Source organism: Helianthus annuus, chromosome 5 (genome assembly GCF_002127325.2).
Source record: "Helianthus annuus cultivar XRQ/B chromosome 5, HanXRQr2.0-SUNRISE, whole genome shotgun sequence".
Classification (NCBI taxonomy): domain Eukaryota; kingdom Viridiplantae; phylum Streptophyta; class Magnoliopsida; order Asterales; family Asteraceae; genus Helianthus; species Helianthus annuus.
The window spans coordinates 131,981,171-132,043,675 of NC_035437.2; the positions used below are offsets into that span (position 1 = coordinate 131,981,171).

Consider the following 62,505-nt stretch of genomic DNA (forward strand, 5'->3'; position numbering starts at 1 on the left):
TGGGTTGTTAGTGGTAGGTGATTTCTGTGACGGGCAAATTTGAATCACATCACACCCTAGCTTTTAATGATGGGCCAGTATAAATCAAATAAAAAAGTTGAATAATATACTAGTGGGTGGTATATATACACATTTGTTTATGTTGGAAACTCGCCAGAGTGACCTTAACTTTAGTGGTGGCTTGTTGGGAACTTGCCGGAGATGAGAGAGAGGGAGAGTAAGCTTTTTAAAGAGGGAGAAGATAGAGTATTTATATTTGTTTTTTAAGTTTTTAAATGGTATATTCTTTTATTTATTAGATATTATAAAATTATAAATAATTAAGTAAAAAGACTAACTTACCCTTATACAAATGGATTTAACTGAAAATTTTAACTTGGTTAGTGCTAAAGGACCAAGGGTGTAATGCTTTTAATAAAAGAAGGACCGTGATTGTAATTATTTAAGTTAAAGGTTATCCACTGCAATTCGGTACAAACATAAAGGACGAAAAGTGTAACTTACCCATAAATCAATATAAATATTTTAAACATTGTTACTAATTTATTTTTTACATAATATATAAATATTCTGATTTTTTAAAAAATTGAATTTTCGTCGGGAGAATTGCCCAAAGAAAATGTCAGGAAACGGGCTCTAATTGTTGGTAATTATTTGCAATTAATTGATCTTATAAAATTAAGTAATAAATATATTCTTTTTATAAATTTGATTATTTTAAATATAAATACATATTAAAGCTAAAATCAGATTTGTTATTCCACTAAATGAGTTTCTAATAATTTGGAATAATTTTGGCACTTGTTGAATGATTAACCTGTTAAATTATTCTTTTTGTAATTATTTACAATTTAATTGATTTATAAAATAAAATATTGGTTTTGGGTATTTTTCTAAATATTTAATTGGGTATTCTAACTCTCCAAATAGGGGAACCTAATTTTTTAGAGTTGTTGCTTGTTATTTATTTTATCATTCTTTAGGGTTGTTATATTAATTTTTTGTAACACCCCAAAACTCGCATTATTAATACGTAGGTACGTTGCCATGTTAATTAAATGAAATACAATAACTAGGTTATTAAACTTAGTTAAAAGCCTAACAAAATAAGTAAAGGAATGAAACTTGTGGCAACTATGATGGTGTGACAAACTTGAGGGACTAGAATTGCCAAATGTGAAATTGAATTTAATTAAAACAAAAATCACACACACACAAGGAGTGTGTGTGCGTGAGATCGATCAGGAGAAGAGGAAGAAAGGGGTGAAACCCTAATTCAAGAAAATCATCAAATTGAGAGGGAAATTCAGCTCGGATCTAATGCATGTACATGAATTCATGATCATCTAGCCCTATAAATCACTTGGTAAGTTGTAATTTATGATTTGGTAATTTCGTATGAAGTGGGTTATGATGGAGTCACGAATTAGTATGAATTGGGTCTGAATATATGTTATAAGCATCATATAGAACATGAATTATACAAGATTTTGATGTCATTTGATGCTTTGACATAAAACCCACTTGTAGTGGTAAGGATGGTGATATGAATGAATTATCCATGTTCAATTCTTGTGTAATTTTGATGTATGATGTGGTATATGATGAATTCTTGTTAGATAAATTGAGCATGATATGAGTTACTTGATGTTTAGTGGTGTTGATGAATGAAATCATGAAGTTGGAAGTGAGGCATGAAATACTTGTACATTATGCTTAGATAGTGGTATGCACACCAAGTGTTTGATGAAATGTCTAGGTGAGATTTCTAGATGAGATTGAATGCATGTAATGGATGAAAATGTATAATATTTGGATGTCATGTAATTGGTTATAATTGAACATGAGAAATATATTTTAGATGAAATACATGTATGATTTTTGGTTGGTTATATGATTTGGTAAAAAGGTGTGCATTAGAAGGTTGTACTCTAGGCTGAAGTGGTATGATGTTCATCATATGTTTGAGTAATTTCTTAATTGAAATCATGGAGTAAATGTACACTAAATGTGAAGCATATGAGATTTGTATAAAGGAGTAATATTGGAACGATATTGGTTTAGCTAATATGTGTTATAGTGTTAGTTGTAGAGACATGAAAATGCTAGTATGAATGAAATGTATTACATATATGTGTGTGTAAGTAATTATATGCGCGTACGTGTGTCCTAGAACATGAGTATGAAATGCAGATAGTGTTATTAGTATGGTTAACTTTATCAACGTAACCGTATCGTTATAAGGATGAGAACTTGCACGTTTAATAGTTGACTTTCTAGAAAGTCAACGAATGTGAGAATAGTATGGTAGGCTTCCTAACACGAATATAAGACTTGAGAACTCATACGGTACATGTTATATCATTATGTGTTGTGTATGATGACATGTAGAATTATATGAGCTTGAAAAGATGTGATTGTTGATCTATGCCTTATGTTGTTAAAAATTTGATTAATGAAAGTCTAATGTAAGGTATGAATTAGAAATGATGGATGATATGTATGAGTTTGTATGCTAACAAAGAATATGGATGTGGTGACATGAAAGGATAGGAACTACATTAACACGTACTCAAGCATGGAAGGCTAACGGGTCAAGATGAGGCAAGGAAGCGGCTACGAACACGGATGCACAAGGTAAGTGATTTCCGGAATCACTTCTTAATTTGTTAAGTAAGGTTATGTTCTAGTTAATTAGCATAATGGTTGAGACAAATAATGGATGGGTAGTATGAAACCAACGATTTTGCTAAGTAGATGTAATGGGTCAAAAATGAGGTCTTGATGTTATAATGAAACGAAGAATAAGAAGTGTCTACGGAATGGTAACCGGGTGACGGGTAGGATTGGGCATAAGCACGTTAATGGGTGAGTGGAAGTGCGGATAATGTAAAGGTTTTATAGCTATAATGTTCTTGTAAGTTCTGGGCTAAATCAAATGTGTTGCTGAAGAAAATATGAACGGGTCAAACAAGTCATAAATGAATAATAAGTCGATAGTTCACAAGTTAAGAATTTCCTTAATTCGGATATGGGATTTCAAGTCCACATGGTAGAATGCGAATTTACAAGCATGTAGGAAGAAACGGGAGGTTAAACGGGTAAACGGTTCAAAAGATACGCACGTTTTAGTGCGTACGGACGACGAAACGAATCTGCAGAAAACTGCAGATTCTAGAGGGCGTCGCCGACGGGTGGGGGGCCGTCGCCGACGGGCAAGGGAAAAACCATTTTTGTGCTGACGGGTTAATTTCCTGTCTACGGGTTTTTGGGCTACGGGTAAATGCAAGGCCCGTCTAGGGGCGTCGGCGACGGCCCTAGGGGCGTCGGCGACGGCCTTCCCAAGTCCCAAAAGCTGAAACTTCGTTATTTAAGTTAATTGACGTACCGTGGGCTTCGGTTTGATATCCGTGGACTATGGTGGACTTTCCATACATGATTCTGATGGTTCTTAAATGTTGATAGGCCAAAAAGCTAAGACTAAGACCCATATTAATAACATATGATTATGTAAGAGGTACGTGTGATCTAGTACATGATCGTTAAAGTATGTGCGTGTGTATAAAGATATGTATAAGTATATGCATGTGTGTAAAGATCGCGGGGAGGTATGTTCATATGTAGATGTGTATGTATGCATGCAAGTAGAGACATGAATGTAGGTACGTATGTAGAAGTGTATAGATATGTACGAGAATATGCACGTATGTAACAATGTAGGAAGGGTATGTATGTGTGTAGATGTGTATATATGTATGTATAAAGGTATGTATAGAATATGCTTGTATGTTAAGATGTAGGAGAGATATGTTCGTATGTAGATGTGTATGTATGCATGTGTGTAGAGATGTACGAATGTAAGTGCGTATGTGGAAGTGTATGTATGTATATATGTGAAAGCATAGAAATGTGTGTGCGTATGCAAATGTGTATTAGTGTATGCATAGGAGTACGTGTGATCGTAGACATGAATGTAGGAACGCATGAAAGTAGGTACATGTGTAGAAGTGTATTGGTGAATATATGAAGATACGAATGAATGTAGGCATGTATGTTTTGAGGTATGGGGGTAAGCGCGGGTACATGTAAGTATGTATGTACGTATGATGTGTGTGTGTAGTATGTGACCAAAAGTGCACATACGGATGTGCGTAGGTACGATGTAGTATTAATTGTACATGAGGGAATGGGGCTTGTATATAGGTGTACATAGCCTTAATATGTTTGAGCACTAAGTTACTAATCATGTGCCTTGAGAATGAAATGAGATTTGCAGGTATGCTATGGTAGTCCATCGTGAAGTTTTGAGGAATTGGAATGCAAGATTGTACTCGGAAGGATAATCGAAAAGTCTGGCACACATAGAAAGATTGCGGCGTGGTCAATTAATTATGTATGATAGATTATGAATGTAGATTATCAAATTTTAATGATGTGCATGTTTTTGGTGAATGTAGGTTACACGGTCTATCGTCGGTTTAAAGTATTGGAGGATTGAAGATCAAGTCAAGGGCAAGAATTGTACGGGAAGAGTAGTCACATAGCTCAAACGCGTATATGTAATTGATGTGAAAATTTAGAACGAACGATGTAAATCCTTTAATTAACTTTAAATATTTCTAGTAACGAACCCCAAGTATGATACATGACTAAGATAGAAAGAAATTTTTAAAGGCCCAAATTTTCCGCTGCGTCATTTTAAGGTATTACGTTTTAGGGCGTTACAAGTTGGTATCAGAGCCCTGGTTTGAGAGAATCAAGTAATAGAAAGTAAATGCTTGAACTCAAACCGGTGTGCTCTCGTAATCAAGAACCCGTACAATCCAAGACTCGATCGAGGCCTAAATGCAAAGGCGAATGTAAGTATGTATTAGATTATGTATTTGAAGGAAACTAATAGTGTGTTATGTGCAAGGTAAGCTTAAGAGTTTGAAGAGGATGATCCGTGAATACAGAATAGGATGAACGCTAAGGCGGGCAAAGGTGCAAATAGCCAAATTAACCCCAGGTACACACTACTAATATGTATGAGTACCGATGTCAAAAGAAAAAGGAAGGGGTCTCCTTGGGAGGGTAATTATTAAACGAAAGACAATGATGTGGTCTTGGGGAAGTTTTAGAAATGTGCACGAAACTGAAACCCATCTCTCGGGCATAAGGCGATGATTACACGAAGGCACGAAACTAGTGTGTGAATTGCGCACCTGGCCAGTACGCAAGAAGCATATGACGTTCGTGAGACCGTGGCAATTATTGCAGGTATGTCCGGTAGAACTGGGTAGCAGGTGGGCGCTATGTTGTAGCAAATGCGAAATAGCAAATCCATTGCGGATTTGGTTATGCTAACGAAGGTTATGAAAAGTTATGCGAGTCGACCGGTTCTAGCGAACAAGTCGAATAAGAATAAACTACCATCCGTTTTGAACGGGTGATTTTGAATGCTCTAATGAATGCTAGAAGCTTAATCCGTTATACGGATTGAAAGAAGAAGTTATGATTAAAAGCGAAAAACCCAATTATTTGGGTAGTGGAATATGTATGCTTAACTCTCGTTGAGAGTGTTTATGCCAAACCCAATTATTTGGGTAAGTGGAATGTGTATGCTTAACTCTCCTTGAGAGTGTTTATGCCGAAACCCAATTATTTGGGTAATCGAATGTGTATGCTTAACTCTCCTTGAGAGTGTTTATGCCGAAACCCAGTTATTTGGGTAATCGAATGTGTATGCTTAACTCTCATTGAGAGTGTTTATGCCGAACCCCATTTACTTGGGTAGTTGAATGTGTAAGGAAGAAGAAAACTCATATATGGATAGAACTAAAATGAAGTAATTATGATTCGACAACTAAGATGACTGACCTTAAAACCTAGTTGCTGAAGGTAGGTAAAACTTTAAGTTTTTGTTAAACACATGTAAGAAAGAAAAGGTACGAATGATATGATTGAAACCGCTAGATGGATTCAAACATAGACGGAATGAAGGGTATGGAAGTTACGTTTAAATCCGTGGGACGGATTTAAAACATAAAAGGATGTAATGATTACCTTTATAAGTAAGCATTAATATAAGTTTGAATATATAGGAACGATGAACTTTTACTAACCGGTCAAGGAAATGAGAAGGTTACATGGAAGTATGACATGGAAAGTATAGATTTGATAAGAAGAAGTCAAACATAGAATAGTTGTGTTTAATGGAAATGAGAAAGGTTTCGGGGACGAAACCTTCTTTAAGGGGGGTAGATTTGTAACACCCCAAAACTCGCATTATTAATACTAGGTACGTTGCCATGTTAATTAAATGATATACAATAACTAGGTTATTAAACTTAGTTAAAAGCCTAACAAAATAAGTAAAGGAATGAAACTTGTGGCAACTATGATGGTGTGACAAACTTGAGGGACTAGAATTGCCAAATGTGAAATTGAATTTAATTAAAACAAAAATCACACACACACAAGGAGTGTGTGTGCGTGAGATCGATCAGGAGAAGAGGAAGAAAGGGGTGAAACCCTAATTCAAGAAAATCATCAAATTGAGAGGGAAATTCAGCTCGGATCTAATGCATGTACATGAATTCATGATCATCTAGTCCTATAAATCACTTGGTAAGTTGTAATTTATGATTTGGTAATTTCGTATGAAGTGGGTTATGATGGAGTCACGAATTAGTATGAATTGGGTCTGAATATATGTTATAAGCATCATATAGAACATGAATTATACAAGATTTTGATGTCATTTGATGCTTTGACATAAAACCCACTTGTAGTGGTAAGGATGGTGATATGAATGAATTATCCATGTTCAATTCTTGTGTAATTTTGATGTATGATGTGGTATATGATGAATTCTTGTTAGATAAATTGAGCATGATATGAGTTACTTGATGTTTAGTGGTGTTGATGAATGAAATCATGAAGTTGGAAGTGAGGCATGAAATACTTGTACATTATGCTTAGATAGTGGTATGCACACCAAGTGTTTGATGAAATGTCTAGGTGAGATTTCTAGATGAGATTGAATGCATGTAATGGATGAAAATGTATAATATTTGGATGTCATGTAATTGGTTATAATTGAACATGAGAAATATATTTTAGATGAAATACATGTATGATTTTTGGTTGGTTATATGATTTGGTAAAAAGGTGTGCATTAGAAGGTTGTACTCTAGGCTGAAGTGGTATGATGTTCATCATATGTTTGAGTAATTTCTTAATTGAAATCATGGAGTAAATGTACACTAAATGTGAAGCATATGAGATTTGTATAAAGGAGTAATATTGGAACGATATTGGTTTAGCTAATATGTGTTATAGTGTTAGTTGTAGAGACATGAAAATGCTAGTATGAATGAAATGTATTACATATATGTGTGTGTAAGTAATTATATGCGCGTACGTGTGTCCTAGAACATGAGTATGAAATGCAGATAGTGTTATTAGTATGGTTAACTTTATCAACGTAACCGTATCGTTATAAGGATGAGAACTTGCACGTTTAATAGTTGACTTTCTAGAAAGTCAACGAATGTGAGAATAGTATGGTAGGCTTCCTAACACGAATATAAGACTTGAGAACTCATACGGTACATGTTATATCATTATGTGTTGTATATGATGACATGTAGAATTATATGAGCTTGAAAAGATGTGATTGTTGATCTATGCCTTATGTTGTTAAAAATTTGATTAATGAAAGTCTAATGTAAGGTATGAATTAGAAATGATGGATGATATGTATGAGTTTGTATGCTAACAAAGAATATGGATGTGGTGACATGAAAGGATAGGAACTACATTAACACGTACTCAAGCATGGAAGGCTAACGGGTCAAGATGAGGCAAGGAAGCGGCTACGAACACGGATGCACAAGGTAAGTGATTTCCGGAATCACTTCTTAATTTGTTAAGTAAGGTTACGTTCTAGTTAATTAGCATAATGGTTGAGACAAATAATGGATGGGTAGTATGAAACCAACGATTTTGCTAAGTAGATGTAATGGGTCAAAAATGAGGTCTTGATGTTATAATGAAACGAAGAATAAGAAGTGTCTACGGAATGGTAACCGGGTGACGGGTAGGATTGGGCATAAGCACGTTAATGGGTGAGTGGAAGTGCGGATAATGTAAAGGTTTTATAGCTATAATGTTCTTGTAAGTTCTGGGCTAAATCGAATGTGTTGCTGAAGAAAATATGAACGGGTCAAACAAGTCATAAATGAATAATAAGTCGATAGTTCACAAGTTAAGAATTTCCTTAATTCGGATATGGGATTTCAAGTCCACATGGTAGAATGCGAATTTACAAGCATGTAGGAAGAAACGGGAGGTTAAACGGGTAAACGGTTCAAAAGATACGCACGTTTTAGTGCGTACGGACGACGAAACGAATCTGCAGAAAACTGCAGATTCTAGAGGGCGTCGCCGACGGGTGGGGGGCCGTCGCCGACGGGCAAGGGAAAAACCATTTTTGTGCTGACGGGTTAATTTCCTGTCTACGGGTTTTTGGGCTACGGGTAAATGCAAGGCCCGTCGCCGACAGCCCTAGGGGCGTCGGCGACGGCCTTCCCAAGTCCCAAAAGCTGAAACTTCGTTATTTAAGTTAATTGACGTACCGTGGGCTTCGGTTTGATATCCGTGGACTATGGTGGACTTTCCATACATGATTCTGATGGTTCTTAAATGTTGATAGGCCAAAAAGCTAAGACTAAGACCCATATTAATAACATATGATTATGTAAGAGGTACGTGTGATCTAGTACATGATCGTTAAAGTATGTGCGTGTGTATAAAGATATGTATAAGTATATGCATGTGTGTAAAGATCGCGGGGAGGTATGTTCATATGTAGATGTGTATGTATGTATGCATGCAAGTAGAGACATGAATGTAGGTACGTATGTAGAAGTGTATAGATATGTACGAGAATATGCACGTATGTAACAATGTAGGAAGGGTATGTATGTGTGTAGATGTGTATATATGTATGTATAAAGGTATGTATAGAATATGCTTGTATGTTAAGATGTAGGAGAGATATGTTCGTATGTAGATGTGTATGTATGCATGTGTGTAGAGATGTACGAATGTAAGTGCGTATGTGGAAGTGTATGTATGTATATATGTGAAAGCATAGAAATGTGTGTGCGTATGCAAATGTGTATTAGTGTATGCATAGGAGTACGTGTGATCGTAGACATGAATGTAGGAACGCATGAAAGTAGGTACATGTGTAGAAGTGTATTGGTGAATATATGAAGATACGAATGAATGTAGGCATGTATGTTTTGAGGTATGGGGGTAAGCGCGGGTACATGTAAGTATGTATGTATGTATGATGTGTGTGTGTAGTATGTGACCAAAAGTGCACATACGGATGTGCGTAGGTACGATGTAGTATTAATTGTACATGTGGGAATGGGGCTTGTATATAGGTGTACATAGCCTTAATATGTTTGAGCACTAAGTTACTAATCATGTGCCTTGAGAATGAAATGAGATTTGCAGGTATGCTATGGTAGTCCATCGTGAAGTTTTGAGGAATTGGAATGCAAGATTGTACTCGAAAGGATAATCGAAAAGTCTGGCACACATAGAAAGATTGCGGCGTGGTCAATTAATTATGTATGATAGATTATGAATGTAGATTATCAAATTTTAATGATGTGCATGTTTTTGGTGAATGTAGGTTACACGGTCTATCGTCGGTTTAAAGTATTGGAGGATTGAAGATCAAGTCAAGGGCAAGAATTGTACGGGAAGAGTAGTCACATAGCTCAAACGCGTATATGTAATTGATGTGAAAATTTAGAACGAACGATGTAAATCCTTTAATTAACTTTAAATATTTCTAGTAACGAACCCCAAGTATGATACATGACTAAGATAGAAAGAAATTTTTAAAGGCCCAAATTTTCCGCTGCGTCATTTTAAGGTATTACGTTTTAGGGCGTTACATTTTTACGATAATATATTGTCGAATTTCAAAAATTGTGTGGTTGTATATATAGCGGATCGAATTTTCACAAACAATGAGTAAATTATATTCTCATTTTTGCATTAACTTTTTGGGGTGTATCATTCTATCACAAATTTTCTTATTCCTTTTTTATTGTTATCTAGCATGCAATATCAGTGTGTAGTTTATTTGTTATTTGGTTATGTGTTCATTCGGTTATCGAATTTAGTCAAGCAAGCATATTTTGGATTCACGCTCTTTCCTCATGAGTATGAGATGTGGTATCGACTCACACTTTCTTTCATGGGATGACCTTTTTTCATTACTATTACTATGGGAAGTTGGTATCACGACCTGATTTAGTCACACCCTTGTGGGGGTGGGATACAAGCATTTAGTTTTGATTTATTTTGTCACACCCCCCAAATAACTATATGCTGGTTTTACCGCGAGGCCTGTGACGTACCAGGATCTTGCCACTAATCATGTAGAACTAATAGTAAACAATATTAAACACAATCATCATATCCAACATGATTAGTGTATTACAAAATAAAGGTTTAAACAAAAGTATGTATTCAGCGAAAGCAAAAGTAAATGTTTGAAAACAACCAAAACTATATTGTTTTAAAATTCATAATATTAAATGTTCTCTTCAAACAACAGGCAACATGACACTTCAAGCTCCTTAGACTGCAAGTTTCTGTGCACTGATGTACCTAACGACCTGCAAATCAAGCCTAAGAGTGTCAATAGAAAGTTGCAAGTCCACTGGTTTTGTTCAACGTAAATAATACATTCAAACATTTGAAATAAGGGTTATGTGGGTTGATCTGAAAAATATAGTGTTAAAATATGACCAAAAAGCCAAATCATTTTGAATTCAATAGAATTAAAAGCTTCAATTGTTATTTAGAAGAAAAACCGTACTCCAATTGTTCTGTGTAGGTAAATTAAACCAATTGCATATATAAATATTCGTTATTATACTTATATAAATACATGATATTTCAAAATGAGGATCTAAAAAATTTGGGGGACCAAACATAGGGTTTACTTTTTTTGTTAAGTAGGCAACCCTGTATAGGACGACTATACAGTTATCAAACTAGGAAACAATAATAGGTGTGCGTTTACCTCACACACCACCAACCGCGGGTTTCATCGAGGCGTTTGAGGTATACCATCCTGACATATGACAAGCAAACTTAGATAATCTAAACACATACGAAAAAATAAAAACAAAAATAAAATTTGAAATATTTTCTATTTTTTATATAATATAATTTACCATGTCAAAAGGCTTTAGGTGGTAATATATATAGATCATCATTGTTAAGTAAAAATCACACCTTAATATTATAATTTTGTTTTAGTCCATATCAGATTATATAAAACAATATTTTTTATTTTTAATTTTACATCGCCTGATTCCTCTTTTCTTTCTTTCTTTTCTTTTCTTTTCTTTTTTTTTTTTTGCAATTTCGCCTTTGACTTTCTCAAGTAGTTTGAATGGTTTTGGATTTTACCTTTCTCAATTGAGCCCTTGAAACGCCATGAACAATCAACATGCTATAGTCTGCTCCAAAATGATTAGCCAGACCCGTTTGTGATGTGAGATCGGTGAATAACACCAAACCTAATATTTATAACCAACAAAACAAGCAAAAAACATAAAATCCTCACAACTACACGTCAAAGTGATGTGAGATCGGTAAATAATAGCAAACCTAACATTTATAAGCAACAAAACAAACAAAAAAAGCACAAAATCCTCATAACTACACCTCAAATAAGGAACAAAAAAAAAAAATCCTCACAACTACACGTCAAATAAGGAACAAAAAGAACATTTGTTACAAATTCTTCTTCATTTGTTTATAGATCCATTCTAGAACATGCTTATACAAAAATAAAAATTCTAAAAATGTATTTGGCAATGAATTTCTTAAATTTTCAAACCGATAGAGTTAGTTTGCGTATATGTTACATCAAAACCAACAAAATCAAAGCATACATATCCATACAATTAATTAAACCAAAATTCTCACATTAGTACATTTGAAATCAAAAAGTGATTTTTAAAAATATAAAGAAAGATTATGAGGCAAATCAAATTAGATAAAAGTAAAATAAATAAAAGCCCTTACATTTGCACCAAAAAAAGAGATGCCATCTTTGGGGCAAGGATGTGGATGAATGAGAGAAGAAACGGTGCGGCGGTGATTGAGTGATTATAATGAAAATGGTATTGTGTTCGTTTAAATAGGAACTGTGGGGTTACCCTAATGCAAATTTTACTATAATTACCCTAAGAATTTTGAGAGCTTTCAAAATTGAACCTAACTATTATAGAAAATATCATTTTGATCTATCATAATGCAAATAAAGTTATTCTTTTATTAGTAAATTAGAGTGATCCTTTATGTTCATATGCTGTGATAGTTTATGTTCATATGCTGTGATAGTTTATGTTCATATAACGAACCGACAAAGTTGATCCTTTATGTTCATATGCTGTGATAGTTTATGTCTTGTTGTTTAACGACGGTTAATTTTATATTTAAAGTTGGGTTACGTGTCTTGCATATTAATAGGGCAAATTGGATTTCTTTTTACCCTTTTAATGAAAAAAGTAAATTACGTTTTTGGCGCATGTGGTTAAGTTACCTTAACTGTATCAGCTCATAAAGGAGTTTTATGACACTTCAACCACCAATGCCATTTTCCTAACCTTTTTAACCCCCAAAATTAACTCCATCCATGTAATTCCTTAAAATTCTAGTACCTGTCCTTACATGAGGGGCACTTTAGTTAAATCTTATTTAATACAAGAGGTAACTTAAAATATTAAGTACAGTAGCTTAGAAACGCGTGTATTACAAAGGACTAAAAAAATCTAGATTAACTATTATCTTAACTTGTAAGTGTTATAAACCTGTGTATTACATGGGGTGAATATATAAAAAAGTAAATCATAAATTTCTATATAATCCTTATCACACGATTAAAGAATGTATTAATATTATAATCTTATACATTCATAATTCATGAATTTTATTATGTAGAAATCAATTAAAAATAGAAAATAAATCAAGGGTAAATTACACTTTTCGTCCTTTATGTATGTACCCGATTGCAGTGGATGATCTTTAACTTCAATAATTACAATCACGAACCTTCTTTTGTTAAATGCATTACACCATACGTCCTTTAATCCTAACTTAATTAAAATTCAGTTAAATATGGCATGTGCCATGCACATGGGGGTAAATTAGTAATTTTACTAATATAAAGGATGAAAAGTGTCACACCCCCAAAATACCACCTAGGGAGTGTCCCTGCTAGGCGTGTGACGAACCAATAACGAGCCACCAACCATATTGAACTCATAATAAGATTGTAAATAAAGTACCAATCATTAAAGAATTGTACCAATAATAAGTTTAGTAGATCCCAACAAGTTCAGCGGAAGCAAAATAGATAACTATAGTTAAACAGTATCAAAAGCGAATTACAATATCAAGAACCATCTCATGAATCTCTTCTGTCGACCCATGACCACTCCAGCTACCTCAGACAACAAGTTCCACCATCCAAAATACCTAACAACCTGTGAGCATGCAACAATTGTATCAGACAAAGCTGGCGAGTTCACAGTTTATGAAAATGTTTGTTACCAAGTGTTTAAAACAGTCCATTAACATATGCAAGTAATATTGTTAATATCTCAATTCCGAACAAGACGGCTCCTGAAGTACATGACTGCCCTTTCCCACGTACTCCTATCCAGTACTGGGCCCGACTGGGTCATTAGTTCACATCCGTCCTCTCTAGGAGCGGTGTGAGGGTGCCAAACCTAAGTAGCGCTACCAACTAATACCCGTTACCCTCCAGGTAACATAATAAGGGACTTACAAGAATGATAGGTGAGAATATTAACCAATATACCCGTTTTTACCCAAAAGACTTATCCCTCCACGGGATACCCACTGACTGTCCCCAACCACTGGGACGCATGCTCGAATGTAGTGAACTCACCTTCGATTTGCTCGGTTAGACTAAATGCTCGTTTATCAGTTGTTCAAATACGTCCTAGAATAGTTACCGACAACGGTCAGTCTTAGGTGCACATAATCCACATATTTCACGTGCAATCAATTTATGTATTCCTTGTTCGTACAGTCAAGTTACATGTAGCACACACATACAATTCAAACCATGCCAGTTAATCTATTAACCCAATATTGTCAAGAAGTCAATTAGCATGTATTCTGTTAATAGGTAGATTCGTTTCATGATTCCATGCTTGCAAGACATACAATATTTAGTCCTTCAACACACACGTATGTAAACAAATTAGGTTAATGTTTCACTTAAGATTGGTGCAATCCACTGCAACTCTTCGGCCCAAATTCAGATTTCGTAATGTAACTTCATTCTTTAATAAACCATGAATGGCAATTTACTTATACCAAATCATTCGAACCAGATTATCACAATCATATTAATCAACACACATAATCAAATCGCGACTCGAGAGTATCATCTGATCATTACTAAAGCTATATTAATTAACATGTTGATTCCGATCTATTCCAAACATCATGCAGCCCAACAACGGAACGGGCCCAAAACCTACAGGACCTGACCAACCCTTGTGCGGCTCAAATAACGTCCCGTGGCCCAGACCGTGTGCAACTCATTACCGCCGTGTGACTACCGGCGAGTTTGTGGCCCAAACATTTGTGTGCGGTCAGTGTGTGGTCCGGCCCAGAATCAATAAGCAGCCAAATACATTACCCAATCCCTTTTATCTCATTACAATCATACGTTTAGCACTACATGACACAGTTTCTTGACAACACCCAACCCTTAGTCACGGCTTAAGTATCATGTGGGTCAACTAGAATTGGCAAAGTTTAACTTAATACATGACATCATACCGATCTCATCATTGACTTACTTGAATACTATTGAGATTTAGCCAATCGTTCTAACACTCACATCCACTCGATTTATAATCTAATTATCATAAGAGATTTCCTACCACCACTTCAGTTTAACATCATATTTAATTCCTCAAGATTATTAAAGTCAAGCCACACTAATTGTCCAATAACACAACAGTAGTTCATCAATTCTATTACGATTTCATAAGCAGCCCCTAGGTTCCTGTTTTAGTCCATACACGTGTTCACATATCATCATCATGCAAATACCTAAGTCAACTTATAACCAGCTCTACAACAACTCTGATCATGCATATAACTAATATGTTTTACGATTACATTCACATATACCACCATAACATCATGTATCATAACACACCATTTATTTGCCCACTGATCAATCGATGACTAGTATAAATCAAAATCAAAATCACATAACAACACATAATATCACTTAGATAAATCAACAAGCACAATAATGGTTCGCTACAACTATGTTGCATAACAGAAATACAATACAAACAACAAGAATGCAACTAACGACTAACGTACTAACCAAATAGGGGATGCACGTGTGTGTAGAGGACTTGACTTCGAAGATGAAGACTTGACTTCGGAGATGGAGAAGGAGGGGGGGTGTTTGCCGTCGATCAACCAGAAGCTCTAGGGTTATTGTTTATCAAAAAAAAAAACAACTACGTGACTAATATGATCGTATATATCCACAAAAAGGTTTTGGGCTTTGCACTTGTGTGATCGGCCTAACATAACCTATGTGGGCCGGTGGGTTTAGAAACAAGACAAGGTGGGTCGCTAAGGGGAAAGGTCGCGGCCCAGATGCATACCGTGTGTGTGCGGCCCAAATACGGTTGGCCCAAACACGCAACTAACTCTCCTTGTTAACGCTTAAAAATTCTAACAAGTTTCCTAGCACAAAAGTTAAACGATTAACGTAACAAAAGGAATAAAGAGGGAATCAAAGTCAGAAAGCTAACAGTCACAAACTTTGAGAGTTTGGGTTGTCACATCATCCCCAACTTGAAAGAAATTTCGTCCCGAAATTTGACAAGTACGCACAGTGCAGTGAAGTGATAAATCAAAATTGCTGTAGACTTTCCCCGGGTGTCACATCATCCCCAACTTGAAAGAAATTTCGTCCCGAAATTCACCAGTGACATCAAATTGATCAACAGGAAGAAGTTGAGGATACTTGAGTTTCATTTGATCTTCGCGTTCCCACACGAACTCCGGTCCTCGTATTGAGTTCCAACGAACTCTCGCGATTGAAATTCTACTAGGTTTTCGATGGATTTCTCGACACCTGCACCTTGTCGTCGATCTTTAGCTCTTGAAGTGGAACCTCAAGTGTTTCATCGGAGAAATCCTTCTTTAATTGCGAGACATGAAAGACATCATGAATGTTACCCAGCTCAGCAGGTAACTCAAGTGTGTATGTTACTTTACCGATTCTTCCCAGACCATTGAATGGTCCATCGTGACGTCAGTTAAGCTCGCCATGTTTCCCAAGCATTCCACACCCTCCCAGGGTGAGACTTCCAACACGATACGATCGCTTACAGCGATCTTCCAGCATTTCCCAAGTTTATCAGCTTTCCTGACGGCCACGCGCTACCGCCAATCGACTCCTGATCCAACAACCTTCCCAAGAGTTTCGAGTACCAGTCCTGGACCAGTAATTAAGTTGTCAACTATCGCAATCTAACAAGAAGGTTGGCATTATTGTCTAAGTAATTCCTCAACAGAGCTGTCTGGTTACCAGGATGATAACTGCCGCAGTAGTACTCAACCATAGGTAAGAGTCCTTCCAACTTGTACCACAGCCAGTCACACACATGCTCGCAGCATGTCTTTGAGTGCCCAGAGAATTCGTTTTCCATGATCGTTTGCCCAACGACGATAAGCAATGTTCTAGTCCTGACGCGAGCCAAGGGTGTTGCGTATTGCCTGACATAAATCATGCATAGCTCAAATCCAGAGGTAACTGGAGTTGGCACCTCGTACCTAAAAATCGTCTCTCTTAGAAGAACATTCACAACTGTGAAGACTCGTCCGTTTTCTTGAGTGCAAGAAAGTGTGCTGGTAACTTGAGTCCATCAATGATCACCCAGGCGATAACATTTCCGTTTCGAGTTGTAAGTAGACTAGTAACAAATCCATGGCAGCCTGTTCTCATTTCCATACATGTTTTTCTGGTTATGTGGGCCTTCAGGCCCTATGCGTCCCTATATGGGCCTTCAGGCCCGGTCACCCATGCATGGTCTTCAGGTTTTAATACATCCTATCAAAACTCAGATGAATAGGTTATTGAGACCCGTGTGCTTCGCCTGCACCCATTCTCTAAGGTTACTGTATAGCGAGGTTCATATTCGCTCCATGAAGTAGCAAGTATCGTCCGACCTGCTAAAGGTTGCCCCATGCCCCGCATAGGTTAATCTTGAGAACTCTCTTCCTTCAGTCCTTCAGTTTGAGCAAGGCGAGTCTGATCAGGTATGCTAGAGTCGATAATGAGATGCAGAGCTCGTGCACATTCAAGTTTCGCAGTCGTAATCATCCAAAAATTCCATCCAGTGACGCCATTAACTGATTTATCTCTTTCGAAACCAGGGTACACGGGAGGCCCTTTTGATCGGTCTAAGTAGTGCATTCGGTACCGTCCAAGTAATGCCTCCAACTTACATCCAAAGACCACGGTTTCTACCGCAGATTGTGTGTCGTGCAATTCTCCTTGTAAGTCTATTACATAAGCAATCACCTTCTCGTGTTGCATCGGCATGTAACTTGGACTCTGATTCGAACCATCATGATATACCACTAAATCACCCGCACCCTCGGGTAGAGACGATGCTCAGTGTATTGCAGAGTTGGGATTTGAAAGCTGAAAAGACGTGATGCGCGATCTTCGGAAATCCTGTGATGAATATGCGGTAGCATCTAGTGAGACCAAGAAATTGCTGCATCCTCGAAGGAATCTTTGGTGTCGAACAATATCTAACGAAATGGGTCTTTAGCGAGATCCACGTGTATTCCCACTTCGTTGATCATATGACCAAAAAGGCATCTTTCGAATCCAGAAGTTACCTTTAACAAGACTTCACGCGGAGAGACTCCTCCCTCAGGAGCTCTAAAATAAGATACGAATGCCGCCCATGATGTTCCTTCCTCTTGGAAACAATCCAGAACGTCATCCATAAATACGGTCAATTCATGTGGTCCATAAAGCTGCTGGTGTGACGATTAGCCCAGAGGTCTTGGAATACAACGTTTCAATGGCCGCCCTGCGTCTAATATGCCACTGTGGGTACGTTCTCCCCTCTGGACTCCCATCTGATGATAGTTCATTCGTTGGTTATTCCTCGAATGGAAGCTTGACCCTCGCACTGGTAGACAGGTTGCCAATACATGATCGAGGCAAACGGCTCTTAACTGTCTCCTGTTAGGTTCTGGATAATCAGTACACATATGAAAGGCCTATCTTCACGGATATAACTGGGGCTCCCCAAAGCGAAAAGCTAGGCCCGACAAACTCATGTCCAGTATTTCCTGTAGTTGATTAAACAGTTCTTGCAACCCTCCTGTGCAAGATGGTACAATGTTTGAGTATTCAGGGTTGCCTCTGTCATGAGATCAAATGGGATTCCGACTAACAGTTGTGAAAGTAAACCTGAAAGTTACTCGAGTAGCACACCGAAGGAGTCACGAATAATCGGTGGATCCCCGATCCTATTTTCCTTAGCCTTAACATTAGCAACGATTGCCAACTTGGCGGGGTAGTTCCTCCGTAGACACTTCTGGGCTTTCATTGCAGAATTGGTGCTAGTCTTTACACAACTATGATATTCTGGAACAGCTAACGATTCCCCACTAGGGAGAGGGGTACACAAAGTTTTCTTTTCTCATAGAATATCTGTGCGATGTATGGATAACCAATCCATACTAACTATTGCATCAAACTTTCAACGGTAGTAGAAGGAAGGTCGACGTCGAACACTCGTCCCACAAGGTTAGGTTGCATCCTAACAATCGTATGACGTTTCAGTTGATTTGCCATCAGCCGATTCCACATCGGGTTCGGTTTCAAGAAGCATCAGGGTCAAGCGGAACAGAGCCGAAATGATTAGTTACCCCAAAAACATTCAAGCTACCATGTTGTTATTACACTTGGTGTTGCCTACGCCAATCCTAATTTCCCTTCCAGGTGCATCATTTCCAGTGTTGTTTTCATCACGAGAATTTCCAGTACTGCCGTCGTTCCCTTGGTTGTCGTCACCTTGACTTAACACAGTCATTCCTTGTCTAGGTCACCTTCGTTTCCATACTGTAAGCTACGATCACGAGTACCTTGATGTTGCCGCGGCTGTTGCCTCTAATATTGTTGCCTGTAACGGTGTCCTGCGTCCTTTCACCAACAAGGTCCATCTTTTCACATTTCGTGCCACGTCCTAAGGCACTACTCATGGTGCGGGCGGTTACACAATCCACTCTACAGTCAATCGTCATCGATTTTGTCCCGATTGGTTCGTATGAGTCGACTCCCGTGAGTCGCTGGCTGGCGTTAAGCATTCAATCAGAGTCAAATCGCTGTTGTTCATTGCCGATAACTAGGGTCGTTCAAACGTTGAAGACGGTAAAGTACTACACTCTTCCTTTTGCCCATCAATGTTGCAAGTTGTTTGAGTAATACACGGTATGTCGCGAGAGTGTTGCAGAAGTGATCGCACTTCGGGATCTAAGGCGTCAACACACTAAGTTCCAGCAAACAAAGATAAGTGAGGAAAGTATAGTCCAATCATTTGACGCTGAGCCATCCAACTCAGGGACGTTCGTTCTAGCACTTAACATTCTACGCCGTTCGCTAGGCGTTCAGATGTGCGATCAGGTAATATTCGATAGCATCGAGATTCGTAAGGATTCAGAAAGGGGTGAAAATATCATGTTCGAGTAGGAGACAATCACTGCTATGACTCCTATAGAATGCTGAGTTCTAACATAACATCAATTAACAGAGCGGAACCCTTCTCACACTCGTTAAGCCTCACTGGGACTCACATGCACCCCACATTATTATTATGTGTGCACCCATAATAATAAGGCAATTTGCATGCTTATCTCAGTGCCTCTTAACTCGCGCTAAAAGGTTCCCCAAACTCGAGCAATAAGACAGATGATGCCTCAACATAGATCATGAAAGTTCAAGAAGAGTCGCACTCTTAAAACACGTAACATGGGTTGGTAGCATAGAAGGTCATACTGCAGTGCTTAGTGTGCATTCACATGTGATGTTATTTATTAGCAGACACTAGATATACTATGCAATAGTAAACGAGAAACGAACCTTGCAGTCTGGAGCTGAGTGTCATGGTCGATTTCGGATCTGTTCGGTTATAGTCTGGTTTTATAAAAAAAAACGTTTTAAAACCAAGTTCTCTATAACCAGTGGCTCTGATACCAAACTGTCACACCCCCAAAATATCACCTAGGGAGTGTCCCTGCTAGGCGTGTGACGAACCAATAACGAGCCACCAACCATATTGAACTCATAATAAGATTGTAAATAAAATACCAATCATTAAAGAACTGTACCAATAATAAGTTTAGTAGATCCCAACAAGTTCAGCGGAAGCAAAATAGATAACTATAGTTAAACAGTATCAAAAGCGAATTACAATATCAAGAACCATCTCATGAATCTCTTCTGTCGACCCATGACCACTCCAGCTACCTCAGACAACAAGTTCCACCATCCAAAATACCTAACAACCTGTGAGCATGCAACAATTGTATCAGACAAAGCTGGCGAGTTCACAGTTTATGAAAATGTTTGTTACCAAGTGTTTAAAACAGTCCATTAACATATGCAAGTAATATTGTTAATATCTCAATTCCGAACAAGACGGCTCCTGAAGTACATGACTGCCCTTTCCCACGTACTCCTATCCAGTAATGGGCCCGACTGGGTCATTAGTTCACATCCGTCCTCTCTAGGAGCGGTGTGAGGGTGCCAAACCTAAGTAGCGCTACCAACTAATACCCGTTACCCTCCACGTAACATAATAAGGGACTTACAAGAATGATAGGTGAGAATATTAACCAATATACACGTTTTTACCCAAAAGACTTATCCCTCCACGGGATACCCACTGACTGTCCCCAACCACTGGGACGCATGCTCGAATGTAGTGAACTCACCTTCGATTTGCTCGGTTAGACTAAATGCTCGTTTATCAGTTGTTCAAATACGTCCTAGAATAGTTACCGACAACGGTCAGTCTTAGGTGCACATAATCCACATATTTCACGTGCAATCAATTTATGTATTCCTTGTTCGTACAGTCAAGTTACATGTAGCACACACATACAATTCAAACCATGCCAGTTAATCTATTAACCCAATATTGTCAAGAAGTCAATTAGCATGTATTCTGTTAATAGGTAGATTCGTTTCATGATTCCATGCTTGCAAGACATACAATATTTAGTCCTTCAACACACACGTATGTAAACAAATTAGGTTAATGTTTCACTTAAGATTGGTGCAATCCACTGCAACTCTTCGGCCCAAATTCAGATTTCATAATGTAACTTCATTCTTTAATAAACCATGAATGGCAATTTACTTATACCAAATCATTCGAACCAGATTATCAGAATCATATTAATCAACACACATAATCAAATCGTGACTCGAGAGTATCATCTGATCATTACTAAAGCTATATTAATTAACATGTTGATTCCGATCTATTCCAAACATCGTGCAGCCCAACAACGGAACGGGCCCAAAACCTACAGGGCCTGACCAACCCTTGTGCGGCTCAAATAACGTCCCGTGGCCCAGACCGTGTGCAACTCATTACCGCCGTGTGACTACCGGCGAGTTTGTGGCCCAAACATTTGTGTGCGGTCAGTGTGTGGTCCGGCCCAGAATCAATAAGCAGCCAAATACGTTACCCAATCCCTTTTATCTCATTACAATCATATGTTTAGCACTACATGACACAGTTTCTTGACAACACCCAACCCTTAGTCACGGCTTAAGTATCATGTGGGTCAACTAGAATTGGCAAAGTTTAACTTAATACATGACATCATACCGATCTCATCATTGACTTACTTGAATACTATTGAGATTTAGCCAATCGTTCTAACACTCACATCCACTCGATTTATAATCTAATTATCATAAGAGATTTCCTACCACCACTTCAGTTTAACATCATATTTAATTCCTCAAGATTATTAAAGTCAAGCCACACTAATTGTCCAATAACACAACAATAGTTCATCAATTCTATTACGATTTCATAAGCAGCCCCTAGGTTCCTGTTTTAGTCGATACACATGTTCACATATCATCATCATGCAAATACCTAAGTCAACTTATAACCAGCTCTACAACAACTCTGATCATGCATATAACTAATATGTTTTACGATTACATTCACATATACCACCATAACATCATGTATCATAACACACCATTTATTCGCCCACTGATCAATCGATGACTAGTATAAATCAAAATCAAAATCACATAACAACACATAATATCACTTAGATAAATCAACAAGCACAATAATGGTTCGCTACAACTATGTTGCATAACAGAAATACAATACAAACAACAAGAACACAACTAACGACTAACGTACTAACCAAATAGGGGATGCACGTGTGTGTAGAGGACTTGACTTCGAAGATGAAGACTTGACTTCGGAGATGGAGAAGGAGGGGGGGGTGTCTGCCGTCGATCAACCAGAAGCTCTAGGGTTATTGTTTTTCAAAAAAAAAACAACTACGTGACTAATATGATCGTATATATCCACAAAAAGGTTTTGGGCTTTGCACTTGTGTGATCGGCCTAACATAACCTATGTGGGCCGGTGGGTTTAGAAACAAGACAAGGTGGGTCGCTAAGGGGAAAGGTCGCGGCCCAGATGCATACCGTGTGTGTGCGGCCCAAATACGGTTGGCCCAAACACGCAACTAACTCTCCTTGTTAACGCTTAAAAATTCTAACAAGTTTCCTAGCACAAAAGTTAAACGATTAACGTAACAAAAGGAATAAAGAGGGAATCAAAGTCAGAAAGCTAACAGTCACAAACTTTGAGAGTTTGGGTTGTCACATCTGTGACAACCCGAACTTTCAAGGTTAGTGACGTGTGACCTTGTAATCTTAACTTCATTAAACTTAAACGTTCGGTAACCAGATTAAATAACTTATTGACATTTGTCGGATCGTGTATAGGTTGGGCTTTATAACTATACGTATGATATCGACCCAAATAGAACTCCTAAGCTCAACTAGTCCTTAACGTGCCTTGAATGATCATCATGTGTGTTTTATTAATTTCGGCCCATAGGGAGTAACCAATGTAAACTTGTAACCGGCCCACTATAATTAGATATTAGCCCACTTTAAATGGTTGTTAACCCTTATATGTCATGAACGTAACTTGTTGGTACGCATATCACAACAAACCCTACCCTACCTTACCTCCTACGTGCGGCAGTAGCGAAACCCAAGACCCCCAGTCGAGATCATCACAGTCGGTTAGTATCTTGTTTTATTTGTCTAACGTGTTGATGGCTTTGATTAAATGTGAACGTGTTGATTGTGTGACATATACTTGATTGTGTGAAAATGACTAAATGTTGGATAATAATGTTGACTATCATCGATGTGTGTGCATGTAGTAAGATCCATAATAAATTTTGATGTAATAGTGGAGGATATCAAATCAATTTTGGTGCACACTAACCTTAAAGGTCCAATAGAGTTGTAGAATGGTGGGTGAGGATTTGATAGGGTTGGCTGATTTTGAAGGTGTAAATGGCGGTCATGTAATTGCTAATTTTGATGTCACCAAACCATGTGCATCCTAAACATATCACAATAGTCAAAATATTAAATGTTGATGACAGGTGCATGTGATGATAGTGTAAAGAATGGAGGTCCAATAGGAGTTTATTTGTTTTCATTATCACTAGAGATGTTATTCAAAATTGCATGATTTAGTTAATGTTAGGTCCTGGCATGAACATTGTACTCATAATTGGGGATTTTTGCTTGTGCCGGGTGTAGTAACAGTTGGTATATATATACACATATATTAGACTAGACACATTAACAGTTGATATATACACATATATTAGACCGAGCACATTAATAGTTGATATATATATTTTGCTTGGACTAACATTTGTTATTTAGATTGTTAGAGTAATGAGATTGGTTGTTAGATAGGGCCGCATATAACTATTGGATACACAGATGCATACAATGTGATTGTTCGATTTGGGCCAGGTGTGAAGCCGTTGGGCTGCATTTAAGCAGGGCAGTGCCTAAGGCATAATTGGGCTGGGCTAGTTTGGGTCATAGGCTGCGGAATGGTTGTGGTCTAGTTGACCCAGGGTCACACCCGCACCTATGTAGGTAAGACTAGTGGGTCGTGTCTTTAGTAGATTGATGAAATGGATGGTTAAGTAGCTGTTCATCGGTTATAGTTGTGAAACAAAATGACGTGTGACCTAAATGTCTATAGTGTAATGTGTGGTCTAGCTTGAGAATTCGACTATGTGATATTGGGAGTACGACTTACAACATGAGGGTATTAGGGTCCGTACACTTGCTATGATAATCTGTCGGATTATGTGCTATATGTGTTTGTTACTTGTGGAGTCTGTAACGATCTATGCGATGCAATGTGAATACAAAACTGATTAGTAATGGTAATTATTCTAGGGTTGGTCGGTCAACGGTGAACACATAACATAACAAACCGAGCAAATCTAAGGTGAGTTCACTACATTCGAGTATGCGTCCCAGTGGTTGGGGACAGTCAGTGGTTTGGGTAAAAACGGGTATATTGGTTAATATTCTCACCTATCATTTTTGTAAGTCCCTTATTATGTTACCTGGAGGGTAACGGGTATTAGTTGGTAGCGCTACTTAGGTTTGGCACCCTCACACCGCTCCTAGATAGGACGGATGTGAACTAATGACCCAGTCGTGGCCCAGTACTAGATAGGAGTACGTGGGAAGGGCAGTCATGTATTTCAGGAGCCGTCTTGTTCGGAATTGAGATATTAACAATATTACTTGCATTGGTTATCGAACTGTTTTACAATCAACGGGTAACAAACGTTTTCTTAAACTGTGGACTCGCCAGCTTTGTCTGATACACTTGTTACATGCTCGCAGGTCGTTAGGTACTTGGGAACAGGAACTTGCTAGCTGGAGGGCGTGAGTGGTCATGGTTGCATTGATGAGTTATTTATCAAACATTTATTTACTATGGTTGTTTGGAAAGTATTTACAATATGTCACGTTAAAGCTTCCACTGAACTTGTTGGTTTTCGAATTACTTATGTTTGGATTTTATTACTACTAAATGATGAAACTTTATTTTAAATTTATGGATTCAATGTAATTGGTGGCTCATTACTAGTGGTCACACGCCTAACAGGGATACTCCCTAGGTGGTAATTGAGGGTGTGACAGTTTGGTATCAGAGCCACTGGTTATAGTGAACTTGGTTTTGAAACGTTTTATAAAACCAGACTACAACTGAACTGATCCGACATTGACAATGACACTCAGCTCCAGGAAGCAAGGTTCGTCTCTTATTTACTAATGCATAGCATATTTAGTACATACTCATGATTAGTATCACACTCAAACGCACACTTGACATTACAATACGAACTCATATGTTATCGGTCTATGCTACGTGTTTTAAGAGTAGGACTCTTCTTGAACTTACATGCTCTATGTTGTGATGTCATTGGTCATGCTGCTTGAATTTGGGGAAACCATTTAACACGAGTTGGGAGGAACTGAGATAAACATGCAAACTGGGTTATTATTATGGGTGCACACATAATAACAACGTGGGGTGCATGTGAGTCCCAGTAAATCTCGACTAGTGTGAAAAAGGAATTCCGCGTTGTTAGTCAATCTTGTATTAGAACGTCGAAAACTGTGAATCCCATAGCAATACTTGACATCTACTTGAACTTGTCTGTTAATTCGTTCCTTTTCTCATATTTATAGAATCATGAACGGACGTGGTGGAGGCCGCGGTGGTGGACGTGGCGATATTGCTATGACTCAGGCTGAGTTAACCGATCTTATTAACACTCGCGTGGCTGAAGCCTTAGCGGCTTATCAGGCTGGTCAACAGGTGCAACAGAATCCGCACCATCCACCTGTTTGCACGTTTAAAACCTTCATGGATTGTAAGCCGCAGACCTTCAGTGGGACTGAAGGGGTTGTAGGATTCTTGCGCTGGTTCGAGAAGGCAGAGTCCGTATTCGCGATGTGTAACTGTCCGGTTGGGGACAGAGTGAAGTATGCTGCGGGCACGCTAGAGGATGGTGCCCTGACATGGTGGAATGCCCAGGTTAAGCTGTTGGGCATTGAGGCGGCGAACGCCACTACGTGGGACGACTTTAAAGAGTTGATGAGGGAGGAATATTGCCCTCGTGATGAAATACAGAAATTAGAAAATGAGTACTATGATCTGAAAATGGTGGGGTCTGAGATTGAAGCATACGTGAAGCGGTCATATGAGTTGGCTGACTTGTGTCCGAATTTGTCCCGACCTATGTCTCGAAGGATTGAGTTGTTCATTAAGGGGTTACCTCCACGGGTGAAGGGTTTGGTTACTACGGCAAACCTTAATAACTTAACTCAGATTGTTCGTTTGGCTCACAAGATCGTTGATCAAGAGGTGGAGAGCAACTCACTGCCACCACGTATTTCTAGTACTACTACAGCCGCTACTACTTCCACTGCACCTACTACTGATAGCAAACGTAAGTGGAACGATATGGACAAGGGGTCCAACTCCGCACAGCCTCAGAAGAGAACGGATACTCTGGCAGCAGCCGCAGCTTCAGCCAGTCATCGTCAGTGAATCAAAACCAGAGTAACAAGTCAGGGCAGGGATCATATGCGGGGAAGCTACCTTTGTGCAACAAGTGTAACTATCATCACAAGGGACAGTGTGCTCGGGTTTGTCATCGGTGTAACCGATCAGGGCACGTGGCTAGGGATTGTAGGGCTACACTTCCAGCTCAGCAGCAGCCATCACAGCAGTCGGGTAGACAACAGACTTAGCAGAACCAGGGTACTCAAAAAGGGTGTTATCAGTGTGGGGCCGAGGGGCACTTCAAGCGAGACTGCCCTCAGCTGAAGCAGAACACAGGGGGTAACAACGGGAATAATAATGCTGGAAACAATGGGGTAATGTTTCGCGTGGGCGCGGGTTTGTTATAGGAGCAGGGGAAGCACGAAACGACGGCAATGTGGTTACTGGTACGTTTTCAGTAAACGGTGTATACTCTTCCATTTTATTTGACTCTGGTGCCGATTGGAGTTACGTGTCTTTGGGATTCAGTCGTCAGTTAGGGTTAAGTCCTACACCTCTTGTAACGAAACACATAGTAGAGATAGCAAATGGTAAAACAATCGAAGCTTCGCATGTCTTAGTTGGGTGTAAACTCGATCTTCTGGGTCAAGTGTTCGACATTGACCTACTTCCCATTACTCTTGGAAGCTTCGACGTGATTATCTGTATGGACTGGTTGTCCAAGTATCAGGAGGAGATTCTCTGTAAGGAGAAGATCGTACGTGTCCCCCTTCCTGGTGGAGAATATTTAACGGTTCAGGGTCATCGCAGTGGGACCCCGGTTAGCATTGTTTCAGATATGAAGGCTCAGAAGTACCTGCGTAAGGGCTATCCTGCTATTTTAGCCCTTGTCACTGATTCACAGTCTGATGAAAGGAAGATTGAGGATCTTCCAGTTGTTCGTGAATTTCCTGACGTCTTTCCTGAGGAACTCTCTGGTTTACCTCCACATCGTCAGGTGGAATTCCAGATCGACCTCGCCCCAGCGGCAGCCCCGATTGCTTGTGCTCCTTATCGTCTTACGCCAGGGGAACTGCAGGAATTGTCAAACCAACTCCAAGAGCTGTTGGATAGGGGTTTCATCCGACCTAGCTCTTTCCCCTGGGGAGCCCCAGTCCTATTTGTGAAGAAGAAGGATGGGTCTTTTCGGATGTGTATAGATTATCGCGAGCTCAACAAGATGACGGTCAAAAATCGTTATCCTTTGCCTCGTATCGATGACCTGTTTGACCAACTGCAAGGGTCAAGTTTTTACTCTAAGATCGACTTAAGGTCGGGATATCATCAGGTGCGAGTCAGAGAGGAAGACGTTCCCAAAACAGCGTTTCGGACGCGATACGGTCACTATGAGTTCTTGGTTATGCCATTCGGGTTGACCAACGCACCAGCGGTCTTCATGGATCTCATGAACCGCGTGTGCAAGCCATACCTTGACGACTTCGTTATCGTTTTTATCGACGACATTCTAATTTATTCCAAGAACAAGGAGGATCATGAGCAACATCAACGCCTTATCCTAGAACTCCTGAGGAGGGAGCAGTTGTACGCGAAATTTTCTAAGTGTGATTTTTGGATACGGGAGGTACATTTTCTGGGGCATATAGTTAATGAGATGGGCATACATGTGGATCCTGCCAAGATCGACGCCATTAGAAATTGGGCGGCACCAAAGAATCCTTCGGAGGTGCGGCAATTTCTCGGTCTAGCAGGGTATTATCGTCGTTTTATTCAGAACTTTTCGAAGATTGCTCAGCCACTCACCTCATTAACACAGAAGAAGGTAGTTTACTCTTGGGGAACGAAACAGGAGGATGCTTTCCAGCTTTTGAAATAAAAATTATGCAGCGCGCCAATTCTACCTCTACCAGATGGTACCGAGGATTTTGTGGTTTACTGTGATGCTTCGATTCAGGGTCTCGGTTGCGTGTTGATGCAACACGAGAAGGTAATAGCTTACGCTTCTCGACAGTTGAAAGTACACGAGAAGAACTATACGACACACGACTTGGAGTTAGGAGCAGTGGTCTTTGCACTGAAGATTTGGAGGCATTATCTGTACGGTATAAAATGCACTATCTATACGGATCACAAGAGCCTTCAACATATCTTCGACCAGAAAGAATTGAATATGCGTCAGCGTCGTTGGGTAGAGTTGTTCAATGATTACGAGTGTGCCATCAAGTATCACCCAGGTAAAGCTAACGTTGTAGCAGATGCTCTTAGCCGCAAGGAAACGAAGCCGAAGCGTGTTCGTGCTCTACAGCTTACTATTCACTCTGATCTACCCACACGGATTCATTCAGCTCAGGTCGAGGCCTTAAAGGTTGGAAACATTGAAGTAGAGGGCTTGCGTGGTATGAACAAAAGTTCGAGCAAAAGTCTGATGGCATTTACTATTTTATGGGGAGATTATGGGTTCCTCTGTTTGGCGATCTCCGCGAACTTGTGATGGAGGAAGCACATAAGTCACGATACTCTATTCACCCGGGGTCTGATAAGATGTATCAGGATCTCAAAGTCTTGTATTGGTGGCCGAATATGAAAGCTATCATCGCAACATACGTGAGTAAGTGCTTGACTTGTGCTAGGGTCAAAGCAGAGTACCAGAAACCTTCGGGTCTACTCCAGCAGCCAGAGATACCCATGTGGAAATGGGAACAGATCGCCATGGATTTCGTTACGGGATTACCAAAAACGCAGGCTGGGAACGATACTATTTGGGTGATTGTCGACCGTCTCACGAAGTCAGCACACTTCCTGGCAATCAAGGAAACAGATAAGTATTCACAGCTTGCAGCAGTCTATCTTAAGGAGGTTGTATCTAGGCACGGGGTACCAACTTCTATCATTTCAGATCGAGATCCGCGTTTTACTTCTGAGTTATGGCAGGCTATGCACAAATCGTTCGGTTCACGCCTCGACATGAGTACTGCTTATCACCCACAGACGGATGGTCAGAGTGAGCGCACCATTCAGACGCTTGAAGACATGCTACGGGTGTGTGTGATTGATTTTGGGAAGGGATGGGAGAAACACTTGCCGTTGATAGAATTCTCCTACAACAACAGCTACCATACTAGTATCAAGGCCGCTCCGTTCGAAGCATTGTACGGGCGGAAATGCCGTTCTCCTCTTTGTTGGGCCGAAGTGGGAGACAGTCAGATTACAGGTCCAGAGCTTGTACTAGAAACTTCGGAAAAGATTGTTCAGATCAGGAACCGCATGGCAGCAGCGCGTGACCGTCAGAAGAGCTACGCTGACAAGCGTAGCAAACCGTTAGAGTTTGCAGTAGGTGATCGTGTTATGTTGTAAGTTTCACCGTGGAAGGGTGTTGTACGTTTCGGGAAGCGTGGCAAGCTTAATCCGCGATATGTTGGGCCATTCAAAATCCTGGAGCGGATCGGTAAAGTCGCTTACAAGCTTGAGTTACCTGCTGAGTTGGGTAATGTTCACAATGTCTTTCACGTTTCACAGTTGAAGAAGTGTTTGGTTAACGAAACACTAGTTGTACCGTTTCAAGAGCTCAAGATTGATGACAAGCTGCAGTTTGTTGAAGAGCCTATTGAGATCATGGATCGGGAGGTCAAGGTACGTAAACGTAGTCGTATTCCGATTGTGAGAGTTCGTTGGAACTCAAGACGTGGACCGGAGTTCACATGGGAGCGTGAGGATCAGATGAAGCTCAAGTATCCTCATCTTTTTCCTAGCGACAAGTCTAAACCGGGTGAAACAAGTGGATTTCGGGACGAAATTCCCCTTCAAGTTGGGGATGATGTAACACCAGAGCAAAATCCACAGCAATCTTGATTCCTCACTTCCCTCCTCTGTACCTATCTGTCAAATTTCGGGACGAAATTTCTTTCAAGTTGGGGATGATGTGACAACCCGAACTTTCAAGGTTAGTGACGTGTGACCTTGTAATCTTAACTTCATTAAACTTAAACGTTCGGTAACCAGATTAAATAACTTATTGACATTTTTCGGATCGTGTATAGGTTGGGCTTTATAACTATACCTATGATATCGACCCAAATAGAACTCCTAAGCTCAACTAGTCCTTAACGTGCCTTGAATGATCATCATGTGTGTTTTATTAATTTCGGCCCATAGGGAGTAACCAATGTAAACTTGTAACCGGCCCACTATAATTAGATATTAGCCCACTTTAAATGGTTGTTAACCCTTATATGTCATGAACGTAACTTGTTGGTACGCATATCACAACAAACCCTACCCTACCCTACCTTACCTCCTACGTGCGGCAGTAGCGAAACCCAAGACCCCCAGTCGAGATCATCACAGTCGGTTAGTATCTTGTTTTATTTGTCTAACTTGTTGATGGCTTTGATTAAATGTGAACGTGTTGATTGTGTGACATATACTTGATTGTGTGAAAATGACTAAATGTTGGATAATAATGTTGACTATCATCGATGTGTGTGCATGTAGTAAGATCCATAATAAATTTTGATGTAATAGTGGAGGATATCAAATCAATTTTGGTGCACACTAACCTTAAAGGTCCAATAGAGTTGTAGAATGGTGGGTGAGGATTTGATAGGGTTGGCTGATTTTGAAGGTGTAAATGGCGGTCATGTAATTGCTAATTTTGATGTCACCAAACCATGTGCATCCTAAACATATCACAATAGTCAAAATATTAAATGTTGATGACAGGTGCATGTGATGATAGTGTAAAGAATGGAGGTCCAATAGGAGTTTATTTGTTTTCATTATCACTAGAGATGTTATTCAAAATTGCATGATTTAGTTAATGTTAGGTCCTGGCATGAACATTGTACTCATAATTGGGGATTTTTGCTTGTGCCGAGTGTAGTAACAGTTGGTATATATATACACATATATTAGACTGGGCACATTAACAGTTGATATATACACATATATTAGACCGAGCACATTAACAGTTGATATATATATTTTGCTTGGACTGACATTTGTTATTTAGATTGTTAGAGTAATGAGATTGGTTGTTAGATAGGGTCGCATATAACTATTGGATACACAGATGCATACAATGTGATTGTTCGATTTGGGCCATGTGTGAAGCCGTTGGGCTGCATTTAAGCGGGGCAGTGCCTAAGGCATAATTGGGCTGGGCTAGTTTGGGTCATAGGCTGCGGAATGGTTGTGGTCTAGTTGACCCAGGGTCACACCCGCACCTATGTAGGTAAGACTAGTGGGCCGTGTCTTTAGTAGATTGATGAAATGGATGGTTAAGTAGCTGTTCATCGGTTATAGTTGTGAAACAAAATGACGTGTGACCTAAATGTCTATAGTGTAATGTGTGGTCTAGCTTGAGAATTCGACTATGTGACTTTATGATATTGGGAGTACGACTTGCAACATGAGGGTATTAGGGTCCGTACACTTGCTATGATAATCTGTCGGATTATGTGCTATATGTGTTTGGTACTTGTGGAGTCTGTAACGATCTATGCGATGCAATGTGAATACAAAACTGATGAGTAATGGTAATTATTCTAGGGTTGGTCGGTCAACGGTGAACACATAACATAACAAACCGAGCAAATCTAAGGTGAGTTCACTACATTCGAGCATGCGTCCCAGTGGTTGGGGACAGTCAGTGGTTTGGGTAAAAACGGGTATATTGGTTAATATTCTCACCTATCATTTTTGTAAGTCCCTTATTATGTTACCTGGAGGGTAACGGGTATTAGTTGGTAGCGCTACTTAGGTTTGGCACCCTCACACCGCTCCTAGATAGGACGGATGTGAACTAATGACCCAGTCGTGGCCCAGTACTAGATAGGAGTACGTGGGAAGGGCAGTCATGTATTTCAGGAGCCGTCTTGTTCGGAATTGAGATATTAACAATATTACTTGCATTGGTTATCGAACTATTTTACAATCAACGGGTAACAAACGTTTTCTTAAACTGTGGACTCGCCAGCTTTGTCTGATACACTTGTTACATGCTCGCAGGTCGTTAGGTACTTGGGAACAGGAACTTGCTAGCTGGAGGGCGTGAGTGGTCATGGTTGCATTGATGAGTTATTTATCAAACATTTATTTACTATGGTTGTTTGGAAAGTATTTACAATATGTCACGTTAAAGCTTCCGCTGAACTTGTTGGTTTTCGAATTACTTATGTTTGGATTTTATTACTACTAAATGATGAAACTTTATTTTAAATTTATGGATTCAATGTAATTGGTGGCTCATTACTAGTGGTCACACGCCTAACAGGGATACTCCCTAGGTGGTAATTGAGGGTGTGACAACATCATCCCCAACTTGAAAGAAATTTCGTCCCGAAATTTGACAAGTACGCACAGTGCAGTGAAGTGATAAATCAAAATTGCTGTAGACTTTCCTCGGGTGTCACATCATCCCCAACTTGAAAGAAATTTCGTCCCGAATTCACCAGTGATATCAAATTGATCAACAGGAAGAAGTTGAGGATACTTGAGTTTCATTTGATCTTCGCGTTCCCACACGAACTCCGGTCCTCGTATTGAGTTCCAACGAACTCTCGCGATTGAAATTCTACTAGGTTTTCGATGGATTTCTCGACACCTGCACCTTGTCGTCGATCTTTAGCTCTTGAAGTGGAACCTCAAGTGTTTCACTACATATAATCCCCCATCCTCTCTTAAACATCCATCACCACCACCAAACTCCAACCCCCATCTCTACCTTCCGCTGCAAATCTCATCCATCCCAAGATCTCCCTAATGTAACCTTCTACAAATCTGAACTATTTCAAACATCAACTTCTAAAATATAATCTTCAGAAGAAAAAAACCACCACCGCCTGTAACCACGCCACCGCCACCACACCACCGTCGCAACAACCACCACAGTCGTTCACCAGGTTTCCAACATTTTTTTCTCCATTTCTCTAGCTTCTCTTTCTAAAAACCCTATTTTTTCTCTCTAAAAAACTTGAACTTTTACCAGATCTACCTCCTGAAAAGAACAGATCTGCAAGAATGGAAGTTGATTGCTTGAGTGGTGGCGGCGCATTTGTGGTGGTGGTGGTTGTTCTAGTTCTCGACGATGGCGGGTTGTTGTTGGTGGCGGCAGCTGTGGGTTTTTATTGGTGGGTGATGGTGCTGGGTTGTTAGTGGTAGGTGATTTCTGTGACGGGCAAATTTGAATCACATCACACCCTAGCTTTTAATGATGGGCCAGTATAAATCAAATAAAAAAGTTGAATAATATACTAGTGGGTGGTATATATACACATTTGTTTATGTTGGAAACTCGCCAGAGTGACCTTAACTTTAGTGGTGGCTTGTTGGGAACTTGCCGGAGATGAGAGAGAGGGAGAGTAAGCTTTTTAAAGAGGGAGAAGATAGAGTATTTATATTTGTTTTTTAAGTTTTTAAATGTTATATTATTTTATTTATTAGATATTATAAAATTATAAATAATTAAATAAAAAGACTAACTTACCCTTATACAAATGGATTTAACTGAAAATTTTAACTTGGTTAGTGCTAAAGGACCAAGGGTGTAATGCTTTTAATAAAAGAAGGACCGTGATTGTAATTATTTAAGTTAAAGGTTATCCACTGCAATTCGGTACAAACATAAAGGACGAAAAGTGTAACTTACCCATAAATCAATAAAAATATTTTAAATATTGTTACTAATTTAGTTTTTACATAATACATAAATATTCTGATTTTTTAAAAAACTGAATTGTTTTCCTTTTTCGTCGGGAGAATTGCTCAAAGAAAATGTCAGGAAACGGGCTGTATGTCACACCCCCAAATTACCACCTAGGGAGTGTCCCTGTTAGGCGTGTGACGACTAGTAATGAGCCACCAATTACATTGAATCACAAGATTAAAATGAGTTCCATTGTTTAATAATACTGAAAATCCCAAACGTAAATTATCCAAAACCATAAGTTCAGCGGAAGCGTAAATAATCCATAAAGTAAATACTAAACGTTCATGATAATTAAGTGTTTGACAAATAAGTCCTCTGCATGACCATGACCACTCTCACCCTCCAGCCAGCAAGTTCCTGTATTCCCAGTACCTAAGATCCTGCGAGCATGTAACACACGTATCAGACAAAGCTGGCGAGTTCACAGTTTTAGAAAACGTTTGTTACCCGTTGTATGTAAAACAGTTCAATAACCAATGCAAGTAATATTGTTAATATCTCAATTCCGAACAACGACGGCTCCTGAAATACGCGACTGCCCTTCCCACGTACTCCTATCTAGTACTGGGCCAGACTGGGTCATTAGTTCACCTCCGTCCTCTACAGGAGCGGTGTGAGGGTGCCAAACCTAAGTAGCGCTACTAACTAATACCCGATGAGGGACTTACAAAAGATGATAGGTGAGATCATTAACCAATATACTCGTTTTTACCCAAAGCCTTATCCCCCCATGGAATACCCACTGACTGTCCCCAACCACTGGGACGCATGCTCGAATGTAGTGAACTCACCTTTGGTTTGCTCGGTAGGATTTGCTACTTGCTATTCAGTAAATCAACGTGTCCTATAAGGTTACCAATTATGATCAGTTTACATGTACTTAGCATACAACTATTTAACTCATGCGAGGTTCACATCAAGTATATTCTTAGTTCATAACACGCACACATGTGACTACCCGACATGCCAAATACATACATACATAACCTGTTTGTACACCCCTCAAACCCAATGTTATACACATAAATAATTCAAAGGTAGGCCATGTAAGAACATAATTATTAACAAATCCAACACATATTGTACAGCCAAGTCCTACCCCATACGGTCACCACTTTGGCAGCTTATTCGGCCCAGAATGGTTGGCCCAACAACTTGTTTCACCCCCTTTTTAAAATTATCCAATCCTATTCTGTTATAAGTGCCCATGAAATTCCATAGAGGCCCAGCCCCATTGTACATATAAAATCGATCACATATCATTTGGGTTTTATGTTACTTATGTTTGTTATTCAAAATAACTATTAAATATTACAAGTACATTAATGCTATCACTTTGCCTGATTGGACCAACATTACCAGCATGTGGCCGCCAACTAAAGCATGTGGCCGCCCCCTATTTTCATGACTATCTAACTTATCAAACACTTAGCTTCACATTCATTGGACCACCAAGAATACTAGCATGTCAACTTTTGTTATTTAAATAAAGTGAATTCAATGAACTATCTTGATAGGACCAACACAATCAGTGGGTTCAAAAGTTACAAAGTGGATTTGACATCATTGGTTAACTTTAGAGGCATACATCAAATCAAGAGGCTTCCATATTAATCACATGTGCACTTACAATTCTATTTATTAACACAAGTGGCTGCCATTCCATTTATTAACACATATAATTTCATTTATTAAACACAACACATGGCCGAGAATATCACACATGGCCGAGAATATCACACATGACCAGATCATTGATTTGAATAACCCACCATTCTATGCAATCCTAGTTTCTAGAACATAATACATCCTATGATTCTGAGCATGCATCACATAGGTTCGCATGTGGACAAAAGCAATCAAATAAAACTAAACAGATAATATCATACTAACCACAAGATTGTAGCGAGTAGCGAACAGGAGAGATTCTTCGAATGATCTAATCGCCGTCGCTTATTCTAGAGGGCCTAGGGTTTTGTGATTAAGTGTATCTTAATATGAGGGCCATATACATGATACTTATATGCACGTATGACCATTAACTCATGCTAACCGGCCCACTTTCAATATTACCCAGCCCCCTTCTAAGTCTTGATTGGATTTGTGTAGATAGGGCCTAACAGGTGCGTGTATATTCGCTAAAACCACTAGCCGGCCCAATTACAATGCTCGACTTGGGCTTTACCAAACCCAAACGTAATTCCGGTGCCAATGTACTCGGATTGGCTTCGGGTGTGTGTGCGTGTGATTACCAACCCGTCCTTACATATAATAAGTTTATAATAACACAGAGCGTTCCGCACAAGGAAAAGGGATGAATAACGATAAGTCAAGATCATAAGATTAAACGATACTATTAAACGATACTGACCTTGAAGTTCGGGTTGTCACATCATCCACAACTTGAAAGAAATTTCGTCCCGAAATTTGACAAGTAAGCACGAAAGAATGAAATGTGAATTCAAGATTGTTGCGGATTTTGCTCAGGTGTGACATCATCCCCAACTTGAAGGGGAATCTCGCCCCGAGATTCACCAGTTTTGCTTGACTCTGCCTTGTCTTCGGGAAAGAGGTGAGGGTACTTTAGTTTCATCTGATCCTCGCGCTCCCACGTGAACTCCGGTCCACGTCTTGAGTTCCAACGAACCCTAACGATTGGAATACGACTGTGTTTACGCACTTTGAGCTCACGGTCCATGATCTCGATGGGTTCTTCAACAAACTGCAGCTTGTCGTCGATCTTTAACTCTTGTAAAGGTACCGTTAATGGGTCGTCAGCATAGCACCTCTTCAACTGCGACACATGGAATACATCGTGAACATTACCCAGTTCAGTAGGTAATTCCAATCTATAAGCCACTTTACCGATACGCTCCAGAACCTTAAACGGCCCAACATATCGTGGATTCAGCTTGCCACGTTTCCCAAAGCGCACAACCCCTTTCCACGGTGAGACTTTCAACATGACTCGGTCATTCACTTCAAACACTACCTCTTTGGCACGCTTGTCTGCATAGGCTTTCTGACGATCACGAGCAGCTGCCATACGTTCTCTGATTTTCACGATTTTGTCTGAAGTTTCGAGTACTATCTCAGGACCTGTGATCTGACTATCACCTACCTCAGCCCAGCAAAGAGGTGAACGACACTTCCTCCCGTACAGTGCCTCAAATGGTGCCGCCTTGATACTGGTGTGATAGCTGTTATTGTAGGAAAACTCTACCAACGGCAAGTGCTTCTCCCATCCTTTCCCAAAATCAATAACGCATGCCCGCAACATGTCTTCGAGCGTCTGAATGGTGCGTTCACTCTGACCATCTGTTTGTGGGTGATAGGCTGTGCTCATATCGAGACGCGAGCCGAACGACTTATGCATAGCCTGACATAACTCCGAAGTAAAACGAGGATCTCGATCGGAAATAATAGAAGTCGGCACTCCGTGCCTAGAAACCACCTCTTTAAGGTATACTGCTGCGAGCTGCGAATACTTATCTGTCTCCTTGATTGCTAAGAAGTGTGCTGACTTTGTGAGACGGTCGACAATCACCCATATAGTATCGTTCCCAGCCTGCGTTCTCGGTAACCCCGTAACAAAATCCATAGCGATCTGTTCCCATTTCCACATGGGTATCTCCGGCTGCTGGAGTAGACCCGAAGGTTTCTGGTACTCTGCTTTGACCCTAGCGCAAGTCAAGCACTTACTCACGTATGTTGCGATGAGAGCTTTCATATTCGGCCACCAATACAAAACCTTGAGATCCTGGTACATCTTATCAGACCCTGGGTGAATAGAATATCGTGACTTGTGTGCTTCGTCCATCACAAGCTCTCGAAGATCACCAAATGAAGGAACCCATATTCGTTCCATGAAGTAGTAGATACCGTCAGACCGTTGCTCGAACTTCTTCTTGTGTAGACCTCGTAATCCTTCAGCCTCGATATTTTCTTCCTTTAACGCTTCAATCTGAGCTGTACGGATCCGAGCAGGTAAATCAGAGTGAATAGTAAGCTGTAGGGCACGAATACGCTTCGGTTTTGGTTCCTTGCGGCTAAGAGCATCCGCTACAACGTTAGCTTTACCCGGGTGATACTTGATGGCACACTCATAATCATTGAACAACTCTACCCAGCGACGCTGACGCATATTCAATTCTTTCTGGTCGAAGATATGCTGTAGGCTTTTGTGATCCGTATAGATGGTGCATTTCGTGCCGTATAGATAATGCCTCCATATCTTCAGTGCAAAGACTACTGCTCCCAACTCCAAGTCGTGTGTCGTGTAGTTTTTCTCGTGTACTTTCAACTGACGAGAAGCATAAGCTATCACCTTCTCGCGTTGCATCAGCACGCAACCGAGACCCTGAATCGAAGCATCACAATAAACCACAAAATCCTCGGTACCTTCTGGTAGAGATAGAATCGGCGCGCTGCATAATTTTTGTTTCAAAAGTTGGAATGCATCCTCCTGTTTCGTTCCCCATGAGTAAACTACCTTCTTCTGTGTTAATGAGGTGAGTGGCTGAGCAATCTTCGAGAAGTTCTGAATAAAACGACGATAGTACCCTGCTAGACCGAGAAATTGCCGCACCTCCGAAGGATTCTTTGGTGCCGCCCAATTTCTAATGACGTCGATCTTGGCAGGATCCACATGTATGCCCAACTCATTAACTATATGCCCCAGAAAATGCACCTCCCGTATCCAAAAATCACACTTCGAAAATTTTGCGTACAGTTGCTCCCTCCTCAGGAGTTCTAAGATGAGGCGCAGATGCCGCTCATGATCTTCCTTGCTCTTGGAATAAATTAGAATGTCGTCGATAAAAACGATAACGAAGTCATCAAGGTATGGCTTGCACACGCGGTTCATGAGATCCATGAAGACCGCTGGTGCGTTGGTCAACCCGAATGGCATAACCAAGAACTCGTAGTGACCATATCGCGTCCGGAACGCTGTTTTGGGAACGTCTTCTTCTCTAACTCGCACCTGATGATATCCCGACCTTAAGTCGATTTTTGAATAGAAACTTGACCCTTGCAGCTGGTCAAACAGATCGTCAATACGAGGCAAAGGATAACGGTTTTTAATCGTCACCTTATTGAGCTCACGATAATCTACACACATCCGGAAAGACCCATCCTTCTTCTTCACAAATAGAACTGGGGCTCCCCAAGGGGAAGAGCTAGGTCGGATGAAACCCCTATCCAATAGCTCTTGGAGTTGGTTTGACAATTCCTGCAACTCCCCTGGCGCAAGACGGTATGGCGCACGAGCAACCGGGGCTGCCGCTGGGGCGAGGTCTATCTGGAATTCCACCTGACGATGTGGAGGTAGGCCAGGGAGTTCCTCAGGAAATACGTCAGGATATTCACGTACAACTGGAAGATCTTCAATCTTCCTTTCATCTGACTGGGAATCAGTGACAAGAGCAAAAATTGCGGAATAACCCTTACGCAGATACTTCTGAGCCTTCATTGTTGAAACAATGCTAACCGGGGTCCCACTGCGATGACCCTGAACTGATAAAAATTCCCCACTAGGAAGGGGAACACGTATGATCTTCTCCTTACAGAGAATCTCCGCTTGATACTTGGACAGCCAGTCCATTCCAACGATCACGTCGAAGCTTCCAAGGGTAATAGGTATTAAGTCAATGTCGAATACTTGACCCAGAAGATCGATTTTACACCCAAGTAGAACATGTGTAGCTTCGATTGTTTTACCATTTGCGATTTCTACTATGTGTTTCATTACGAGAAGTGTAGGACTTAACCCTAATTGAGAACTGAACCCCAAAGACACGTAACTCTAGTCGGCACCAGAATCAAATAAAATAGAAGCAATAACACCATTCACTGAAAACGTACCAGTAACCACGTTGTCGTCGTTCCGCGCTTCACCAGCTCCCAACACAAACCCGCGCCCACGCGCGACATTACCCGCATTGTTCCCCGCATTGTTGTTCCCATTACTACCCCCTGTGTTCTGCTTCAGCTGAGGGCAGTCTCGCTTGAAGTGCCCCTCGGCCCCACACTGATAACACCCTCTCTGAGTACCCTGATTTTGTTGAGATTGATGCCTACCCATCTGCTGTGACGGCTGCTGCTGAGCTGGAAAAGTGGCCCTACAATCCCTAGCCATATGCCCTGGTCGATTACATCGATGACAAACCCGAGCACACTGTCCCTTGTGATGATAGTTACACTTGCTGCACAAGGGTAGCTTCCCCGCATATGATCCCTGCCCTGATTTGTTACTCGCGTTCTGATTCACTGATGCTGTCTGACTGGAACTGCGGGTGCTGCCAGTATCCGTCTTCTTCTGAGGCTGTGCAGAGTTGGACCCCTTGTCTGTATCGTTCCACTTACGTTTGCTATCAGCAGCAGATGCAGTGGAAGTAGTGGCAGCTGTGGTAGTGCTAGAAATACGAGGTGGCAATGAGTCGCTCTCCACCTCCTGGTCAACGATTTTATGTGCCAATCTAACAATCTGGGTTAGGTTATTGAGATTCGCTGCTGTAACTAAACCCTTCACCCGTGGAGGTAACCCCTTAATAAACAACTCGATTCTTCGTGGCATGGGTCGGGACAAGTTTGGACACAAATCAGCTAACTCATATGACCGCTTCACATACGCCTCGATTTCAGACCCCACCATTGTCAGATGATAGTACTCATTCTCTAACTTCGCTATTTCATCTCGAGGACAGTATTCCTCTCTCATCAGTTCTTTAAAATCATCCCACGTAGTGGCGTTTTCCGCCTCAATACCTAGCAGTTGGACCTGGGCATTCCACCAGGTCAAGGCACCATCCTAAAGCGTGCCTGCTGCAAACTTTACTCTATCCCCAACTGGGCAGTTACATATCGCAAACACTGACTCCGCCTTTTCGAACCAGCGTATAAGTCCCACAGCCCCTTCAGTGCCACTGAAGGTCTGTGGCTTACAATCCATGAAAGTTTTAAAAGTGCAGACCGGTGGGTGAGGCTGGTTTTGTGGCGCGGGCTGACCTATTAACGAGGAAAAATATACCAACAAGTAAGACATCAAGTTTACGATTCAAAGGAAGGGAATGTCTGGTACGTGTCATACCAGCCTGATAAGCTGCCAAGGCTGCAGCCACCTGAGCGTTGAGTAATGCTTCTAGCTCAGCTTGGGTCATATGGATTTCACCACGCCCACCACCGCGGCCTCCATTACGTCCACCACGACGACCTCCACCACGTCCGTTCATTATTCTACAAGTATGGTAAAAAGGAACGAATTAACAGACTATTTCAAGCGGATGTCAAGTATTGCTATAGTATTCACAGTTTTCGAAGTTTTAATACAAGATTGACTAACAACGTGGGATTCCTTTTTCACACTAATCGAGATTTACTGGGACTCACATGCACCCCACGTTGTTATTATGTGTGCACCCATAATAATAACCCGATTTGCATGGTTATCTCAGTTCCTCCCTACTCATGTTAAAAGGTTTCCCCAAATTCATGCAGTACGACCGACGACATCACAACATAGAGCATGTATGTTCAAGTAGAGTCCTACCCTTAAAACACGTAGCATAAACAGATAGCATAGTAATTCGTATTGTAATATCAAGTGTGCGTTCGGGTGTGATACTAATCATGAGTATGTGCTAACTATGCTATGCAATAGTAAATAAGAGACGAACCTTGCTGCCTGAAGCTGAGTGTCATGGTCAATGTCGTGTCAGTTCAGTTATAGTCTGGTTTTATAAAACATTTTAAAACCAAGTTCACTATAACCAGTGGCTCTGATACCAAACTGTCACACCCCCAAATTACCACCTAGGGAGTGTGTCACACCCCAAATTTCCACCTAGGGCGTGTCCCTAATGGAGGTGTAACGATTCAACAAAGAGCCACCAATCATATCAAACACAAGTTATAAATAAATACCAAATCAATAGAAATGTATTGTTTGAAAGTTAAACCAAAACCAAAGTACTGAGCGGAAGCATAAATGTATAAGTGCGTATATGTATCAAAAGCAAATCAAATAACTGTTTATTATGACCACAACCACTCCAGCAGCATCAGACAGCAAGCTCCCAAGTTCCTCCAGTAATCACCTACAAGCATGTAAACAAGTGTGTCAGACTACGCTGGTGAGTTCAAGGTTTCGTTAACGTGTTGTGTTACCAGATATATGTTAATGCGATTCAATGTTGTGTTACGACGTTGCTCATGTTAGATACCCTAGGGAATGTGCCCATGTGTATCCGGGGAGTGGTTACCCCTTAACGACTGTTTGCCATGTTGCCATCGTTAGATACCCTAGGGAGAGTGCCCATATGTATCCGAGGAGTGTGCCTCTAACAACCATAGCCATACCCAGATAATTAGTTCACGCCCGTCCTTACGGCCCGGTGTGAGGTTTCCCACCTAATAGCGCTATCAACTAATCACCCCCATTGCCCTCCAGGCAATAACCAAACCCGATTAAGTTATTTACCCAATGTTTCCCTTCCAAATGTTTACCAGTTGTCCCAAACCACCGGGACGCATGCTTGAGAAAAGTGCAGTGAACTCACCTTGGTTTGCTCGGTTAGATTAAACGTTCGTTAACCAATTGATCAATCAAATCCTATCGTGTTTAATAGAGACAGTCAGTTACACATAGATCACGGATTCTTCTTACACATCATTCGAGTAACAAACAAGTAATTCACATATCACCATATATCACTATACAAGCCATACCAGTTAATCATGCATCTTATCAGTTCATTACCCTTATACAAGTTGTAACAGTTTATCATAAAGTCCATTGCCCATAACACATCATTTTCCTCTTAACACCTAGCATATGATGTAAATCATTTTATAACATATATCGAGTAGTGCTAGTTCACAATTTATGCGACCATTAATAAATTCGATGCATCAAACATTCTTATATGTGACTACCTAACTGGTTTCTTTACATGGTTCGGCCCAACTGTATGTGTAAGAAGGCCTGTAGCCCATTAGTGTTGTGTACAGCCCAACTCGGTTCCAACAACGTCAACCCTAATTCTCTAGTTAATGTTTCACAGTTCCCTATTGGAATTATGAAATCAGTTCAGCAATTAACTCATCATATAACAATACCAATTATCAACATGCATGTCCATTGGCCAACACCTTTAAATGATCATGCAATCTGAAATATTAAAATGGCCGACAACTTTACACACAATGAATTTTTAATTGGACCAAGTAACTTTGCAACTTTTAAAGCTTCATGTGCTAATACTGACAACTTGTATTGATCCTCTCAAAACGAATCCTCAAATTTTACATAATATAATCATACTCCACAAAGTGAGTCTATATGCAATGGCTTCAACTTATTTATGATTGAGTTTAACAAATATTTATACGTTACCCTGGATCAAAACGTCATACAGCCAATCACATACAACCTACTCGAATCCATTTACTACTCATATATACACTACCACTCATCATCATGCTAATCGGCCCACAGTTAAACATCACAATAAAACATACATACGCACATACTTTGTTAATCTAGCACCCATATAACAAGATCGAATAATTAGAATTTTAACATCAAAGCGAATTTACTGACCGAAGATGAATAAGGAGTACTCAAGCACGTCCGATTTCGAAGAAGGGGGGGTATCCACAGAACTCGTGCGATCAAGAGATGTGGAGAGGTAGGGTTTGTTTTATCCTTATAACCCTCCTAATCCTTTACGTATTATAACACATAAGTTGGGCGGTTCAACTTTAAGCTGGAATGGACTTGAGTCCATTTACTTAAACAAGGGATGGGCCGATTATTCTATGCCATATGCTGAGAATTAATAAACAAGGAATGGGCTCAAGCCCAATCACCTCATTACAACAATAAGAAGGGGGCCGGTTCCCTTTACTAAATGGTAATCTGCTGGGCCGATAGTATGAGTTGGATTGGGTTACATGATGGACAATGATAGTTGTGGTCGATTAGTGATATGGCTGTATATGGGCTGGTCAAGTAGAACAAGATATATGGGCCGAGACTCGCTTAAAGCCCATGAGGTCCGATTGTTCCATAGACAAGTTATACTTAAATGATCTGGTATTTGAGGTCCAATAAACGATTTCGAGTGCACATCTAATTAAACGAATTTGTAGGATCGCGAAATAATTTAAATAATATGCGTCAGAGGTTATGGAATCTAAGGCAACTAACCTCAGAATTACGGGTTGTCACATCATCCCCAACTTGAAAGAAATTTCGTCCCGAAATTTGGCAAGTGCCAAGTGTGAGAGAAACGAAGTGAGAAATCAGGATTGTTGCGGGTTCTGCTCAGTTGTGGCATCATTCCCAACTTGAAAAGGAATCTCGCCCCGAAATTTAACCAACAGTCACTGAGGACACTAGTTTTGTTAAGCGTTTTCGCGGGGTGTCACATCATCCCCAACTTGAAAGAATTTTCGTCCCGAAAATTGATCTAAAACAATGGCTTGAAGTGAGTTCCGACGAACTCGATCTATAGATACTTTACAACGCCTGGGGGGGGGGGCTAATCTTGTGATCGGTGGAAATCATGGTATGGTGGTTAGCGTTTTGTTATATTAGTTGCCAATCAAAGAAACAGGGAATTAATGAGGTTCGTACAAAGAATCGAGCGAAACAGGGGTCCATTAAACATCCGAAGGATTTGGCCAGCAAATTTGTTGTCTAAAGATAATTTCCAGTAGTGGTGCATGGCAGCATGGCACAACAGGGAGGTTCGTTACATTGCGGTCGCGCGGGTGTATCATTTGTCCAAAACAGAGTTTGGTGGGTAAAGGTTAGTGTTGCAAAACGACAAACGCGTGTAACTGTGACTGCTTCACTTCTAGCAGCGATGACAAGTGAAAGTGATAAGGTTCGTCTACAGGGATGCGTGGGTATAGTTCTCCTAATCCCGTGTTCGTTCGGAAGTTCCATCTAGCGATGCCATCACATGGTTAGCTCTATTGAAACAAGGGTGCACTGGAGGCCCTTGTGATCGGTCTAATCGGTGCATTCGGTACCGTCTAAGTAATGCCTCTCACTTAAATCCAACGACCACGGTTTCCACCGGAGATTGTAGGTCGTGCAGTTCCTCTCCGTAACACCATCATGGTATATCGCTGGATCATCGGTACCCTCGGATAGAAGCGATGCTCCGCGTGTTGTAGGGTTGGGTTTCAAAAGCTGCAAAGACGTTCTCCGATTTTATTTCTCAGGAATTCACAACTCCCCGCTATGCTAAGGAGGTTGAAGTTACGAAACCTTCGAAAATCCTATGATGAAGCTGTGATAGTATCTAGCGAACCTAAGGGATTGTTGTATCCCAGAAGGAAATCAAGATTAGCATAAGGTCTATTCTGAAATTCCACCTAACGATGTGGAAGTAAACCAGGTAACTCTTCAGAAGACACGTCAGGAAATTCACGAATAACTGGAAGATACTCGATCTTCCTTTCTTAAAGTGGCGAATCGGTGACAAGAGCTAGTATAGCAGAGTAGCCCTTCCGTAGACACTTCCGGGCTTTCACGATTGAGATGATGCCAACAATGGCACCACTATGATGATCTCAAACTGATAAGGATTCCCCACTGGGAGAGGGAACGCACGATTTTCTTTTTTTTTTTTTTTTTTTTTTTTTTTTTTTTTGCAGAGAATTTGCTGCTTGATACATAGATAACCAAGTCCATGTCAACGACCATGTCAAAACTTACAAGAGTATTGGGAAGTAGGTCAATGTCGAACAGTTGACCCACGAGATCAAGTTTGCATCCCAACGAACATATAAGGTTTCAATTGACTTGCCGTCAGTCGATTCGTTATCAAGAACGTGCAGGCCACCATGCTGTTGTATTCCTGGCGTCGCTCACGCCAATCCTAAATGCCCCTCCACGAGCATCATTTCCAATGTTGTTGCTATTGTTACGAGGATTTCTAGTACTTCTGTCGTTCCCTTGGTTGTTGTCTTCTTGATTTAACAATGGGCGATCCATGCCGTAGGCACCTTCATTTCCCTACTATAGACTACGATTACGAGTGCCTTGATGTTGCCGTGACTGTTGCCTCTACTATTATTGCTCGAAACAGAGCCCTACGATCTTTCACCAACATGGTCCATCATAACACATTCCGTGCCGCGTCCTAAGGCGCCGCTCGTTGCACTGGCAGTTATCCATTCCTTTCTACAGTCCATTGTCATCGTGTATGTCCCGTTTGGTTTGTAAGAGTTGACTCCCATAAGTCGCTAACTAGGGTGAATGATCCGTTTGAAGCCAATTCGCTGGTGTTCGTTGCCGGTAATCAGGGTTGTCCAAATACTGAGGTCGGTAAAATACTACGCTCACCCTTTTGTCTATCGATCTAGTAAGTCGATTGAGTAATACACGGTATGCTGCGAGAGTGTTGCCGAAGTGATCACACTTCGGAGTCTAAGACGTCAATACATAGAGTCCCAGCAAACGAAGAGAGGCGAGAAAGGTATAGACCAGCTCAAGGACGTTCGTTCAAGCACCTAACATTCTACACGTTTCGCTAGGCGTTCAGATGTGTGTTCAGATAATACCTGATAGCATCGAGATTTGTAAGGATTCAGAAAGGAGTGAAAAGATCATGTTCGAGTAGGAGACAATCACTGCTATGACTCCCATGGACTGTTGTGTTCTAACATAACGTCAATTAACAGAGCGGAACCCCTCTCACACTCGTTAAACCTCACTGGGACTCACATGCACCCCACATTATTATTATGTGTGCACCCATAATAATAAGGCAATTTGTATGCTTATCTCAGTGCCTTTTAACTCGCGCTAAAAGGTTCCCCTCATCCAAACAGCAAACGTAAGGTATCACAGGGTTAAGAATTACAATAATCAATGGATAGTGTCACACTAACAGATCACATAACAAGGGTTGGTAATATAAGGGCTCATGCTGCTGTGCCAAGTGTGAATTCACGTGTAATGTTATACATATGTGTACACTAGATATACTATGCATTAGTAGATGAGAAACGAACCTTGCAGTCTGGAGCTGAGTGTCATGGTCATCGTTTGGATCAATTCGGTTATAGTCTGGTTTTATGAAAACATTTTTAAAACCGAGTTCTCTATAACCAGTGGCTCTGATACCAAACTGTCACACCCCAAATTTCCACCAATCATATCAAACAAGTTTCTGTGCACTGATGTACCTAACAACACGCAACATGACACTTCAAGCTCCTTAGACTGCAAGTTTCTGTGCACTGATGTACCTAACAACCTGCAAATCAAGCCTTAGAGTGTCAATAGAAAGTTGGCGAGTCCACTGGTTTTGCTCAATGTAAATAATACATTCAAACATTTGAAATAAGGGTTATGTGGGTTGATCCGAAAAATATAGTGTTAAAATATGACCAAAAAGCCAAATCATTTTGAATTCAATAGAATTATAAGCTTCAATTGTTATCTAGAAGAAAACCCGAGCTCCAATTGTTCTGTGTAGGTAAATTAAACCAATTGCATTTATAAATATCCGTTATTATATTTATATAAATACATGGTATTTCAAAATAAGGATCTAAAAAATTTGGGGGACCAAACACAGGGTTTACTTTTTTTGTTAAGTAGGCAACCCTGTATAGGACGACTATACAGTTATCAAACTAGGAAACAATAATAGGTGTGCGTTTACCTCACACACCACCAACCACGGGTTTCATGGAGGCGTTTGAGATATACCAGCCTGACATATGACAAGCAAACTTAGATAATCTAAACACATACAAAAAAATAAAAACAGACATAAAATTTGAATTATTTTCTATTTTTTATATAATATAATTTACCATGTCAAAGGGCTTTAGGTGGTAATATATATAGATCATCATTGTTAAGTAAAGCTCACAACTTAATATAATAATTTTGTTTTAATCCATATCAGATTATATAAAACAATATTTTTTATTTTTAATTTTACAACATCGCTTGATTCCTCTTTTCTTTCTTTCTTTTCTTTTTCTTTTCTTTTTTTTTTTTTTTTTGCAATTTCGCGTTTGACTTTCTTAAGTAGTTTGAATGGTTTTGGATTTTACCTTTCTCAATTGAGCCCTTGAAACGCCATGAACAATCAACATGCTATAGTCTGCTCCAAAATGATTAGCCAGACCCGTTTGTGACGTGAGATCGGTGAATAACACCAAACCTAATATTTATAACCAACAAAACAAGTAAAAAACATAAAATCCTCACAACTACACGTCAAAGTGATGTGAGATCGGTAAATAATAGCAAACCTAACATTTATAAGCAACAAAACAAACAAAAAAAAAACACAAAATCCTCATAACTACACCTCAAATAAGGAACAAAAAAAAAATCCTCATAACTACACGTCAAATAAGGAACAAAAAGAATATTTGTTACAAATTCTTCTTCATTTGTTTACAGATCCATTCTAGAACATGCTTATACAAAAATAAAAATTCTAAAAATGTATTTGGCAATGAATTTCTTAAATTTTCAAACCGATAGAGTTAATTTGCGTATATGTTACATCAAATCCAACAAAATCAAAGCATACATATCCATACAATTAATTAAACCAAAATTATCACATTAGTACTTTTGAAAAAAAAAAGTGATTTTTAAAAATATAAAGAAAGATTATGAGGCAAATCAAATTAGATAAAAGTAAAATAAATAAAAGCTCTTACATTTGCACCGAAAAAGAGGTGCCATCTTTGTGGCAAGGATGTAGATGAATGAGAGAAGAGAGGGTGCGGCGGTGATTGAGTGATTATAATGAAAATGGTATTGTGTTTGTTTAAATAGGAACTGTGGGGTTACCCTAATGCAAATTTTACTATAATTACCTTAAGAATTTTAAGAGCTTTCAAAATTGAACCGAACTATTATAGAAAATATCATTTTGATCTATCATAATGCAAATAAAGTTATTCTTTTACTAGTAAATTAGAGTTTTCGACCTTTAGATATATTGTGAATTTCACTTTTAATCCTAAATATAACGAACCGACAAAGTTGATCCTTTATGTTCATATGCTGTGATAGTTTATGTCTTGTTGTTTAACGACAGTTAATTTTATATGTAAAGTTCGGTTACGTGTCTTGCACATTAATAGGGCAAATTGGATTTCTTTTTACCCTTTTAATGAAAAAAGTAAATTACGTTTTTGGCGCATGTGGTTAAGTTACTTTAACTGTATCAGCTCATAGTTCATAAAGGAGTTTTATGACACTTCAACCACCAATGCCATTTTCCTAACCTTTTTAGCCCCTAAAATTAACTCCATCCATGTGATTCCTTAAAATCCTGATACCTGTCCTTACATGAGGGGCACTTTAGATAAATCTTGTCTAATACAAGAGGTAACTTAAAATATGAAGTACACTAGCTTATAAACCCGTGTATTACAAAGGACTAAAAAAATCTAGATTAACTATCATCTTAACTTGTAAGTGTTATAAACCTGTGTATTACATGGGTTGAATATATAAAAAAGTAAATCATAAATTTCTATATAATCCTTATCACACGATTAAAGAATGTAATAATATTATAATCTTATACATTCATAATTCATGAATTTTATCATGTAGAAATCAATTAAAAATAGAAAATAAATCAAGGGTAAATTACACTTTTCGTCCTTTATGTATGTACCCGATTGCAGTGGATGACCTTTAACTTCAATAATTACAATCACGGTCCTTCTTTTGTTAAAAGCATTACACCATACATCCTTTAATCCTAACTTAATTAAAATTTTCAGTTAAATATGGCATGTGCCATTTACATGGGGGTAAATTAGTAATTTTACTAATATAAAGGATGAAAAGTGTTACACTACGTATAATCCCCCATCCTCTCTCAAACACCCATCACCACCACCACACTCCAACCCCCATCTCTACCTTCCCCTGCAAATCTCATCCATCCCAAGATCTCCCTTATGTAACCTTCTGCAAATCAGAACTATTTCAAACATCAACTTCTAAAACATAATCTTCAGAAGAAAAAAACCACCACTGCCTGTAACCACGCCACCGCCACCACACCACCGTCGCAACAACCACCACAGTCGTTCACCAGGTTTCCAACATTTTTTTCTCCATTTCTCTAGTTTCTCTCTCTAAAAACCCTATTTTTTTCTCTCTAAAAAACTTGAACTTTTACCAGATCTACCTCCTGAAAAGAACAGATCTGCAAGAATGGAAGTTGATTGCTTAAGTGGTGGCGGCGAATTTGTGGTGGTGGTGGTGGTTCTAGTTCTCGGCGATGGCGGGTTGTTGTTTATTGGCGGCAGTTGTGGGTATTTGTTGATGGGTGATGGTGCTGGGTTGTTAGTGGTAGGTGATTTCTATGACGGGCAAATTTGAATCACATCACACCCTAGCTTTTAATGATGGGCCAGTATAAATCAAATAAAAAAGTTGAATAATATACTAGTGGGTGGTATATATACACATTTGTTTATGTTGGGAACTCGCCGGAGTGACCTTAACTTTAGTGGTGGCTTGTTGGGAACTTGCCGGAGAAGAGAGAGAGGGAGAGTAAGCTTTTTAAAGAGGGAGAAGATAGAGTATTTATATTTATTTTTTAAGTTTTTAAATGTTATATTCTTTTATTTATTAAATATTATAAAATTATAAATAATTAAGTAAAAAGACTAACTTACCTTTATACAAATGGATTTAACTGAAAATTTTAACTTGGTTAGTGCTAAAGGACCAAGGGTGTAATACTTTTAATAAAAGAAGGACCGTGATTGTAATTATTTAAGTTAAAGGTTATCCACTGCAATTCGGTACAAACATAAAGGACGAAAAGTGTAATTTACCCATAATTCAATATAAATATTTTAAACATTGTTACTAATTTCTTTTTTACTTAATAAATAAATATTCTGATTTTTTAAAAAAATTGAATTGTTTTCCTTTTTGGTCGGGAGAATTGCTCAAAGAAAATGTCAGGAAACGGGCTGTAATTGTTGGTAATTATTTGCAATTAATTGATCTTATAAAATTAGTAATAAATATATTCTTTTATAAATTTGATTACTTTAAATATAAATACATATTTAAGCTAAAATCAGATTAGTTATTCCACTAAATGAGTTTTCAATAATTTGGAATAATATTGGCACTTGTTGAATGATTAGCCTGTTAAATTATTATTTTTGTAATTATTTACAATTTAATTGATTTATAAAATAAAAATATTGGTTTTGGGTATTTTTCTAAATATTTAATTGGGTATTATAACTCTCCAAATAGGGGAACCTAATTTCGTAGAGTTGTTGCTTGTTATTTATTTTATAATTCTTTAGGGTTGTTATTAATTTTTACGATAATATATTGTCGAATTTCACAAATTGTGTGGTTGTATATTTAGTGGATCGAATTTTCACAAACAGTGAGTAAATTATATTCTCATTTTTGCATTAACTTTTTGGGGTGTATCATTCTATCACAAATTTTCTTATTCATTTTTAATTGTTATCTAGCATGCAATATCAGTGTGTAGTTTATTTATTATTTGGTTATGTGTTCATTCGGTTATTGAATTTAGTCAAGCAAGCATATTTTAGATTCACGCTCTTTCCTCATGAGTATGGGATGTGGTATCGACTCACACTTTCTTTCTTGGGATGACCTTTTTTCATTACTATGGGAAGTTGGTATCGCAACCTGATTTAGTCACACCCTTGTGGGTGTGGGATACAAGCATTTGGTTTTGGCTTATTTTGTCACACCACCCAAATTACTATATGCTGGTTTTACCACGATGCTTATGACGTACCGGGGTCTTGCCACTAATCATGTAGAGATAATAGTAAACAATATTAAACACAATCATCATATCCAACATGAATAGTGTATTCCAAATTAAAGGTTTAAACAAAATTATGTATTCAGCGGAAGCAAAAGTAAATCTTTAAAAACAACGAAAACCATATTGTTTTAAAATTCATAATATTAAATGTTCTCTTCAAACAACATGCAACATTACACTTCAAGCTCCTTAGACTGCAAGTTTCTGTGCACTGATGTACCTAACGACCTGCAAATCAAGCCTAAGAGTGTCAATAGAAAGTTGGCAAGTCCATTGGTTTTGTTCAACGTAAATAATACATTAAACATTTGAAATAAGGGTTATGTGGGTTGATCTAAAAAATATAGTGTTAAAATATGACAAAAAGCCAAATCATTTTGAATTCAATAGAATTAAAAGCTTCAATTGTTATCTAGAAGAAAAACCGTACTCAAATTCTTTTGTGTAGGTAAATTAAACCAATTGCATATATAAATATCCGTTATTATATTTATATAAATACATGATATTTCAAAATGAGGATCTAAAAAATTTGGGGGACCAAACATAGGGTTTACTTTTTTTGTTAAGTAGGCGACCCTGTATAGGACGACTATACAGTTATCAAACTAGGAAACAATAATAGGTGGGCGTTTACCTCACACACCACCAACCGCTGGTTTCATCGAGGCGTTTGAGATATACCAGCCTGACATATGACAAGCAAACTTAGATAATCTAAACACATGCGAAAAAATAAAAACAAACGTAAAATTTGAAATATTTTCTATTTTTTATATAATATAATTTACCATGTCAAAAGGCTTTAGGTGGTAATATATATAGATCATCATTGTTAAGTAAAAATCACACCTTAATACTATAATTTTGTTTTAATCCATATCAGATTATATAAAACAATATTTCTTATTTCTAGTTTTACAACATCTCTTGATTCCTCTTTTCTTTCTTTCTTTTCTTTTTCTTTCTTTCTTTTTTTTTTTTTTTGCAATTTCGCGTTTGACTTTCTTAAGTAGTTTGAATGGTTTTGGATTTTACCTTTCTCAATTGAGCCCTTGAAACGCCATGAACAATCAACATGCTATAGTCTGCTCCAAAATGATTAGCTAGACCCGTTTGTGACGTGAGATCGGTGAATAACACCAAACCTAATATTTATAACCAACAAAACAAGCAAAAAACATAAAATCCTCACAACTACACGTCAAAGTGATGTGAGATCGGTAAATAATAGCAAACCTAACATTTATAAGCAACAAAACAAAAAAAAAACACAAAATCCTCATAACTACACCTCAAATAAGGAACAAAATAATCCTCATAACTACACGTCAAATAAGGAACAAAAAGAATATTTGTTACAAATTCTTCTTCATTTGTTTATAGATCCAATCTAGAACATGTTTATACAAAAATAAAAATTCTAAAAATGTATTTGGCAATGAATTTCTTAAATTTTCAAACCGATAGAGTTAGTTTGCGTATATGTTACATTAAAACCAATAAAATCAAAGCATACATATCCATACAATTAAATAAACCAAAATTCTCACATTGGTACTTTTGAAAACAAAAAGTGATTTTTAAAAATATAAAGAAAGATTGTGAGGCCAATCAAATTAGATAAAAGTAAATAAATAAAAGCTCTTACATTTGCACCGAAAAAGAGATGCCATCTTTGGGGCAAGGATGTGGATGAATGAGAGAAGAAAGGGTGCGGCGGTGATTGAATGATTATAATGAAAATGGTATTGTGTTTGTTTAAATAGGAACTGTGGGGTTACCCTAATGCAAATTTTACTATAATTACCCTAAGAATTTTAAGAGCTTTCAAAATTGAACCCAATTATTATAGAAAATATCATTTTGATCTATCATAATGCAAATAAAGTTATTCTTTTACTAGTAAATTAGAGTTTTCGACCTTTAAGTATATTGTGAATTTCACTTTTAATCCTAAATATAACGAACCGTGAAAGTTGATAAAGGAGTTTTATGACACTTCAACCACCAATGCCATTTTCCTAACCTTTTAAGCCCTAAAAAGTTAACTCCATCCATGTAATTCCTTAAAATCCTGGTACCTGTCCTTTACATGAGGGGAACTTTAATTAAATCTTGTTTAATACAAGAGGTAACTTAAAATATGAAGTACACTAGCTTATAAATCCGTGTATTACAAAGGACTAAAAAAATCTAGATTAACTATCATCTTAACTTGTAAGTGTTATAAACATGTGTATTACATGGGTTGAATATATAAAAAAGTAAATCATAAATTTCTATATAATCCTTATCACACGATTAAAGAATGTAATAATATTATAATCTTATACATTCATAATTCATGAATTTTATCATGTAGAAATCAATTAAAAATAGAAAATAAATCAACGGTAAATTACACTTTTCGTCCTTTATGTATGCATCCGATTGCAGTGGATGACCTTTAACTTCAATAATTACAATCACGGTCCTTCTTTTGTTAAAAGCATTACATCATACGTCCTTTAATCCTAACTTAATTAAATTTTTCAGTTAAATATGGCATGTGCCATGCACATGGGGGTAAATTAGTAATTTTACTAAAATAAAGGATGAAAAGTGTTACACTACATATAATCCCCCATCCTCTCTTAAACACCCGTCACCACCACCACACTCCAACCCCCATCTCTACCTTCCCCTGCAAATCTCATCCATCCCAAGATCTCCCTTATGTAACCTTCTACAAATCAGAACTATTTCAAAAATCAAATTCTAAAACATAATCTTCAGAAGAAAAAAACCACCACCGCCTGTAACCACGCCACCGCCACCACACCACCGTCGCAACAACCACCACAGTCGTTCACCAGGTTTCCAACATTTTTTTCTCCATTTCAATAGCTTCTCTCTCTAAAAACCCTATTTTTTCTCTCTAAAAAACTTGAACTTTTACCGGATCTACCTCCTGAAAAGAACAGATCTGCAAGAATGGAAGTTGATTGCTTGAGTGGTGGCGGCGAATTTGTGGTGGTGGTGGTGGTTCTAGTTCTCGGCGATGGCGGGTTGTTGTTTATTGGCGGCAGTTGTGGGTTTTTGTTGGTGGGTGATGGTGCTGGGTTGTTAGTGGTAGGTGATTTCTATGACGGGCAAATTTGAATCACATCACACCCTAGCTTTTAATGATGGGCCAGTATAAATCAAATAAAAAAGTTGAATAATATACTAGTGGGTGGTATATATACACATTTGTTTATGTTGGGAACTTCCCGGAGATGAGAGAGAGGGAGAGTAAGCTTTTTAAAGAGGGAGAAGATAGAGTATTTATATTTATTTTTTAAGTTTTTAAATGTTATATTCTTTTATTTATTAAATATTATAAAATTATAAATAATTAAGTAAAAAGACTAACTTACCCTTATACAAATGGATTTAACTGAAAATTTTAACTTGGTTAGTACTAAAGGACAAAGGGTGTAATGCTTTTAATGAAAGAAGGACCGTGATTGTAATTATTGAAGTTAAAGGTTATCCACTGCAATCCGGTACAAACATTGTCACACCCCCAAAATACCACATGCGGAAACCCCCACGAGGCGCCTGACGTACCAGGATCCAAGCCACCAATCACATTGAACTCATAAATGTATTTAAATAAACTTTCATTCATTAACATAAAGTATTACAAATGTTACTTGTCATTCATTGTATACAGCGGAAGCATAATTCATTTGTTAAGTATTTCATAAACCATGTGTACATAAACCATTAAGCTTGTATGGAGATTCTTTGTTTCTCGACCCATGACCACTCCAGCCTTCCAGACAGCAAGTTCCACAAGATATAACCCTATAAACCTGCAAGCATGCAGACAAGTGTGTCAGACGACGCTGGTGAGTTCAAAGTTTTGTTAACGCGTTTAGTTACCAGTTGTGTGTTTAAAACAGTTCAATGTTTTGTTTTGATGTTGTTATTACTCGATTACCGTATGTGGCGACTAGATGTGAATGCCCAACCCCAATGCCTCCATTTAGGCATTGGTCATGAGGTCAAGGTATCAAACGACCTTGAATAGATGTAAGGGGTCTTATATATATACACGATGTGAATGCCCAACCCCAATGCCTTTAACTAGGCATTGGTCATGATGTTCAGGTAATTAGTTCACGCCCGTCCTTTCGGCCCGGTGTGAGGGTGCCAAACCTAATAGCGCTATCAGCTAAATATCTCGTTGCTTCTTCAGCAACACGGTAGATGTACGGGGTCTTACATGATTTATACTGTGTTCAATAACCAACATCCCGATTAAACAGTTTACCCAGTATTCCCTTCAGAAACGTTTACCAGATGTCCCAAACCACCGGGACGCATGCTTAGAAAAGTGCAGTGAACTCACCTTAGATTGCTCGGTATGTTACATCACATTACCCGTACCATGTTGGTCAACCATACCCTACCGTGGTTACCAAGAACAGTCAGTAACACATATCCAATTCTTGTTGCAACAAGTCACATGAAATACCGTAACACATATCACGTAGCAAGCATTTAGATTTCATACAGTTCGTGTTCATAAGACCAGTTTACGTTCACGTTGTTCACGTATGTTCATAGTGTGTATTCGTTTGCCAGAATCATCGCATAATTGATAACAATCATTCATAACACACATAACAGATAAGTTCACTAGTCACATACATGTTTCATGATATTACTTAATATTTAAGTGAGCTACTCATCATAAGCAAGTCGTGTTTCCTCAATCATAGTTATCATTGTTAACAGGTAGATAATAGTCATTTCATAACAAAATAAACTTCACAATTAATGGCACTAAAAATATGACCTCAATGGCCGACAAGGATTTATATGTTCAGCAATTTTCCACATGCAGCCTTGATAACCTCTTCCTGACAATCACAAATGTAGGTTGACCGCCAAAAGCATATGATTGGGTTGGTCAATAATTTATCACATGGACTTGTTAGTACCTATACACATACTCAGAATTTATCATGTATTCAAACTATATGCATGCACATTAAAATCACAATCATCACAGAGGAAGCCGACAAAACCCTCGCATGTATTATCGTTCAGAATCATATAGTTTCAATAACACCAGTTAGCAAGCAAGGCACGTTTTATGGATCAGGCATATCTCTTAGAACAACGAACAATAGTTTCGTTTATGAAATCGATCTCATATATTAACTCTAACCAATGATCATTCATTCGAATCAGATAATACAACAGTTAACAATACAATTACATATAACCTAAGAATCGAATACAATGATACTGATGATGTACTAACCGAGAGACTGGATAAAATTCACGAAGATCTTCGAGAGGGGTAGCGTTGCCGTCGCTGAGTTAAAGGGGTCTAGGGTTTTTATTTATTTTTTAAAAGAAGTTGCGTGCACCTCCATGCAATCTCGTATTCAAGGGATAAGGGAAGGTGGGCCGAGTTTAATTTGGGCTGTGAGTGATCGGACCATGAGTCCAAGGGAACATCCAAAGTGTGAGAGTATGTGATCGAGATAAGGGGCCCAATAGCCAAGTAGTATGTGTGCGGCTCAATCTAAAAATCATTCAAGAGTTATCGGTCCAATATCATTTGATATAATCTGTATTAGTCAACATCTTGGCACAATTTAATCATAGATCATCACGTGAAGGTTAGTTGTCAGATTTTGTTTTGGCGGTTCATTAATCAATTGTATTAATTTAACGTTTGCATGTGAATAATAGTTAATGGTTGCCCATGCGAGAATCATAACATTCAAGCGGCCCAGTAAGACTTTATTGTTTGAAATCATTGCCAGGTCCATGCTTCGAGTAAATGTTACTACTAAACATCTAACAACTCACTTATCAGTCCAACATAATAACTATTTCAATCATTCAAATATCGCACTCATGTTACGACACAAAGCGAATCGTGACAGCAAGTTATACATAGAGAGAACCTTGAGATTTCGGGTTGTCACATCATCCCCAACTTGAAAGAAATTTCGTCCCGAAATTTGACAAGTAATCCAAAGCAAGTAATCTAAAGTAGCACGGTATCAGATCAGGATGACTGTGGATTTTCCCCAGGTGCCACATCATCCCCAACTTGAAAGGAATTTTGTCCCGAAATTCGCCTATGATATCTGAAATTGATTCAACCATTTTAACAGCTGAGGGTGCTAGAGCTTTCTCCGATCATTGCTTTCCCACATGAACTCCGATCCACGTCTTGAGTTCCAACGAACTCTCGTGATTGGAATTCGACTATAATAACGAACCTTGACTTCCAGTTCCATGCTTCCAATAAATTCCTTGACAATTACAACTGGTTGTTAACCTTAGGCTCTAGTAAGGGTATCGTAAGTGTTCCTTCGGGCAAATACTTCTTTAGATTCGAGACATAATGTCATCGTGAACGTTACCCAATTTGTCAGGTAACTCGTGTTTATAAGCCAGGTCACCGCTTCCTTCTAGCATCCCAAATGTCCAACATATTGTGAATTAAGCCAACCATGTTTCCCCGTAGCGTACCGCACCCTCTCAGGGCCAGACTTTCAATCATGATACGTTCGCCTACAGCGAACTCCCAGTGTTTCATAAGTTTGTCAACTTTCCTGGTGGTCACGCGTTGCCGCCCAAACGATTTCCGGTCTAAACATTCTTCCCAAAAGTTTCAGGTATAAGTCCTGGATCTGTGATTAGGTTATTACCCACCATTGTCTAACAAGAAGATTGGCATTATCATCTATGCAATGTCTTAAGTAGAGCTTTCTGAATACTAGAATGGTAAGTGCCCTTTTGATTTCTACTAACGTCAATCACGCACATGCTCGCAGCATTCTTCGTGTGTCAGGATGGTTCACTTGTTCTGACCATTTGTCCAACGGTGATAAGTAATGCTCATGTCTAGACGCGAGTCAAGGGTGATGTGTAATGCCTGTCATAAATCAAGTATAGTTCAAAATAAGAGGTAACGGGAGTTGGCACCTCATGCCTAAAAGCCGTTCCATGAGGTAGTGAATATCGTTTGACCTGTCAAGGTTGCTTCTCCATGCCCCGCATGGGTTCAACTTGAAAATCCTCTTCCTTCAGTTCCCCAGTTTGAACAGGGCGAGCCAGATTAGGTAAGTTAAAGTCGATAGTGAGTTGCAAAGCTCGTGCATGTTCAAGTTCCATCCAGCGATGTGATTAACCGATTTAGCTCTTTCGAAACCAGGGTACACGGGAGGCCCTTGTGATCGGTCTAAATAGCGCATTCGGTACCGTCCAAGTAATGCCTCCAAGTAAATCCAAAGATCACGGTTTCCACCGCCGGTTATGTGTCGTGCGGTTCCTCTTTGTAACTCCATTACGTAAGTCATCACCCTCTCGTGTTGCGCCGGTGTGCAACTGGGACTCTGATTCGGACCACCATGGTAAACTACTAAATCACCCGCACCCTCGGGTAAAGACGATGCTCAGTGCATTGCAAAGTTGGGATTCGAAAGCTGAAAAGACATCCTCCTGTTTTGTCTTTCACAAACACAGCACCCTGTTGTGCTAAAGAGATTTAAGCTGGGTGACCTTCAAAAATCTTGTGATGAATATGTGATAGTGTCTAGTGAGGCAAAGAAATTGTTGTATCCCTGGAGGGATCTTTGGTGTTGATCAGTTTCTAACAAAATGGATCGTAGCGAGATTCACGTGTATTCCCCTTTTGTTGGTTTTATGACCAAAATGTACCTCTCGAATCCAGAAGTTACCTTTTAACAAGACTTCACGCGGTGTGACTCCTCCCTCAGAAGCTCTAGAATAAGATACATATGCCACTCATGTTGTTCCTTCCTCATGGCAATGATTCAAAACATCATCAACAAACACGGTCGATTCTTGTGGTCCATAAAGCTGCTGGTGTGTTGATCAACACGGTGATCATGGTGTATAAAGTCGAAATGGCTGCATTGCGTTCGACATGCTGTTCTAAGAGCATTTTCCCCTTGGACTTCCATCTGATGATAGTTCATTCGTTAGTCAATCCTCAAATGGAAGCTTGTCCCTCGCAACTGGTCGACAGGTTTTCAATACATGGTCGAAGCAAGCGGTTCTTAATTGTTACCTTGTTAGGTTCTCAATAATCAGTACACATATCCAACAATACAACCTATCTTCCTAGATACAATTGGGGCTCCCCAAAGCAAAAACTAGGTTCGACAAAGCTCCTGTCCAACAGTCCCTGTTGTTGATTTGACAACTCTCGCAACCCTCCTGGTGCAAGACGGTAAGAAATACGGAGAATCAGGGCTGCCTCCGGCGTGAGATCAGACTGAGAGTCTGTCTAATAGTTGTGGAAGTAAACCTGATAGTTCCTCCCATAGCATGCCGCGTGGAATCACGAACAATTGGTGGATCCTCGATCCTCTTTCCTAGCCCAAACATTAGTAACGGTTGCCAACATAGCGGGGTAGTCCCTCCGTAGACGTTTTCTGGCTTTCATTGCTGATATGATGCTAACCTTCACACCACGTATAACTATGCGGTATCTAGATAACCAATCCATACTAACTACTGCATCAAACTATCGAGGATCGTAGAAAGAAGGTCGACGTCGAACACTTGTCCCCCAAGGTCGAGTTTACATCCCAACGAACATATAAGGTTTCATCTGGCTTGCCCTTAGTTGAGATTAGTTACCAAGAACATGTAGGCTACCATGTTGTTATACTCTTGGCGTCGCCCACGCCAATCCTAAATGTCCCTCCATGAGCATCATTTCCCGTGTTGTTGTACTCGTTGCGAGGATTTCCAGTACGGCCGTCGTTCCCTTGGTTGTTGTCGTTTGATTTAACAATGGCCACTCCATGTCGTAGGCACCGTCATTTTCCATACTGTTGGCTATGATTACGAGTACCCTGATGTCGCCATGGCTGTTGCCTCTAATGCTGTTGTTTGAAACGGAGCTCTACGATCTTTCACCGATAGGGTCCACCTCTTCACATTCCATGGTACGTGCTAAGGCATTACTCACTGTGCGGGGAGTTTCACATTCCATTCTACAGTCAGTTGTCATTGCTCATGTCCTAATTGGTTCGTAAAGGTTGACTCCCACGAGTCGCTGACTAGAGTTAAGAATTCAATTGAAGTCAATTTGCTGGTGTTTGTCGCCGGTAATCAGGGTTGTCCAAATACTGAGGTCGGTAAAGTATTGCGCTTACCCTTTTGTCCATCGATCTAGCAAGTCGATTGAGTAATACACGGTATGCTGCAAGAGTGTTGCCACTTCGGAGTCTAAGACGTCAATACATAGAGTTCCAGCAAACGAAGAAAAGTGAGAAAGGTATAAACCAGTCATTGTCATTGCAACATCCAACTCAGGGATGTCCGTACAAGCACCTAACATTCTACACAGTTCACTAGGCGTTCAGATGGGCGTTCAGGTAATACTCGATAGCATCGAGATTCGAAAGGATTCAGAGTGGAGTGAAAGGTCACGTTCAAGTAAGAGGCAATCACTACTATGACTCTTATAGACTGTTGTGTTTCACATCGATCAAATAACGGAACGGAACCCCTTTTTCACTTGTTAAGCCTCACTGGGACTCACATGCACCCCACATTATTATTATGTGTGCACCCACAATAATATTGTGATTTGCATGCTCATCTCAGCTCCTCCTAACTCATGTCAAATGGTTCCTCAAACTCGACTAGCAAACAAAGAGCATCACGAAACGTAAGTCATAAATGTTTAGGGAAATACCACCCTATCAGTCACATAACACATGCAAGTCATACACGAATTCATATTGTTGCGCTAAACGTGCAATCACATGCAATATCATATGTAAGTGTTCACTAGTTACGCAGTACAATGAGTATACGAGAGACGAACCTTGCAATCTGGAGCTGAGTGTCATGGTCGTATTCTTGTTGTCAAAACTGTTCGGTTATAGTCTGGTTTAATAAAAACGTTTTAAAACCAAGTTCACTATAACCAGTGGCTCTGATACCAAACTGTCACACCCCCAAAATACCACATGCGGAAACCCCCACGAGGCGCGTGACGTACCAGGATCCAAGCCACCAATCACATTGAACTCATAAATGTATTTAAATAAACTTTCATTCATTAACATAAAGTATTACAAATGTTACTTGTCATTCA

General features: G+C 39.3%; 2 long non-coding RNA genes across 2 annotated transcripts; both read right to left on the reverse strand.

The window, feature by feature from the left end:
* Positions 1 to 10,604: 10,604 nt before the first annotated feature.
* Positions 10,605 to 54,091, reverse strand: LOC110939169. The gene is made up of 3 exons (XR_002592031.2): positions 54,016 to 54,091; positions 11,494 to 11,603; positions 10,605 to 10,691 (listed from the first exon to the last, which is right to left on the reverse strand). It is a non-coding gene; the product is annotated as an uncharacterized LOC110939169 (long non-coding RNA).
* LOC110939170 lies at positions 47,726 to 49,293 on the reverse strand. Its single transcript, XR_002592032.1, has 4 exons — positions 49,222 to 49,293; positions 48,601 to 48,710; positions 48,201 to 48,251; positions 47,726 to 47,789 (listed from the first exon to the last, which is right to left on the reverse strand). It is a non-coding gene; the product is annotated as an uncharacterized LOC110939170 (long non-coding RNA).
* Positions 54,092 to 62,505: the final 8,414 nt, after the last annotated feature.